Raw genomic sequence first — 70,517 nt, forward strand, 5'->3', positions numbered from 1 at the left:
AAAATGTATGAGAAACGAGGCAGGGAACAATGCTCAGAAGAGGCAGAGCTTGCAGGTTTGCCGGCAGGATTGCCAGGAGGTGCAGGTGCTCTGCAGAGTGGGGTCGCAGTGGCAGCTGCCTCTCTGCAGATGAGTTACAATGGGTTCCACAGCAACTGCTCCAGCCCCAGGGGAGAGAGCCCTCCAAAGGCTCTCCAGTAACCATCCTGGCACCACAGCCTTGGGCTGACTGGGAGAAAAGGTGCTGGAGCCTGAGCTCTGATCTCTTCTGCCTCCTTGGAAGGGACAGGGAAAGCCCCTCATGTTGCATTGGCAGAGGAAGTGCTCGTCAAATATGGGAAATAGGAGTGCAGAAGGTGCTTTGTGCACCCAGCTGGAGAGGTTCTCACAGACTCCAGAAATGAAAGAAATTGCTCTGAGGCAGATTCTGTCATCCTAAACCAAGCAAGATGCCCAGGAAAATCCCAGGAAATTTACTCAAATGAGGATTACTGTGCTTGGGCCCAGCCATTTGTCACTACTCTTCTTCACCTTATTGAAATCCCAGGTATTCCAACTTGAACATAATCCATTCTTTTGCTGAACTCCCATGCACACCTATAACAAAGTGAATTTATACTGAATATTTAGCATAATCTTTCAGTTCAATTATACATATACAGTTAAATTATGTATATACAAAATACACATATATTCACGCATATAAAGAAAATACATATACATATACATATATATACATATATATATATATATATATATATATAAACACACATATATACAATAATCTCAGCTTTAAAAGACAAAGAAAATGTAGAGTTAGAATACAGCCAGTAACTCATGGTGTTCTAAAAGCCTTTTATGAGGGTTACCCTGAATAAGTGAAACAGTCCGGTTCAGGAACTCCCAGATTAGAAATTTTCAGGGGCATATGGAGAAAATTCCTTGCAATGATTACAGAGCTGTAAACTGCTGCTGAGTGGTAACCAATGCTACATGCAAATGTGGAATTGCTTGTTAAGTGTAATGTTCAGTGATAAGTGTTTTGATTACAGTCATTTTAGGGAAATCTGATATATGGCAGCAGTGAGATTGAAGGAATATTAATTCCACCTTGGATCAGCTCAAGCCTTGGGACTGGCAGAAGACAGAGAAAACTTTTCTCTGCTGGATAGTGTTAAGTTATAGATGGTTGTGAATTATTTGAGTTTTTACAGGTGAAAGAAAGAGCAGGACATTATAGCCTGTCAGAGTGCAGAACCACCCCACTGGCATTCTCAGGTACAGAACACACCCTGCCAGATCTCCAAAGCTCAGCAGGCAGCTTCACTGGCCAAAACATAATCTTGCACTGGAAAAAGAAAAGGAAATCCTGGTCATAAAACCACAACTTTTCCCCAAGGATGCAGGAGCAATACTTGTCATGAAACTAATTTTTTTTCTGAAGACATTGGAAATAAGATGTGGAGAAATGCCTTCTGGTGAGGGCTCCATAGGTCAGAGACTGAGCTCACTGGGATGCAGTGTTGGGTCTTCCTCCCCAGCACCAACTCTGTGCAAAGTGGCCTCTTAAAACTGGCTCTGCTTACAGGTTATGCCCTGGAGGACAGCACATGTATCTTCCCAACCTGTTCCCTCTCTCACCTTGGATTTGGGAGCCCCTCATTAGGCATATCTAGGTTATCAGATGCATTTGCATCTGAGCTCTGATTTTTTTTATTTGCCTCTGATCTCTGATTCAATCTTCTTATTTTTTACCCTGATGGATTCATATGAGGGCAAACCACTTCATTTTTGAAAAGCACAAATGAAAAGTAACAGAATGTGGGGAATTTACACTGCTAATTCCTGACATTTTAATGAACTCTGTGGTCTCATTCTGGCACCGAGCACGTCTGGTCAAATCAGCCCCCTTAGGGCAATGACAGGCTCATAAATGAATCTCAGACAGCATTTTTGTGGATTTTCCCCATTGCATATTCAACACAGACTTGTGCTTGGTGAATAAAACAAAGGGTTTAAGGACTATCTTTAACTGGACACCAAAATTTTGTTTGTCCCAAAAGAGAGCCAACAACAGTAATATGGGGAAGGAGAGGGAGGGTGACTATCCTTTGGTTCCTGATTAAAACCAGCCTCAGATGGGGCTCAGGACATTTTCTAGACATACATGTGCAGGCACATGATTTTGCACAGAATTGCTTTTTGTCCTTCCAGCATTCAGGCCATCCTCTATTTTATCTGCTTTTTATCAGTTTGTAAATTCCGATTCACAAACGGAAACATCCCTGGGGAGCTTCCATCCTTGCAGCTGGATGCCATGGTGATATGAGTCTGAGAGGTGCTGGGCTGCACGTTCCTGGGCTGAGAGGGACCTGCCAGCCCTGCTTGGGCTGTGGCAGCTGCCAAAGCCACCCAGCTGAAGGGATGGAGATGCCACTTGAGCATCTCAAGGGCCATTCCCCAGCAGGATGTGTCAGCTTGTGTAGAGGGCTACACCCCCAGTCATTATTGGCACAGCTACCTCAATACCTGGCAGATCCATGATCCACAGGATTAATGCTGGCAAGCCAGCTGTCAGCACTTTGATAGTGAAGTGGATTAAAACCTTGATAATCTGTGAGTGATGGGTATTGTGAAGGTGCCTAAAAGGACTGGCTCATAGAGAAAAGGCTTCCCACACTCAGCCAGGACCATTAGTGGCATATGGTTCGCTGGCTGCAGTAAGCACATGAATATGTCAACCAAACAAAATGCTGCATGATCATTATGCTGCCCTTAATCAAGTGGAAGGCACCTTCCTGAATGCCACAGAGAAATGCACCAGCTGCTGTTGAATAGGCTTCCTTGCCTCCAAATATGACCATAACCAACAGGACATCTGAGTCCAGATTGTTTTCCAACACCTCATCCATCTCCTGCTCTGACTCATGAGATTACATCCAGCATCAGTGCACTGAACAGGACAAATCTTATTCCATATCCAGTAGTTCCAACACAGTTGATCCTTCTGCCCAGCACATCCTGCCCAGGCAATGAGAGAAAGAAATAGTAATTTTTGTCTCCAGAATAAAGAAGCTATTTCAACCACCCTTCTCTCCTGTGCCTTTTATACTCTGAGTGATGGCAATGTCACAGGTCAATATCCTTATCTACTTGGTATGCCTTCATTCCATTTCTCCAAGCCAGCCCCTCAGAAACAGCCAGCAGGAGCCATACCAGCCCCCAGCATGTGGGGATAAGGGATTCAGTGCTCATCCCCTGAAAAAGAATGTTTAACAAAAGTGTAGTTTTGACTGTCAGAGACTGTGCAGCAGCCAGACTCAAGGTCCTTGACCATTATGTCTCTAACATTTCCAGACAGGGAGCCTGTCTGAAATCATTGACTGGAACAGGCTGTGACTTTTCACTTTGTGATGGAATATCATCCATGTGAGAGTGAATTTCTTAGCTTGCTTGAAAAATTCATTGGGAATGGGTTTGTACCAGACCAGCCATTGCTATTTGCCTCACACAAGGACCACATTTCCTGAGTTTCTCTTTTATGGAGAAATTATCAAGCAGCTTCAGGAATGAGGGGAGATTCAGACAAAGGGTAAATTCCCTGCTGAACCAGGCTGCAAACCCACAATTTTCAATGTACCTAGAGTCTGAAACCATGTTGGCCATAGACAGAAGGACCAGAACTCCACACTACTCTTCTTAGGAGCTCACATCATATCCTGAAGTCACTGGAACTGGTAGCTTGTGCTGCCTGAATCAACACTTTGATACCAGTCATGGCATAACTCTACAGCAATCTCTTGACATAAAAGCTTTGGTTGTGGATTAAGCCCAGCTGGACATTAAGCCACTCTCACACAGCTGCTCTCTCAACCCCCTTCTCTCCCCCCTCCCCACCCCACTGGAATGGGAAGGAGAATCAAAATAAACCTCATAGGTTAGAGAGATTGAGAACAGTTTAATAGAGAGATAGGAACAGTTTAATAATGGAAAATACAGTAAAATTCAGAAATTATGGTGAATAAGAATAATAATTAAAAGGGAAAAAACAAGTGATGTGCTCAACACAATTGCTCCCCACCTGCTGACAGATGCCAGACCCTCCCCTTCCTGAACCCAGATCGGCCCCTCTTCCAGGTAACTCGCCCCAGTTTATATGCTGGGAATAATGTTCCCTGGTGTGGAATATCCCTTTGGTCAGTTCAGGTCACCTGTCCCAGCTATGCTCCCTCTCAGGTTTTTTGGGTACCTCCTCACTGACACAATGTGAGACAAGGAAAAAATCCTTGCCTTAGGATGAAGACGACTTAGCAAAACCCAAAACATCAGTGTGCTATCAACACCATTCTTATTCCAAATCCAAAACACAGCACTGCAACAGCTACTGAGAAGAAATTAACTCTGTCCTGACTGAAACCACTGCACAAAGTACCCAGGAGGACACAAGGAGCTGGTAGGCTGATTTGCCTTGCTTTGTCCTGTGCCAGGTGCTCCACGGTTTGTAAGTGCCATATGCAAAGGGGACATTCAGAGAGCATGTCCCAGACCTGTCCTCCCAGCCCTGGAAAGCTTGTGCATTCCTCTTGCTGAACATGAGGATGGCATCACCTGTAACATGAGCCCGAAAACATCCAACAGCACAGTGCTGTCCTAATTCAGCCAAAACACATCCCAATGGCAGGATGAAAGCAAATCTCTGGGGATTATTTCAGAGATGTGAACCCCAGCCCACCACTGCACAATGATGAGATGCTGCTCCCCTCCCAGGCCCCCCTGTATGAACTCATCTGTATTAGAGGAGATTATAATAACCAGCTGCCTCTGTTGGTGTTTTGAAGTTAAGCACTTGTAAATGCTTGAAGATATTTGTATTAAAGATAGGCTAAGCGAAAGCTGGTATGAGAAGTAAAGCTTATAATGTGCAGAAAGATTGGGGGTAGCTTTCAGGTTTTTCATTGGGCTTTAAATCATACCTTTTCTTTTGAATAATAATGTAAAATCATAAAACTTTGTTAGTGAGAGGCACCACAATGAATATTTTGCATTGAAATCAAAATAGTTTCTTTTAAAAGTACTCAGGCTCTCTTCAAGCTACCAAGTCCTCAGTCAGATATTTAACCTCAAATCAGAATTTGAACTACTGCCATTTGTCTTAAAATTTAAAGCATCAGCTCAATAATGAACCACAAGTAAATTCATTTCAAGTGCTGCCGAAGACAAGTTGAAAGCCAATTGTTAAACAAGCAACTACTCTCCTAATCACAACAAAAAGAGAGTGCCATAACACAAGGTGAAAATAAGCAGAAAGCAAACAGAACACACCATTGATTGAGTCCTTCATTATCTAGGATAGCTTTTAATGGAGGAACCTGCCTGTGTGCCACTGCTCTTATCTCTCCAAAGGCAGTATGCACACACTGTAAAAATCAGTCTCTTCATTTTCTGCTTGAAAAGATCATTGTGAAAAAAAGGTGTCAGGGACTGTAGGTCATGCTGATTTATTGGCAATTAAACCTGCAGGATTTCTGCACTCTTTTCAAAACAAAGTATCTCTGGGTAATTCAGCCTGGCACATTACACAGTGGGCTGGATACTAAAAGGCATGAATCTTTTTGTTTGTGCACAACAAAAACAATTGACTTGGTCTTATTTAGGAAATTGCTACTATTTTCTGTCAGGTATTTGTATTACCCATAAGGAGAGGGAGGTAAGTTACCTCTCAGCACTGCATGATTCTTTCCAATAATGAAGATGCTGATTTTACTCCTCATCTTTTGTTGAGGATAGCAAGTCTACAGACAAACTTCCCCTTCTTAAGAGTAAATAGATGACAGTGCTAAATATATGATGTCTTGCTAAGGTAGACCACATTTGTTTTGCTCCATGATTGATTTGTCCATTCTTCAATAAGTTCTTCTGCACAAGCTTTCAAATGAGAATGCATCTTGTCCGGTCTCCTTGTGTGTATTTTCCAGCTGTATTATTTAGAAGATTAAAACAAAAAACAAACAAACAAAACAAACAAACAAACAAAAAAGTCACCATCAAATTACACAGCTAAACTGGAAAAGAATTTCACTATTCTGTTTTTGCAAAACCATCTCATGCAGGTTTAGGTTTACATCATTTGCTGAGCTGGCATAAGCTATACCACACAAACAGGTGCAATTAGGATTGATATTCCCAAAGGTTTCCCAGAGTAGAAATATTCTCAGATTCTTTCTGATAAAGGTAACTTCTTAACTCTACAAACATTTTTGGAGATTTGATATTGAAAAGTCCTAATATTTTGATGGTAATTCAATACATTTAATTCAGTTCTTGGATGTATGACATACTGCAACCAACACTGCACATTTTTCCAATCAGTGAATGGTTAAGAAATCATCTAAATATTATTCTTTACAGGGAGCATTCCCCCTACAGCTTCCTTTATAGTTTACCTGCTTGTCTGAGGTCTGGATTTACACTGGTGAGATGTTCATAGAAAGGTGGATCTTGGCATATGCTATCAGACCCTCAGTCCTAGGAGGAGCTGCTAAGGGGAAGAAGAAAAAGCTGAGGACATATTCAGTCCCTAAAATAAGTGGCTGTGGACCTGTCTGTACAACAAGAACAAGAACTTCAGCACTGACTCCCATTCAGGACATAGAGTTGAGAGAGAGCAAATGTGGCAGGCAGCAGGGTGGTGGAAGAAGAAATGCTGTGAGTCACAAACTGCCCAATGTCCCTTGTGGCTTTGCCTAGGGCCAGGGATGAGATCAAATGCTAAACTAGGCTGGTGGTAGGAGACAGCAAAGCAGGAGCCAGATAGAAACCGCAAGCAGAGAGTCACGGTGTGGGAGCTGAACAGGCAGACACACCAACCTGGAGTCACAGGAAGTGCCTTTGAAGTTATTTCTTCAAACAGGGCTGTCAATGCAAATCAGAGATGCCACTTGCAACGAGAATTCCTAGAAGAAGCAGGTGTCCAACCAGTGCTGGGCCAGCATTTCTCTCACAGCATCCCTGAGCAGAAAGAAAAGAAAAGCTCGCCAGAGCTGTGAACAGCAGCCTGATGAGGTCCCATGGAAGAGACAATGCTGCTCCCAGATGGATTAACCTGTTAACTCTTCTGCCAGCTCTTTATAGGATGATACACCAGGTGCAGGTCACCAGGATCAAAGGGCTTGTGGTTTCATGAGGAGAAGTGCTGAGACACCATGAAGCCTGGCTGACTGCTCACACGTGTGGCAGAAATCCCAGCACAATATCTGGGGCTCACTGGCTCTTGGAGCACACACCCATGGCATTGCACCTCCAGCACTGCTCCTCTGCTTTGCAGCAGTTCCATTCTTGCCCTTCCCTGCTCTCCACACTCTTGGGAGCAGCCTGGGAGCACTGAACATGCACTGAGCTTTAGATGACAGCTCGGGAGAGGAGGTGCTTTTGTGGTGCTGGGTGGCACAGGTCAGCAATGCATCCCTTGGAGGGTCCCTGCTGTGTCCTCTCCTCTCAGGAGAAGGAAATTGCAGCTGCCTGGAGACAGGGGTTATCCTCCCAGTGGGCTTGTCCTCCACATGACAAGTTTGAATGACTGTGCTCTGTGAAGGCTCAGAGAGCCTTCTCCCAGGATGCCCCTTCTCCATCCATATCTTGCATTGAAATGAGAGGAAATCCGAGAATATTGACCCTGACATGGGAGAGGTGTAAAGCCTGACTTTCTGCCCATAGCAGACAACAACCTAAACAACAAAAACACTTCATGTTTTTCTAAGCTTTTTCCAGCATTCAACCACCTGTGGTGATGGCAAATCACCCAGAACCATGGCAGTGCCCTGAAGGGGAGAGGACAGCCAGAGGCTGGTAGAAACCAGGCAGGAGGCAGGAAGGAGGGCTGCAGGGATGACAGCTGCCTTGGCAAAGCAGGCACGGCTGTCCTTCAGTGGGCAGGACATTCAAGGACAGCCTGGAGCTGGGCCAGGAGGCACCAGCAGCCTCTGTGAGTCTGTCTTGGCTCAAAGCAGGAGGTGACAAGGGCAGGGTGAAGGGAACCTCCTGCCACCTCCTCAGCACCTGCCTCAGCTCCTGCAGCCCATCTTCCCCACACCTCCTCCTTAGGGGGGCTGCAGGACGTGCTGGGGAACCGTGCAGGGACCCACACAGAGCACCATGACTCATGTCTGTCCCACCTGTTTTAAAGGTCTGTGCTGGAAAATAGCACCATGTCCTTGTCATATTTATTGGATGAGTTTTGCTTTGTGTGGTTGCTGTTCCCCTGTAGGTTTCCCTCCGTAGCTCTGAGTGGAAAACTAAGATGGCACAAGAGGGAGACCAAGGTGACCCGTGGGCTCAGACTGCCAGAAGCCATCCTGGGACAGGGGACACTGCAGGAAAAACTGAGTTAATGCCTTCAGGCTACACTGCAGGAAAAACTGAGTTAATGCCTTCAGGCTGAATTGTGGGAGCAAGCAGCTTTCAGCTTCTTGGAGGTGATCTAATGCATGGCAGGATGACACTGTGGCCTTGGCTCTGTCCATGCTCTCCATCCCCTGCTCCCTCCTGCTCTCACTAATCACATGCAGAATTCAGCAGGAAAATGGATTGTGGTGAGGAAGCAGGGATCAAATGTGGTGTGGACACTGAGCAGAGACAAACACAGTTCCCCTAGATCATCTGCCCGCTGCCTGGGCACTAACTGAGGCATCCTGATGCTGACTGAGGTTGCTAGCCAGGAAATCAGTATGGGCAGGGACAAACATCAGGAGAGGTGTGAGTGTGGCCCTGATGACCCAAAAATTCTCTGCACCCCACTAGGCCAGGCCAGCTACAGTTCCTCTAACCCTGCACAGACAGGCTGTTGCAGCACTGCAACTGTCCATGCATGGCTGGGAGGCTTAGTTCTGCCTGCTGAGCCTTACAGGGATGAGCAGGACATGAGGCAGAGAGTTTAAGCTTCTCTAAGAGGCTGGACTTTCTTTTGTCCCCTCTCTCAGATGCGCTGCTGCAGCCTGTGAGTTCACAGGCTGACAAAGAGTGAAGGTGACTGTGGTTGGAGCTGGAGATGAAGGGGAGATGCAGTAGGTGCTCCAGAAAACCTCAAATCTTAGTTACTGTCTTCATTGAGGAAAAATTGGTAGATTTGGAAAAATCTACCAATGTAGAAATCTAGTACGGCATAAAGCCAAAAAGACCTAGCATGGGGATGCTGAGGAATAGAGAGGACTGAGGAAGATAAAGGTGACAATGTTTTTCAGGAGGTGTAGAAACTCTTTATTTTATTTGAAGTTTTGTGCTCCAAGCTGGTTCAAATAAAATGCCAGTTTAAAGGCCAAGTTTCATTTTTGTTTCTTTGAGGGGGTGTCGACTTCAGGGCACTTACAGCTTTTATCTTTTCTTGTTTGGTTTTGTGGTGTTTTTTCCCACTAAAGGGGGAGAGAGTGTGCATTCCTACTGAATTCAGATTGCATTTTTAAGGGGTTAGTGGAAAGAACCTGTGAGCAGACCCACTTTACAGGCCAGGGTGTAAAGGCAGCCAAAGGTTGAGAACAGACACCACCTTTGCTGGCCCAAACTCGACCCTCCACCTAATAAATTGAAGCTGGAGGGATTCTGGAGTCAAACGTCTCTCTTTCAGGTCGCCGCCCAGCAGGGCAAAAGTCAGAGCAACACACCCTGATCCCAACGGGCAAACGGTGCTGGGCCCTGCTCCTGCCTCTGCCAAGGCAGCTGAGGGGTGCAGGGCACACAAGGCACGCCGGTGTGCACCTTCAGAGGGACAGGAATGCAGGCAAAAGAGCCTCTTACGGGCAGAGCGTTGCTGGTACCAGCAGTGCTAGGTCTATTTTTAATGATTTGGGAATGGAGGATGCTTTCAGCAATACATAATTAATACAAGTGCACTTCTGTTGTCTGCCGAGAGGGTGGGAAGGCCCTGGTGAACTTCTGAGGCTGTGAAAGGAAAAAGAAAAGGATGAAAGAATCATAATGCAATCAATCAGTGGAAATTAGGTAGGAGCTAAATGAAAGTTGCTGAGAATAATTTATTCTGATCAGAACTCTGTAGTTGGACTCTGTTTCTGAAGCTGGCCATGCTTCACAGTGCAGTGGAAGGAGCCTCCCTGTCACTGGATTCGATCTGCCTGCTATAACCCTGAGCCTGATATATCCTTACTCTTAAAAAACCCAAGAGGTTGCTGTCCGAAACTGTTTCAAATAAAAAAAAGAAACAACTCAACCAGTAGTTCCTCCCAAGGTGGAGTGGAGGAATTTCCTTGAAACGCATTCCCATCCTTCCTTAGAAATAAAATTACCACAAAGCATCACAAGGCACGCTTCAGCTGTATCTTTCAGAAGGTGAGGAAACCTCGGGAAAGTGATTAAACGTTAAATTTTTTTTTTTTTTTTTTTTTTTTAGTGGAAGATCAGCTCCGAAACAAGACAAGGAACTTCCCGGGGTCCTTCCTCTATATGATGTAAAACTGCAAGCGCGTGCAGGGCTGTCCAAGCCCGGGGAGCGAACAGCAGAGCCCTTGCCCTGGAAAGCGGAGAGCACAAGCGGACAGCAATGCGCTGCAAGGCAGGGCAAACACGGCGCCTTCATTTTAGTCAAGAGGATATAAAAAAAAAAAAGTATACATATATGTATAAATAAAGAAGAGAAGTGAAACTAAAAGGAGGGTTTCTGCACTTCTATTTTAAAATTTATAAAATTTAGAAAGCGTGGTATTTCTGGGGGTGAAAGGGGAACTTTTCCGAGGCGGGGCGCGGAGCCCCTCAGCCGCTCCCAGCCCTCACGGCCCCGGCGGCGGTGCCAGAGGCGGTGCCGGCGGCGGGGGAGGGCGGGAGCGAGGGAAGGCGGCCGGGAAGGAGGAGGCGGTGGCGGCGGCGGGGGGGCCGTGCTTGCTCGCGGTTGCCATGGGGAGCGGGAGGGCGGCGCCGCCGCCGCTGCGCAGGGAGCAGCTGCTCCCTGACACATCCCCCCGCTGCCATATTGTGTCCGCCGCCGGCCGCGCGGCTTCATGACCGCGGTGAGTGCCGCCCGCGCCCGCCGCCCCCGCGGCCCCACGCCTGCCCGGGCTGCCCCCGCGCCTCCCTCGGGTTTAGCTCTCGCCTTTCCCCTGGGTTTGGGGGGTGAGTTTTTTTTGTTCCCGACGCTCCGCGAGGGTTTCGTGGGGGAAGGGGGAAAGCGCGGGGAGTGTGGCGGCGGGTCCCGCTGGTGCCGGGGAAGCGGGGCGGGGGAGGGCGGTGTGGCCGGTGTGTCCCCTCATTCCCCGCGTGGGGACAACGCGCGGAGGCGGCGCTTCCCCTCTCCAGCCGCTCCCGGTGCCGGTGCGTGGGAACGGGGGGGTCCCCGTGCACCCGCGGCTCCTCCTCCTCCCGGCGCGGTCCCGCGGAGCTTCCGCCCTCCCTCCCGCCTTCCTTCCCGCGGGGTGTACGCGGGTTATCCCCTCCTCCTTCACCGCTGCCCGGCGGGGCCAGCCCGCGCTCCTTGCGCGCTTCCATCTGCGGGCATGGAAAACGCGGCCGGCACCTGGGAGCGCGGCCCCGCCGAGCCCCTCGCCGCCGGGTCACCCCCGTCGGACCCAGGCGCTTCCCTCGGTGAAATAAAGACGCGTTCGGCCTCGTTCCGCCAAGCGGCGGGAAGCCCCCGGGGATGTGCGGAGCGTCCGTGGCTTGCGGAGCTGGGGGCAGTGCTGGAGAGGCGCTCCGGGGTTCCCGCGTTTTGGGGTAAAATCCAGGAAACTGCTGGCAGAGTGCTCGGGGTCAGGCTGGGATCTGCACGTGGCCCTTCGGAGTTTTCCCGTCTTTTTCGGGGTTTTTTGGTGAAGTTGGGCGATGAGTTGGTGGCGGCAGCAGCGGAGCAGCATCCCACTGCCTTCCTGCCTTGCTCTGCTTGAACACACCGGCGTGCTTGTGCTCAGGTTCTGTGCGAGCGGAAACTGGCTTTTGTTGGTGAGGGTTTGGATTGTGACAGGGCCCAAACAAAGAGTAAAAGGAACAAAGAAATAAAATAAACCTTGAAGAGAACCCGGTAAAGTCATGTTCCCGCCGTGGTGCCTGCCTCTGGATGGATGCTGTGTTCTAAATGTGGAGTTAAACGTGCTGAATTGTGGTAGACTTAAATGCTGAGAAAGCATTTTGATTAGCTTTGTGCCTAATCTATGAAATCAAGATAACTTTATATATAATTTACCACGTATATACGCACACAGACACTCTCCAAATCTTGTTATTGGTGGGCTTACATTCAGACAAATTTAGTAATAGGTGGGTTGTAATATATTGACATATGAATCATTTAACTTCAGTTGTGTTTCTTGGACTGGGGTCTTTTTTCCCCTCCTTAAAGTCTGGTGTGATGCTACATCTATGCAAGAAAAATTCAGCTGGCATTATCTTACGTCAGGAAACTTGAAGTAGTTTGAAGGTTGCTTGGTTTTTGTTTTTTTTTTTTTTTTTTTTTTCCCCTGGCAGGTGCCTACTCACATTTCCCAAGCTCTGCAGAAGGTAGCTGGAGCTCTGTGGTAGCAATTAGTGCAGCCCAGGGCTTGAGCTGGTGAATTTAGCCGGGTGCCAGGGTGTGTTATCTCTGAGCTCAGCCACGCTGCTGCAGCAGATCAGCTTCTGCTGGGGGCTCACTTGTGTCCAGCTGTGCCACTTAACTTTTGTAGAACTAGAGAGGAGGTGGTGATTCTCACTTCGTGTGTTTGAGTTGCCTGAAATACATATAGGACTTTTCTGTGCTTTTGTTTGTTATCAGATGTGCCCATGAACTGATCAGTGCTGCTGTGCAATGTCTACACTTGCAGACTGTGGTGGAGATGCTGCCCTGCAGGTCCTGTAGGGAGCTGGAGGCACTTGCTCTGTATCAATCCAGGCTTGTGGCCCTGGGCACTCTCAGGGACTGAGAATAAAACTCAGTCTGGAATAAAACTTGGTTGATGTCTTTGTTGGGAGTGTCTGGACCAGAGGATGAAGTTGTGACCTGCTTTGGGTGCTGCTGCTGGGGCTGCTGTGGTGAAGGACCTCCTCAGGGATATTTCAGCCCAGAAGTAAGGTCTTTTTTGTCTAAAAGGGGCACCAGTTAAGGAGTGTGCTGCCTCAACAGCTCCAGCCCCCACAGAATTTCTGCTTGAGGAGCCTTTCAGTGTCCCCTGGAGAGCTCAGGATTGAGGGCACCAGCTTTGCCAGCAACTCTGTGTCAGGATGTGCCAGTCCAGTAAGTAATGGAGCAGCTAGAGGTGTGTGTAGTGGTCCTGCTGAAGCAGAAGTACTGCCTGGCAAGTGAGTGGAGTGCCTTGGAAACAAGACAGAGGCTTAGGGACATGTCAGGCTGATTTTTGCCATCTTTATTAGTCACAGGCTCTGTTCCACTCAATGCAATAGGCTTGGGAACCTGACACGTTGAGCAAAAGCAAACTCTCCTGGTGAATGAGGTAGTTTGGCATCTGAAGATGCTCTGCATGGGTATGGTGCAAACTGGTGAGAAAGCCACGTGGTTCTCATGCAGAGCTGTTGGTTCCCATAACAGCAGCAGAGGTTTTCATGTTGGTTTCACTGGGTTGTAATTCCACCTTCCTGCTCTGTCAATTCCACCTTGCCTACTCATTATTGGGGTTAAAAGGAGCTGGTATTTACAAGAGGAAGTACCCCAGGCTCTCAGAAGACTTTTTCCGTGTGCAGGTTTGTGATACCTTATCAGAAAGAGCTGCACGGAGGGATTATAGCCAGCGAGGTGGCAGAAAGGATGGGCTTTGGGAGGAGTGATAGTGTGCCCACAGCCACTGCTGCCATGCACCTCTTGATGCTGTTCCCTGCTCTGGGATAGTCTTACTGCACTGATGTGGTGCTAAACAACCTTGGATGGAAATGGATGGAAAGCAGCCTCTATTCCCCATTAGTAAATGGCTGTCAGCAGTCCCGATGAATGCTCACAACCTTTTAGCAACTTCTGGGTTATTCCCTTTGGCTCCTTGAGCATTTGCTGTTCCTCCCCTCATGGTAAATGAGTGCATTTTGTGTAAGGATGTCACTGCACTGATGGTAACTTTTCCTGAGGGAAGTGGATGGAGGCAGTGAGTGCCCATCCCGGTGTGTGTGTGCTGCTGCTCCACCACTGAAACGGTGTTGGGCAACTTCCTGCAGCTCGGGGTGACTCATGGTGGAGCCCAGCTCTGCTCTCAACAAGTGCTTGCTTGCAAACCATGTCCGCATGGGGAGGCTCCCTTTGCCTGCATCTGGACTCTTTCCAGATCCAGTGGCTGCCAGAGGACACAAGAGACCTCTGGGATGCTGCTTCACATTTTTCCTGGCTCAGTCTTTATGTGTGATAGGTGTGTGTTTGTTCCCTGGCACGTTGCACCTGCTGATTTGGGGATGGTGCTGGGTGATGGTGAGCTCTCACATCCTCACCATGCTGGCTGAAGACACCAGTTCCATGAGCTCTCCATCTCATCCTCACCATGCTGGCTGAAGACACCAGTTCCATGAGCTCTCCATCTCATCCTCACCGTGCTGGGTAAAGGCACCAGTTCCATGAGCTCTCCATCTCATCCTTACCACATGGGTAAAGGCACCAGTTCCATGAGCTCTCCATCTCATCCTCACCATGCTTGTTATAGGCACCAGTTCCATGAGCTCTCCATCTCATCCTCACCATGCTGGGTAAAGGCACCAGTTCCATGAGCTCTCCATCTCCTCACCATGCTGGGTAAAGGCACCAGTTCCATGAGCTCTCCATCTCCTCCTCACCACGCACCAGTTCCATGAGCTCTCCGTGTCACTATACTGGGTAAAGGCACACAGTGATGTTCTGTGGTGCTTCCAAAATACAATTTAGGTCAGCAAGAAGAGACAGCTCGCAGTGCTTGGGTAATAAATTACATGGAATGGAAGAACTACTGCCTGATGCCAGCCAGCATCTTTATGACCCCTGGTACTCTACCTGCTCCCTGTAAAACATTATGGCTGTGGGAGCACGAGGCTTGGATCACTCCAGCTGGGAGGGTGCTCAGTGCTGGCCTGTGTGGTCAGCAGCTGGGAAACATGGCAGCTGTGTTTGGGGCAGGAATACCCATTTTATTGAGTGGTTGCTCAGGGGCACCAGGACCTGTAATTTGTGCAGATAGGAATACTTACACTGAAAGTCAATGATGTGAATTTTGACTTTTTTTTTTCTTTGCTGAGTGCATTCAAAATGTTTTCTTGAAACAGTAGTGCTCCCTACTTTTTCCTCAAGGGTTGGAGAATGTTAGGGACTCCATTAAATTGACTTCTGCAGGCATCATCACCCACCCCTGCTCTTCTGCACACTCAGTCTTGGTGTCTTCTCTCAGGTCATTTTCAGTGCATTCCTACCTTGCAGTTTGTCACTACTTTTAGTTTCCCAGTTTAGGTGTGATCCCGTGCTTTCTTTTCAGCAGTGTCATTGGGTTTTGTTGTGCTAAGATTTGGGGCAAGTACGTGGTTGCCTAAAAGCTGAGTACTGGTATGAAGAGACCTCAGCACCTGGAGAAGTTTCATGAAATAGAGCTGGAGGACTGGGAACTGGGAAGCTTCCTGCTAAGCAGCATCCTCTCATCATCCCTTGTCCCCTGGTGAGTGAGGATCATCCCCAGACCAGTTATTAGCCAGTCTGGTTTGGTTTAGGGATGTAGACTAGTCAAAAGTAGGAGGGTTTTTTGTTTGCTTTCTTCTTTGTGTAAACAGGAAGCCAAATTCCACACTGGTGGAATAAAATTAAAAGCAGGTAGGCCAGGGAGGTCAGCCCAGTGAAGAGTATTGCTTTCCCTTCCCTGGGCTCTGGAGGAAATCTTGGACTTTGTGAGCAGGAGCTGGGAAGCAGCAAGTGGGGACAGCTTTGCAGTCACCAAGTTGTCCTGGTAATGTGGTTTTGTGATACAGCTCCAGCGGGGCTTTCCAGTTAAATCTTGCAGAAGGGTCACTTGGGGTGAAGCTTCAGGTTGTTGCTTTTACACTGGAAATCAGGAGTTTTGGTACTTTAAAGGCAGAAAAGCTGGGTGGAAAAGATAGTTTTATGCTTTCTAGCATTGGTAAATTGGTACTGACACCAGCTGAAATGTAGCTGTGTTCATTTCTGTTTCAAGAGGATGGTAGGGAAACACACAGAAAGGTTACCCTGGAAAGGGAATAAGCATCAGAATTATTCTGCAAGTCATTTGCTCAAATGGCTCACTTGTGAACATGTCAGTGGTTTACATTTTTTTTTTTTTTGCATTTTAGTCCACTAAGCAAGCACAGTATTGAATTTGAGGAGAATGACCCATAAGCATCTCTTGAAAAGCTATTGGCTGTAAAGCATTTTCCTTGAAAGCACTTATTTCCCTCCTCGCCCCTATTTGTGTCTTACCAAAGATTTTTCTTAATGGTTAAATTTCACTGCTTGTTTGGGTTTCTTATTTTTTAATATAATTTTCATGTCCCAATTTCTCTGCTATACTGTTATTATGTGCATGTTTTAAATCTGAGGCGCGGGGAGCCAGGTCCAACAGTGACTGCAGCCTTTGGAAAAGCTTCACATTTGCAAAGTGGAATAAATGTCCCAGAGACTCTGGGTCATGTACAGGGTCTGAATTGGGATCTGGGCATGTCTGAGCACACATACCATCTTCCTTTCAGATATTTGTTTCAAACACAAACCACTTATGTGTGTGCATATGTGTGTATTTAATTTTAAAAATGCAAGCTTTCATGAAAAAAGTTGGATGAAATCTTCCTCTTGCTCCCTGCCCTTTCGAGTTCTATGGCAAGGGTTTGTTTAATCCCTTCCCTGTTGCAGGATTTCTTAACTTTCCTTAATATTGAACTTTTGAATTGGTTTTTGTTACTTTTTTTTCCCCACCCTGCCTTTAATTATATCACAGAGTGTGGGAGAACACTGACATGAGAGTCTTGGAAGTATTTCTGCAAATTCCTGGAAAACCTCTCTTCCTTTTTGAGCCCATCAATGCCAAGGTTCAAATGAAGCCCCTGAGCTTCTGGCTTGTCCAGTTCTTTGGTTGATGGGTTTTATTTTCAGTCTGGATTTGAGAAGGTGATAAGTGCCCTTTTTAATGTTTTTTTAAACCCATTATTTTTAATTTTCCTCAGCTTTGCAAGCCGGGAGGAGCAGGAAGGGCCCTGCCTGCTGCAGGTGCTGCCCCTGGGAGCATCTCTGCGTGTCCTTTGTCACCCAGGGGTTCATCTCTTCCACAGACACTGGGTCCCAGCTTGCTGAAATCTGTGCCTGAGAGGTGGTTTTATCCTCAGAAGACTGTAATGCCTTTAGTTGTCTTGGATACAGACATCATACAGTGTTATAATCAAATATAGGCCTTCCTCAGGGCTGGGGGAGGGTCTCAGCTGACCTCCAGCAGGGCTGGGGGGTGTGCAGGGCATGGGCAGCCCCAGACAAGGGAGGTGATGGGGGGAAAGGTTGAATTAGTAGGGGGAAAAATGGTTTGGTGTCATCCTTTTAATGCTCCTGGTCAGGCAGATGGGTGCTTTTTATTGATGAGTTTGCATTAGTCATGCCAGGGTTTTTTTTGTTTGTTTCTTTGGGGTTATTTTGTTTGTTTTTGTTGGGTTTTTTGTTGCTCTTCCCTCCAATGTGCAAAGACTTATAGCTGGTCCTGTGCTATATGCCCAATGACTTGGAAATTTATCCTCAGCTTGGGTAGGTGAGCAGTGCCAGTCATTTATGTGTCTAATTCTTGGGCTGTTTTGACAACACATATTGATGTATTTGAGTCAGGACAAGCCCTGATGTGTGTTGTAGATGCAAGGGAATATGAAAAATCAATAGAGGAGTTTGCTGTTGGTGTAGTTGTTTGCATGCAAAAGCAGGTACCAATTGTCTTAAATCCTCTCACAGAGCCTGTTTGTTTGTGTCAGGACAGAAGCTGTGTGTGAAGCACAACTGCCTGGCTCTCTGACTGAGGGTGCACACCCTGAGCTTGGTGTGCAAAGAATGGGTGCAGAGCTGCTGTCATTGAGTGTGATATGGCTGAAAATATTTTTTCCTGGATAAAATTATGTTCCGCTCCTCAGACTTGGGCAATGCAGGGTAAGATTTTATTTTTATTTTTATTTTTAAACCTGGAGGGAAATCACGGCGCTCCAGGCAGGCTCCAGGTCTTCCCACTATTAGCAGAGGTGACCTAGTTGCTTGGCTGGTCCTGCAGAAACAAAAAGGTGCATTTAGTTGTGGAGAAGGTTGTCCTAACCTGGGGCACTGATGCTGTGCAGGTGCCAAAAGGGCGCCTTTCATCTGATGCCACTGTAAAGAAGGATCAAGCAGCAAGAGCAGCTCTGTTTTCATGCCTACTTGGTGTGGACAAGGCTGGGGCACCTTCTGACAAAAAGGCTGAGTTCTTTCTTGCCAGTTCAGTGAGTCCAAGCATGGTGACCATTGAAATTATACTGCACACTTATACCTGCAATGCCGCTGAGTTTGGAGGAGGTCACCTTTGGTGGGATGGTGGCATCTGCCACGGCTTTGTCCTGGATTCTACTGGAGCTGAGACTTCTCCCAAGAAGGGCTGCTGCAAAGTGAGTGTGCTTTCCTGAGGATCTGCTCAAGTGGACTTCCAGTTTCCTTAAATGGTTGGCCTTTATTAAAGCAGCTTTGTCTTCATTAAATGCTCACACATCAAAGCATTTGCTCCAGTGGCAGAACATAGCAGTGCTGAAGGTCTTCCATCAAAATTCAGTCATAGCTGGGGGTCTTTGTGGGAGCACACAAACCTGGTTTTACCCAGGTGTGCTCTGCTAGGCTGAGGACCTTTCAATGCTCATCACCTTCCCCAAACTTAGCTCTCCAGTGAGTTTGAGAGAGGGCTGCAAAAAATATTGCCTTTTCTTGAGGTATGGAGTCTCCTCTGATCTGTTTGTGCTTCTCTGGCCTGCTGCCTTGGTACACTGCAGCCTTAATCAGCCCCTTCAGAGCTGGGCTCTGCTGCTTGGGTTGTGAGTGCTCTGGAAGAGCAGGTCTTCACTGGGCTCTGGGTGCTGCACTGGCATGGATTAGCAGGGAGGTCTGCTCCTGGCTTTTATGTGATGCCAAAAATCACACTGCTGGAAAAAGGTTGTGTCTCTCACCTCTTTTCTGATGCACCCTAACTTTTATTTGAGCAGCTTCAGTTGACTTGGCAGCTTTTTAATCTTCTTACCCTGGAATCATAGTCCTCTGTCTGTAATTACCAATGCAAGATGATGTGCGCCTCCATTGTGAGGAGCATTTGAGGAGTAAATGCTTTGTTTGGCCTTTCATTTGAAGGTGCCAACATGGATGGAGCTCCTAAGGAACTCAAGGAGATGCATCCTTGAGTTCCTTAGGATTGGGATGCATGAGGTTCTGCTTCCAGCTGGAAGTGTTAATACCAGTGGAGAGCAATGTGCTGTGTCACTCTGTACTCATTAGTAGGGTAAAGCACATGGGCAGAGCACAAACTCTTCCATGTTTTTCAGAGGTGTGCTTGAATCAAATTGATTCTGCATTTGCCTGGCTGGCGGTTGCCTTCTTGGCTCTGTTTACAGGGCTGGGGCTGTCCCCATGGGAATTATCCAAACATCTGCACTGGAGAGCTGCTGCTGTGCTCTTTCCTTCTCACACTTGGCTCTCCTTGCTCTCACTGTGGTTTTTCTGCTGGGTCATCCCTGAGCACAAAACCCTGCCAGCTTACAGCAGAGACGGCTTTGGTGGATTCCATGACCCTCATGTAAAACATTAAACCCCAAATATTGGAAGTGGTAATTTTGAATTTAAATGGCATCTTGGAAGCTGTGTTATCATAGTTGTGCCTGTTTATAGGCAGTCAGAACACACATGGAGGGAAAAATTGTGAATTTTGGATGTCATTAAGGGTCTCTGTGAATGAAGAGGGGATTTGGACTTGTGTGCCTTCAGATATGCTCCAATGGCACTGGTGTTGCTCCCGTGATTTTATTTTTTCTTATTTATTAGTTGATAATAGTCTAATATGGCCTTTACACCTTTCTAGAAAAAACAAATTAATTTATTATGTGTTCATGTAGAAGGTGTGTGAGGTGGTGAACTAGGAAAGGAAGGTAATGAGATTGGATTTTTGTAATGCATCTAAGAAACATGACACCAATCTATATTATTTACTTTTAATAATATTTATAACTTTATAATATTTACTAATATTATTTTTATTATTTAAGTATGTTACCTGCAAATAATTTTTATATTCATGTAGGGCATTAGATATGCTAATGATTTTCTTCTGTAATATAGTAGCAAGCAAACAAATAGTGCATTGAACCACAAAGTCTACCTGATTATAAGTGCCAGCTTCATCAGTTGTTCTATTTTTTCCCTTATATTTTTGACCAGACTTAGTGTGCCCGGGCCATTTTTGTGTTGAAAACAAACTTCATTGCCCCCTTTCCCCTAAGAAAAGAATACAGTGACCTCAGTAATGTGGTCATGCTGTATGTGTCAGCATGTGTATGCTCCTGATCTGCCACGCTGACGGGAGATTTGTAAAGGGAGATTTCGTGCAACATGAACCGGGAGCTAAAATTACCAAAACACGGCTGGGAGGTGTGAGCTCCTGTGTAGCTGCCTAAAGAGGTGCTCAACCAGGGGGCAAAGTTAATCATTAGAAAGAGAACAGAGCAGCTCACGTTACAGCAGAGTTGGGGTTTGTCTCACTGTATGAATTTTATCACTATCTCTTTGTTTGTTTGTTTTTTTTCTTAATTTAAGAAAGGATTGAAGCAGTGACATGAGCATATGTATATATGGCTGTGTTTAAAGGCAGCCATCTCTGACTGCCAATATGAATCTGCTCTGGTGCCTTGGGGGAGAAGTAAATCGTAGGGAGAGCAAAGCTATTTTTGACCAGCTATTTGAGCAGCTCACTTTGCTTTAATTTTTTTTGTTTTTATAATACTGACTGAGCTGGTAGCTAATCATACCCATCCCTGCACTTAATAGAAATAGGAAACAGAAGGTAAAAATTTTATTAACATTTTCCAGCACTGCTGCTGGTAAGCATAAGTTCAGGTGCTGTTGTCAACGCAGCTTTGCAATAGCTGGTGCAAGAGTGTATGAGCAGATGAAGAGAGGAACCAAACTTGCTGGTGGGAAACACGGTGTGTTTCCTGGGGGAGGCACAAATTCTGCACCTCATGACTGCCTGGCACCAGGCAGGGGCTGGCAGGGCTGGGGAGCATAACATGGATTGTCCTGTTGCCTTTCTGTCACTCCTCCATTGCTCCCTTTCTCCAAAACGAGGGGCTGGGCACTGTTCTGCCGGGGACACAGTGAGGCTGCCAGGCTGGAGCTGTCTGGGGCTGGGGCTGGCACAGCCAGGCAGTGGGCCCTTGGTAGGAGGAGATGCAAGAGCAAAGAGACAAGTGTTTACTGCAAACTGGTGTGAGAAAACATGCAGTAACTGTGTAGAGCTGTCTGGTGAGATGTGATATGGAAACTGTCCTCATCTTGAGCTCTGGCACTGGGAGCTGGAGCATGAAACCAGAATGATAGTGCTTACAGGGACAGGGAACTGGAATGGGGTTTGGGTTTTTCTCTGGTTGTTTTATTGGATCTGTTTACAGTTGATACAAACCTCAGCTTTGCTCTGTGCTATTTACAGCTATGAGCTGCATCCATGGTTGGGGTGTCTTATGTCTGTATGGTACACGTGTGTGTACAAGTACACTCCCTACATCTGTACAGTGCTCACATCAGCAGGAAGAAAGCAGCTGTTCCCATAACACAGTTTGCTAGAAGGCCCCTTTTGAAACCCTACAAGCAAAGTGGTGTCTGTTGGTGTAATGCCTCTGAAGCATGGGTGGCCTGTTAGACCTTGCATTGAATGGCAGTGTTTTATAGATAATAATGTCAGGATTAGGGTTTTAGTGCTTTGTTCTTTTGGGATTTTTTTATTTAAGTGGTGAGCCATTGCTCCTACAGGTCTGAGCTGCCCCCCCAGTGTTTTGTCCCTTTCTGTTGAGAACTGGTCCCAGCACTCTCTGCTCTGCAGGGAAGCCCAGGTTAGGGTAGGAGGGGAAAAAGAACTTGTGGGCCCAGGCAGGTCTTTGGGGCACAGGTGATGAACAGATAGGCTGGGACAGATCTTCCCCTGGTAGAAACAGGCAGCAGCACCTGGGAATGACTGTGACTTGTAGGGGTTATAAAGATTTCATTGGCACTGAGACCACAAATAGACTTTATGCTGATTTAAGTTTTGCAATTCCTTTTTCACTCTTTGGACACCAAAGACAAACACTCCTAAACAGGGTCAGTTTACAATATAATGAGTAACTTTAAGAGTTAGTGTGAGATCTGAATGGATTAGATCCTATGTGTTAAGGGTTTTTTTGAGGTTTCAGGTGTTGCCATGAAAATGGCTATTCTGTGTCTGAATTGGTGTTTCTAGATAGATACAGCAGTTTCCAAGTGCTACCCGTAAGTTCTGTTATAAACCAAGGGGAATTTGTGCTCATGAGTTTACTGGGAGGCTCCTGCTGGACCCTGGCCCTCACCAGTGGCTTCAGCGTTCGTGCATGGGTGTCGCAGACATCTTTTCATGAAAAATCCTTTCCTTAGGATTTTTCCTCCTGAGAAGCTGGGAGGCCTCAGGAACAAAATGTAAACATTGATTATCTGCTGCTGTGGGATGCAACAGGTGCATCTGTGATTGGTCTCATGTTGGTTTGTTTGTAATTAATGGCCAATCACAGTCAACTGGCTCAGACTCTCTGTCTGAGACAGAAGCTTTGTTATCATGCTTTCAGATTCTATTCTTAGCTTAGCCAGCCTTCTGATGAAACCTTTTCTTCTATTCTATTAGTATGGTTTTAATGTAATATATATAATAAAATAATAAATCAAGACTTCTGAAACATGGAGTCAGATACTCATCTCTTCCCTCATCCAAGAGCCCCTGTGAACACTGTCACACATGGGGATGATGCAGCCCTGTGCTTGGGTTTGGTGAGCTCCTGCTGAGCATGGCTGTGGTAGTTTGCAGTGATTTCTGACCATCTCCTTTGTTGCAGACCAGTCAAGCTAAATGGGTCCAGTCACTGGGATGACTCCGGATAAGAAAGCTGAAACGCCGGGAGCAGAGAAAGCCGCGGGACTACGGCAGTGCCATGGGCTGGGCAGCCTGCCTGACGCGGGCCACGCCGGCAAGCCAAAGGCCACCGTGGTGGACAGAGATTCAGCAGATGATGAGCTCACAAATTTGAACTGGCTGCACGAAAGTACTAACCTGCTAACAAACTTCAGCCTCGGCAGCGAGGGCCTGCCCATTGTTAGCCCCTTGTACGACATCGAGGGGGACAGCGTGCCATCCTTCTCACCGTCCTGCTACCAGAACCCTGAGAAAAAATCCTCCACTTCCAAACCCCCTTACTCTTTCAGCCTTCTCATTTACATGGCGATTGAGCAGTCCCCCAACAAGAGCTTGCCAGTCAAAGAAATCTACAGCTGGATCCTGGAGCGCTTCCCCTATTTCGCCACGGCTCCCACCGGCTGGAAGAACTCGGTCCGACACAACCTCTCCTTGAACAAGTGTTTCCGAAAGGTGGAGAAAAGCCATGGCAAGGTGAGACCTGGCAGGAGGGAGGTGGAGCAGGTTGGAAATTCAGGGAGAAATGGAGAAGGTTCTGTTGTTCTTAAGCACAGTTTTGTTTGGGTTGTTTTCACCCCACCGTGTCCTCTTAATGCTTTATTTGCAGATGGAGGTGGTTTGGAAATGCTGCTTCTGTGAAATAACACGATGACAAAGTCACTGGGTTTTGTTATTTATTGTTCACTTAGGTACACTCAGCCGTAGTGCATCCTTTTAAAATGTGGCACACGTGCAATTGAAAAGGACTCTTGCTTCCATTTACTTAAAATTTTGTCAGTCTGCAATAACCAGCCTGAAATTTCAGCTTGAAACTCTCCTGGGATTTCTTCTTGATGAGGCCCCCTGAAGTGCTTTCTCTATTTTCCAGTGTTGAAATTCTGGGGTATGTTCCTCCTTCCCTGCTTTTCCAGCATGGCCATGGCTACAGTTGCTCTGGCAAGCAGAGGAGATTATGGGATGCCAACCAGTTTCCCTGCTTGGCTAGCAGGGATGTTGCCCCTCTGGGTGCAGATGTGGTCCCCTGCAAGGTGCCCTTGCTTGTGGGCACACTTGGATGAGCGTGGTTGGGTGTGCCTCAGTCCTACAGCTTTCTCAGATACTAAATTGACTCTTCCACTTGTGATCTCCTGTTACACTTAGCACAGCTCTAGCTTTCCAATAACCATATTAATTCTGCATTTAATGGACTGTAATGCTTTAGCATCTGTCATAAGATTAGATGTGTGTCTCTGTGTGGTGCACAGAGTCTTCTTAAAGTCAAGGATACTCTTTTCTGTACAAGATCTTTCTTCTGATTTATATGATTTTACTAGTGGCTTTCTTCCTCCCTCTCTCATTCCCCATCTTGTTCCTCAAAGAGCTGGCTGTGACTTAAATAAACTAACAAACCACATACTGAAAGTCAACAAACAAGTCCTGTGCTTGGAGGTCAGACTCGGTGGTAGCAGGCTTGTTATCAGAAATGCCTGCAATGCTTGGAGTGCTTGACAGCTTCTCACTGTAGAGAGGGGTCCTGGAGCTGAGTGGGCATTGGCAAGGACTGCCTTGTGCACCAATGCTTCTCATTATTCCTGCTTCTACATTAAATTGTTAGGGTTGTCACAAGCAGCAGCTTTGCCCTGAAAAAAATTGCTTTTTATTGCAATGTGGCAAGTCCATTAACTACCCAGTGCTGAATCCTGCTGAGTGTTAGGGTGAGCTCTTAACATGGCCCAAGGTGCTGTGATGGGGTAACTGAGATGCTCAAGCTGTCCCTGTGTGGAGGACTGGACCTGAGCAGGGACCACACAGTGCTTTAGGTGCCAGAAGTGCTGTTAAAGGCCTGGGTGGCTCTGTCCAAGGAGGGGGGCATGAGTTTCAGAAAAATTATAGCAGGAAAGGGAAATCTAAACTGGTTTGAGTTCCTTCTGTCTGTGGATCTGCCCTTAAATGCTCTGATGTTTTCCAGCCTCATGGGTGAGGAGTTACCAGTCAGACTTGTTGTCTTGGCATTTGGGTGGCAGGAGCTTGACACTGCCTGGTCCCCTGCTTACCCTGGCATCTCCATGGTACTGCTGGGCTCAGAGGATGGCTTGTTGCTCAATGTGACATCTCTAGTAGGAAGAGCAAAATGCAGAATGTCTCCCACTGCTACCAGGAAGGTGATGCTGATGTGCTCTGTCAGTGGTTTCCCAGGGCTCCAGAAACTGCGCTGCTCTGTAATTCTAAAGAACAGAAACTGTGCTTACCAAAAAATACCACCCCAGAAAAGCCCCTCGTGAAACTTTGCTGGAGCTTCCTCATTTCCAACAAACAGCAGTTCAGTCTTTACCCTTTGCCTCCTTAGAAAAGGACCAGATGAGGGTACTGCTCCAAATTCTTCCTGCAAAATAACTCTGTGGCACACAGCAGCATGCCTGGACCCCGTGGGAGTTGATCTGGCAGGTGATGGAAATGCTGCAGACCCCTTTGGATGAGCTCCTCAGGTGTCACTTCTTGGAGCAAGCAGCAGCTGCTCACAAGCTCATTTTGCTGATCCTGTTGCATGTACCCATGTTCTATCCATGCCTCTGGGTGCTTCCCTGAAAGGGCAAGATAATTTTGTATTTTTTTTCCTTTTTTTTTCTTTGTTGATGGCATTTTGTACTTCAAAGGGAGCGGACAATCAGCTTCCTTGTATGCCAAGTGCCTGTGGAAGCAGAAAGGTCCATGGCATGTGGTATCAGAGGAGCCTGGTTTATTTGCTTACATCAGGGTATGAAGGGTTTTACAGCCTTTCAGATGAACCTGAGCTCTTGTGTTGGAAGAGTCTAGATGTCTGACAGTAGGGGATGGATGCTCTGTGCCCCTGCATCCCAGGGCAAGCTGTATTCTCTGACACCTTCCTGGCTATTGCTGCTGGCTGTCAGCTGTGAAATCATCTCTTTGAGGTCAGGTACCAAAAGAAGGAAGAGTCCATCCTCATTTTGCCATAATGCTGGTATTTTGTTTTGTATTGGAAGTGCACCTTAAAGAAAAGCTGATTTTCCCCACTTCCCCCCTGAGTTGGCACTGCAGGGCAATTTCAGGACTCTTGCCCTGGACTCATTTTGGCTGGTGCTGAGCTGGGAGAGTTGGTGCAGGAGCATGCTTGCTGTGCCCTGATGGCTCTGGGATTGTCCACAAGGCCCTGCTAGAGCATATCTGAGCAGACCACCCAAGGCACAAAGAGGTGACCCCTCAGCACCAGCTCCCTTATTCTTCAGAGCTCTTCCCACCAGACTGTGCCCCATCACGTTGCAGATGCAGCTCTGGGTGGCCATAGCTGTGGCTGATTGTTCTGTGTGTATATTTGCATCAGCCAGCTGGATACCTGCAGGCTGCAGGGCTTCAGGGGTCTGGGACAGCAGCCAGCAAAGACTGGGGGAACACTGTCCTTGCTTGGACCACTGGAAAAAATGACATGTTGTGGTTTTCTTTTAATGAGTGGTGCTGAAGGGAAAATGCCTTGAGATGCCTCATGAGCCAGCATTGCAGTCAACAGGAGGAACTTGTGCCATGGGATCAGGATGGATGGACATCATCACCCTGCCTAAATACCACTGCTTGCTCTGTGTGCACATAGCACACTGCTGCTGTACCCAAGTGGTGTGTCAAGGTTTATCCCATGAGCTGAAACACTTTTTCTTTTAGAGCTGCAGCAGAGAAGATGTGTGCAATCAGCCAGGCAGGTGTGATTCCCAGTGGCTCTCTGGTTATGGTGGTGATGAACATCAAGGGTTGATGCTGGAGCAGTCCCAGGGACACCTGCTTGCCTTGCAGTGTTGCTGCTGTGGCCCTGGTGCCCCTGAAGGTGTGGAGGTGTGACTGTGAGTCAGTGATGGTCAGCAGACACAGCTGAAGCTCCTTGCTTCTTTAGCACTGTGGTGCTGCCTTGGGCTTGGGGAGAGGCGCCTACGCTGTGACGTTGCTTTTTCTGAGGGAGCAGCATCTGATCTACAGCACAGGAGGACCTCAAGTGAAAAGGGGTTTGGGGCTGAAAGCCATGGAGAGACTCCCTGCTCTTTGTTTAGACTTTTCTTTTATGATTATGGCACTGGGAGTTATTAATTAATTGATGCTGAGGAGAAAAGGTGTGAGGAGGCAGGATCAGCATCCACATCAAACATTAATTTGGCAGGCCCCTGCTTGCATGGATGTGGCTGTCACTGTTTTCTCTAGAGGCTGGGGGTTACAGGGCTTGAATATCTTCAACAAACATCCTTTTCTTGGTAAATATCTGGTTTAGATGTTTGTGGTTGGTTAATTTTTTTTGTCAAGAGATGGTGATAGCTTTTCAAGTATTTGTGCAAAGAGCAGGGCAGGTACCATCCATAAGCCTGGGAGATAGGAGAGAGATGCCTTTTCTGTGGATGTATTTTACACCTCCTTGCACACACGAGGTATAACTTTTTGGTGGATGTGTTTTATGCCTGCTTGCACACAGTATTTTTCTGTCATTCACCTTGCTCCGGTGGATGCAGCTGCTGACCACTGTCCATCCTTGATGGAGCCAGGACTGCTCCCAGGTGTGAAGCTGATGGAGAGCTCTCTGCAGCACAGGGACATGTGCCTGCAGGGAGCCTGAGCCACCAGCGCCAGCTGAGCTGCTCTGCTTTGGTTGCTCCTCACACTGGTGGGGTGTTGGTAAAGCATAAGGCTGGATCATGGAAGGCATTTTGTCTCCAGCCCACATTTCTATAATCCAGCCCTGAAATGCTGGGGGCTGGAAACTTACTGTCTTTACAAAATAGCTCCAATACTTTAAAATGCAGGAATTCCTTTCTTTCCTTTATTTTTGCGTTGATAAAATCCTGCAAGTCAAATTAGAAACATTAGAAAGATGCAGAAGAGGTGATAGACCAGAAACTAATCTCAGAATTCTGTGATTGCCCCTGTTTTGAGGTGCAGAGTAAGAAGAGCCTGGTGGCCTCTTTTCACTGACTCTAGGGGGATTTTTCTCTAGATCTTAAGTACAAGTTACACCTACATTTCATTCCAACACTTGCCTCAGTGTTGAAGTGAAATACTAACCTCCAAAGGCAGTTTAGCATTTTAGAGTGTCCTGAATTGCTAGGAGAAATGGCACAGTCTGTTCTGGCTTGTTTTGAAGCTGGATATTGATTCTGTGGCATTTCCAGCTCCAGCTGTGGCAAGCTGTCCCCTGGCACGTGACACTTGATTTCAGACCTGGGCTGGACTTTTCTGCCCCTGTCTTTGCTAAGCAGAGGGTGCAGGCAAAGCACAGGAGCAGCTCCATCATCTCTTCAGCTCAGTGTCTACTTTTAGCATCTCCAAAGGTGGGTGGAAGTGTGGTTTCACATTACACATGACCCAAAGAAGGAGTCACCCTGTTTACTGCCTGTTGCATTGGATCTGTCAGTGTCTGGATGGCTTCAGGGTGTGCCCAGGTTCAGCTTGCTGTTGCAATACCCACCCAAAATCCTCTTGTTAGGTTGTCAGGGCAGCAAACTGGAGGAGTACCTTGCTGGGAAGATCAAAGAGGGAAACTAACCCCCAGCAGCTGAGCTGAATGAGGCGTGAAGCAAAAGTGCTCACCTAAAGTAGCAGATAAGGTAGCAGATAAACAGTGTAGAGAAGTGGTTTGCTGCTCAGGGGGACTTTCTGCTGCTCCCTGGGGGCAACAACCTCCAAACTGGGAAAGGGAGGGGGGAAGGAAAGCCAGCTGGGCATGGCTGGAGTATTGGGGAAAGGGGTCTGGGAGAAGTAAAGGATCAGGGTGTAAGTCTGTCAGTGAGATGATGCATAGAGGCAGCTGGGAGGATGCCTACTGTTAGTATCTGGGTGGTTAAGTCATCCTGCCAGCCACCATGGCTGTTTATTAATTAAATGTAAGCTCATTGATAAGTATCTTACAGGCTGTGCTCAGCTTTAGCATGAAAAGGTAAGTATAAGGAAGATTCAGCTTAAAAAAAATAACTTGAAGAGATGCAGCAGCTCAGAGATCTTTGTTAAAGGCAGTGGCTTTAGCTGCAATTGCAGCTGCATCTCTTTCTCAGCTGGGGCTCTCCCTGGCTTGATTTTTCTCTCTTGATAGCAAGGTATTTCCTCCTCTCAGAAAACCCCTATAACTTAAATAGAACCACAGATTTAAATGTTTTGTAAGTCTTTTTTAGTCTGGAGTAAATCATGGAGATCTATCCATAAATTGGAATTATTGCCCCCTGTGATTCTGGCAGGAGGAGGCCAGCTGGCCACGGTGGGCTCACAGGAGCTTCTCCATGAAGTTTGGGTTTCTGCTCTGATGTTCAGCCCCCAGAAATCCTTTAGAAGGATCTTATTGTTCAGGTGTACAGTTGCCTCATCCTTCAGCCATGTACATTTCCATTTCTGTAGCATCTGTTTTCCCCAAAAATCCTGGTGCTGCTACGTGCAGAGCTTTTAGCTGATCTGTCAGGTCAGTGATTATAAAATTTCTATTATAGAACAGAACTATTTAATTAAGTTGCAAGAAGTAGCAGGCTCAAAAAAAATAGGTCCTTTAGTATATTTGTGAAGAAAGTTTTGGTTGAGACAAGCAAGAGGTACTTTATCTTCCTTAAGTTTCAATATACCAAATTTAATATCAAGAATGACTAGCACAGGGATGCTTACATTGTGCATCAAAAATACATTCATTAGGTGTTCAGATTCTGAGAAAGTGGGAATAATCCATTTTATAGCTGGACATTGAGCAAAATCCTTTCCAGGGTGGTGTAAAGTTTAATGAGTATGTATCTATATCTAAACCAAGGGGAAGTGCTTTGGTTTCTTACCTAGAAACCTGTTAAGGAAAAAATTTCTGATCAGTTTACTGATGCCTGGACAGGTCCCTAAACTCATGGCTGTGTTTATTAAGTGTTAAAATAAAGTTTACAGCATTTAGGGGACAAATGGGAATGGGACTTTAGAGAAGGGGTGTTGGAGATGCTACCATGACCTACATGAAGGTGGGTATTTCCATAGTGTGTAATGAGGGTCTCTGGGCCATTTTCTCAATTTTGGGACCATCCAGGATGGAACTGCCTGTGGATGCTGTGTGTCAGCTGTGCAGTGGTGTGTGCCCATATCCAGTCATTGCACTGTGCTGCAGCTTCCAAATATTAAATCAGAAAGGACTGTACCAGCCTGGTCCTGGATTTTCTAATCTGCTGTGTTTCTTCATTGCAGGTGAATGGAAAAGGGTCCTTGTGGTGCGTTGACCCGAAATACAAACCTAACCTTGTCCAAGCACTGAAAAAACAGCCTTTTTCCTCAGCACTTGCATTTTATACTCCACCAGCATCACCACCCAGGTAGGTGGAGTTCCCATCCCAGCAGGACACGCTGCTCCATCCAGGTGGCACAGGGTGTTGAAGTGCTGTTACCTGCTGCCACCTGAGAGCAGAGTTTGAGTGGGCTTAGGTGGGACCAGCTGGGTGAGGTGGGGAGATGCAGCGAGCTCAGGATTCCCAGACAGCACATCTGGGGTGTGTTCAAGGCTCTTATTAACTCTGGGTGAGTTTAAAAGAAGAAGGTCAGGGGTGTGCTCGCTGCTTACTGGAGAATTTCTGCATTTGAAATTTCTGCAAATGAAATTTCAATTTCTGCAAAGAGAGCGGGCAGTCCTGGGAACTGGAGCAAAATCCTCTTTCAAGCACAGTCCATCAGGACTCCTGTTGTGGAGGAGGTGGGTGTCTTTTCCTGTAAGTCACTTGTCTGGATATAAAATGTATCTATTCTGTGCTTTTGTGGAAAACAATCAACTTTTCCACAGTCTGAAGGGCTGAGATGCTGCCCTGAGAGGGTTGTTTTTTCTCTGAGGCTGTTTAAAAGCATTTTGCAGCAGGGATGGAAAAGAGCCTTTGCCATAAGTGTAGTTTGGGGTGGGCCATGCAAGACTTCTGAAACCAGGACTTGCTTACAACAGAGTTTAAGATTGGGCACTAGATTTGGGGAGTTTGGAGTCAAACTCATGTAGAGTTTGACTCAAGAGTTCCTGAGCATAGGAAGAGGAGCAGCAGCTGTGGGGGCAGGAGGACGGAAAGCAGTGCAGCACGTTGGGTGAGATTGGTTCTGAGGAAGGCATGTGGCTGGTTTGTCAAGTCCAGGAAAGAATTTGGGTGAGATAAGAGGTCATTAAGGTGTTTGTACATTGCCCTATGCCTTATCCTTACTGCGAGGAGTTTCCTGAACAAGCAAGGGGAGCTAGGATTCCTGGAGCAGGGTGTGAGACTGATAGCACTGAGCAGACATTTCTCAGGGTCCAAAAGGACACTGACCCTGGGAGATGGCACCCCTGTGCAAGCCTTAGGGGCTCAGGAGTTTTGTGTGGCATGGGCTTGTCCAGTGGGGTTTGTAACCCACAAGATAGAACCAGTTGTCTCTGGGCCATCCAGGGCTGGAACAAGCCTGGCAGAAATATCCTGTTTTCCACCTTTTTTTTTTTTTTCTCTTGGAATTGGGAGCACTACTAAAATAACCCTGAAACATTGAAGTATAAGAAATAGATTAGAAGCAATGAGATGACTGGTGGTACTGCTTGGGGTTTATGGGAATAAAGGTTATTGAAATGTCTGTAATTGGGCTCTTGAGGATATTGAGGATAATGATTTCACAGGCTGTAATGTCTCTGTGTAAGGGTATGGACCTCTGGTTTTGGGTACAATTCAAGTGGAGGTTTGGTCCCTGAAAGCTTTAATGCTCTGTCTGTGTTAGCACCGCCAGACTTTAAAATGTAGACAATAATACAGATGGGAAGTTGTCTGTCCTGCCAGAGGTGCAGAGGACTGACACACTCAGCCTAGGGCAGGGTGTTCAGAGCCTTGACCAGCTAAGCTTTTAAAATCTCCAGGGTCTCCAAGATCAGTGCAGCTCAAGTTGTGTTAAGTGTGGTTTACTTAGCTTGGATAAATGCAACATACCAAAATTAGGTGTGAGGAAGGAGACATTTCATCTGCATGCTTAAGTACTTGGAAGAGCAGGACTTCAATTTGAAGCTGTTGTTTTTGGTAACTTTTTTTTTCCCTTTACTGAAGGACTAGTTACACTTGCCAACAATTACAAGGAAATCCTGGATCTAATGAAGCCTCATGGCAAAATTCCCACTGACTTCAACACAAGAAGAGTTTTGCAGTGCTTGTATTTATGAGTACAAGAAAATAAGAAACAACATATTAAGATAGCAAACTGTTCCCTAATGAAAGCTGGTTTATTTTCCTTCAATAATAAAAAACATTTATGTGACTTTCCGTCACACCCAGAAACACAGATTTATTTTTTCCCGTTCTGTGCTTAGATTTGATTTAAATTTTGGCCTAATTTTGGGGAAGGGCCCCCAAGGATGAGAGGAAGCCCAGAGGTTCAGCTGGAGAGAGGCTGAAATACTGTCCAAATTTATCTTCACAGTGATCCTAAAATTCAGCTGTGGCAGTCTCTGAATTTTCCAGTGGGAAGACTGGAAATTATTTTACAGTGTGTTTGTGGGGAGTCTGCCTATCATTCAGCACAATTTTAAAATAAAATTTAGGCTGTTGCTTTGAGCAGAAGCTTTCCAAAACTGTAATCTGTGTCTAGTGACACTGAAATTTGTATTATCATAGATGATTGGCATGCCTGATGCATTTTATTTCTGCACAGCTTGTTCAACAAGTGCTTGTGAAGCCCCTGGCTGCATTCTGGTTGTAGTGCCACACGAGTGACAGCCCTGGGGACAGCCACAGTCCTCCTCTTGCTCATACCTTATGCATGGCTTGTCTTAATCAATACCAGGCATTAATTTACTTTGGGGGGAGCTCTGTGTGGACATGATTTTTGAAGGGTCTGAGCTTCGACAAAAGGATGATGATGTTTAGCATCTCTCTGTACAATGAGTCTGAGGGCTGCAAAGCCAGCCATTTGGGGTCAGACCATTGCTTTCCTTTATTTTTAATATTTTTCCCCCCCCCCACCCATTTTTGGATCTGTTCCCTTTGCACTCTGTGTCTGTTACAAGAAGAGATACCAGACAGTGAACCCTATTTTTGCACATTTTTCTCATTCAGCTGAAGTTTCTCTTGCACATTGGGCTTGAAAATTCTGTCATCACCCTTCAGATTGTTCTAGCAGCACTATAAAAGATGCACATTGCTACACTTCATGCAATTTTAATAGTGTGTACTATTTTTGTTGTAGTTACTTGTAACTGCTCACTTATATATTTATAATAAACTGAATAATTAGGGCTGGGTGTGTAGTAGAAAAAAACATGTGAAAGCTTTAACTTGCCCTTTATTTTGTGAGGGATTTAAGGGTACTTTGGGGCAAAGCTAGTCTGATTATGAAAAACTACCCTGAATAGCATCAACTTTAAAATCAGCAGTTGTCTTGATTTGGTTTTTAATTTAGTATTACTTTTTGTTTTTGTTAATTGCCCAACACTGCTTGGAAAAGCAGATGATCACAACTGGTCCTTACCTGTCCTTTTTAGTATATAAAACCTACATATGTACAAAACATTAGCTCATCCCTGTATGAGCTAATGTTTTGTACATATGTAGGTTTTATGTACTAAAAAATACATATATTTGTTTAAATCCAGCCTTTAGGCAGGTATAAAAAATCTGTAGCAGTCAGTGACTGTTGCCCAACACTGTGTTTGCTTAGTGTGTGTATTTGGAGGTGTTTTCCACGTGCTGGGGATGGCTTAAATAGTGCTACACAAACCATGAACCAGTGCTGAGCCATCTACTGAGGGCAGCAGAAATCACTTGCCTTCCTGTGGTGAATAGGGTTGGTTTTGTTTTTAGCCTTCTGTGATCATAATATTGTGTCTGCTGTACTTTGCACAAATCATTTGCCTGATCAGGGCTTGCCTTTGAGCTGTTGAATTTCTTTTTCAGTCGGTCGTCGTCCCCTCACTACCTGACTTCAGTCCTTCAGCAGAACCACGGCCGAGCTCTCAAAGGTAAACTTGGATTTCCTTTCACTCTCCTCCCCTGGTTTTGGTCACAAGCATGGACTGCAGCCCAGCTGATGTTGTCTCTGTCCCTGCTCTGAAGGGTGTGCTGGATGACAAAAGAACCCAGATGTAGTGCAATGTGTGTGTGTTATATTAGCTACTCCTGTGTTAATTTTAAATCCATGAGGTGAAGTTCAAGGTGTAATTGGGGCCGTCTTGTTCTGACAGCAAAATATTCAGCACATGCATCACTCCCAAGTATGACCTACTTAATAGTTCAGCAGAAAACTAATCTGAAAGCTGCACATTTCTTTATCAGTTTTATTGGTTAAGAACTGAGAACCAAAGGTAGCAAATGTTAGTGTATAAAACTTGTTGGTACCAAGAGAGAGCTAGAAAGTGTGCTGGGGCTTGCAGCATTTCTTTTGAAGAAACCAGTTGAGCACAGCTCTTGCACCTGGCTAATAAAGCGACAAAAATAATAATAATAATTTCAGGTTTTAAGTGCTGAAAATTGAACAGTACTCATTTTTTAAAGGGTTGAGTCAAACTGTGTTGCAGAGGGGTGTTGTTACAGCTCTTGCAGCAGGATAGTGAAAGGCACTGCCCAGGTGGAATCTGAGCAGACATCCAGCTCCCTGATGTGCTGGCTCAGTAGGCTTAGAGGTGAGAAGGCTGCTTTTAGGTTTTGGCCACAAATCAGGAGCTTGGTTAGGCAGCAAAGCCAAAGCTTTTTGGAGACCAAGCACCTGGCCCACAGGGGATGATGGCCATGCACCCCAGAGGTGGCACCTGGGCGCCAAGGAAACATCCCTTGGCTGGCTGGCTGCTGCAGGGCTGCTGCATCTGGGGTTCTCAGGGCTTGTTGGAGAACACAGGAAGCCCCTCTTCTCCTAAGGATTTTGCTGATGTGTCCTGTGACAGGTTTGGAGGTTGCCAGTCTGATGTTGCCTCATCCATTTAGCTACACCAGAGGTGCCAAAATAATGACAGGTATCTGGTATCATTTGGTTTCTGCTTGTGGGGGAGGCTGTTCAGCATTTTTCTGGCATTAGAGCCAAGCCATTCATGTTCCTGGGGTCCCACGGGGCAGCTCTTGTGCAGATGAACAGAATTCCTTGTAATAAGGTGCTTCCTCAAATTTCTGCTGGAGAAGTGTAAATTTGGGAAATACTGCACTGTTGAGAAGAGCAATCACAAATGAAGCCAAAGCACATTGTCAGTGACACAGAGCACTGCTAAGAAGCCACTGCAGAAGTGCCTCTCCTCATTCTTTGGGAGTGTTAAGGTGCAGAAATACTCTTTGTAGGTAGTAATCCTGCATTGCATTAATGCCTCTGATGGCTTGTCATTTTAATAAGGTGGTGCTTATATACCAGCATAGATGTTAGAATAAAATATCTGGCATAGCAAGTGAGGAATGGGAATATTTCACTTCCTGATTACACTAGTGGAGCGAAGTAATTCTTCATGTTTTATTTTTCTACTTCTTTTTGTTAATTGAGTGCATATAACCAATGAATTCAGGGTCTCTGTTTCTGCCAAAGAAAGCCAAAGCAGAAGAAAAAAAAATCATATTAATATAATGGGGTGGAGCCTAAAGTATGCTGGATTTAAAATGAAAGGCATGGAAAACAAGGGGGGGAATTTGTATGTTTTATAAGCTGTATTGGGAACAGCAGCTCAGTCCCCTTACCATCTTGGTACAACATTCCCAAGGTGTCATGTTCTTCAAATTTCTCCTTGACCAGGGGTGAAGTTAGGGAGGATTATCAAGATAAGGAAGCCACACTGCCAAACCCTGCAATCCCCCTCCCATACTATGCCCCCCTTAAATTCAGTAATGCAGTTAATGCAGTAATGTGGGGAAGAAAGCAAATGCTGTCAGAAATGACACTGCTGATGTTGTGCTTTAACAGTTCCCCCCACAGTTGCAGTTCAGCAGAACTGAGAGCCTGTTCTGCTGCTGCTGGTCCCCTCCAGCCCTGTTCTCCACTCACTGCTCATGCATATGTACATAGCTACCTACACCTCAGATGAGATCTTCTGCTCTCAGACACCCAGCTCTTGTGGGAGCTCACTGTCTCTGTGCTCCTGTTTGCCTGCTTAGTCCCCCATAGCTGTTTCTGTTCTGTGTAAGGAGTATTCATCCTCCATTGCAGAAGTGAGCCAGAGAATGGATTGGATTTCCTCTTCTTTAAAGGGCACGAGCATGTCCTGAAATGAGTGGGAAAGGCGTGCTTGTTTCTTTTCCCTTTCACCTTGTTCTGGTTAGAAATGTCACTCTCTGCCCTGTTACCCTCAAGGTGCCTTTCAGAAATGTAAGCAATCCACTCTGCAAAGGATGGCATTTGCAGCAGTGCTTCTCACTGCAGCTGACAGTGCCGCAATTCACCTCAACCTTTCCTGTGTGCCTATTTATTATTTAGATCTCCCTGCTCTCTAGATTGAGCAGTTCAGTGCCCTTTTCCCCCTTGTAGTCTCAATTTCTTCCGTTTGACTTATTAGTGTGGAAAATTCTGCTGGAGGAGGGAGGTGTGCTGAATTAGTGCTGCATTAATGGGCCCTGCACATGCACACAGCCAGGCTGTGGAGCTGCTGAGGTGCTTTGCTGTGCCATGGGTCTAATCTTTCTCTCCCAACTGGTACAAACAAAAGGCACTTGTTAAGTATAGCAACAGCATTGTCACATGAAAGTCTAATTGTGTCACTGATTCTTGGCTTCGGTGAGTGCAATGTGAGAGCTCGGCCTTTGAATGTCATAGTTAAGGTATGAGGCTGATCTGGAACAGGATTGAGCTGTACAAGGATCATGCTTTGTCTGAGTTTGTACATTCCCCCCACCCTTGCTCCTCGGTGTAGGCCAGTACAGGCAAATATATATATTTGTATTCTTTGTATATTTTAGAGGCCTCATCTTGTCAGGCTTACCTGAGTTCTAACATTTTGCTGCTTCTGCTTCACAGAATCTGATATTGATGCTGCTACTGCAATGATGCTGTTAAATACTTCCATTCAGCAAGGGATGCTGGACTGTAAGCATAAGTCATTTTACTCTTGTTTTTCTTCTCTACTCACTAACTAAATACTTTCTCTATAAAATTTCAGGAAACAAGTATGGTCTAGTTTCCAAACAGTAAGAGTAGTCAAGAAGCAATTCTGGTTTAATTATTCTTTCAGCTAGCACTGCAAAAGTTTTATTAGAAGCAGCCTTTTTTTTCTTTTCCCCATTAATTTAGATTTTTTCTGCAAAGTTCTATCCCTGCCCTCCCTGTGCTAGATAGTAAGAAGAGTTTCTTGGCTGTTTTGATGCCTTGTGAAGGCTGACCTAGAACAGAGGCTAGATGGAGTTAAAGAATAAAGTAGGTATTTATTAGAAGGCCTCAGTAGATACACCTCAAGATAGAGGTGTATAGATAGATATAGATAGAACAGAGACTAGATGGAGTTAAAGAATAAAGTAGGTATTTATTAGAAGGCCTCAGTGGATACACCTTAAGAGTCCAGCCAGGGCTACACCCAAGATGAACCCAAAATGGCCACAAAATGCCTGACCGGTCATGGGGTCTCACACTTTTATAAGGTCTGGTCCATTAGCATATTGGAGCTCATTGTCCAATTACTGCTTTAGCGTATGAAGTCCCATCCTTCTTGTTTTTCTCTCTTCAGTCCACCATTGTTTATGCTCTTGGGCCTGAGATTTGGATCATTTGTCCTTGGTCCCCAGCTAGAGAAGGAATTATTTTGTCTAAATACTTTGTGAATAGAGCTTACTATCCCCTAATATGAGGCTCAGAACTACACACCAAAGCAGCACAGAATCTGAAAAATATAAAAGCTAAGACCAGAGGCATCATTTCCCCCCTCTGCGCCTCTAGCTCTTAGCTGAGATTAGGTGGTGACAGTTGTCCTCTGTGGGTGACAGTAAATGGGCACGTTGTGATGAATTCAGTTTCCCTTGCAGCCAGCCAGGCACAGGTGATCTCTCTGGGCCATTTGCCCACTGACACATCTCGTTCCTCACAGGTGAGAAACCTCAGCCTCTGAAGACACCCAAGAAGAGGAGCTACGGCAGCGCCTTCGACGCCCCCAGCTCCATCGGCCTGCCCGAGGGCGACTCCACGGCCGCCAACATCGACCCGAGCGAGGACCACAACTACAGCGCCAGCTCTGTGGGCTCGCAGCGCTGCGCCTCCCGCTCCAGCGTGTCCTCCCTGTCCTCCCTGGACGAGGTGTACGAGTTCATCTCCAAGGCCAGCCACGAGGGCAGCGACGGCAGCGAGGGCTTCCACAGCGAGGTGGACACGGACGGCGACTACGAGGACGATCCCCTGGGGGACAGTGGCTATGCGGCCCAGCCGTGTGGAGACGGCTCCAAGGAGAGCCAGCCCAGCCAGAAAGTACTTGAGGAGCTGTGCCAGGAGATCGATGAGGAGCTGAAGGAAGCGGCGGGGTCTCTGCTCCACCTTGCTGGCATCCAAACGTGCTTGAGTTCCTTAATAAGTACTGCAAAGACCCACTGTCACAAGCAGAGGAAAAAATAGTGTGTTTGTCAGTGTTGAATATATACATATATTTTTTTTAATTGTGGCAATACTCTTCTACTTTTGCCCTTCACAAGGGAGATCAAAGCCATAAGAGGACTCACTGCTTTTTTTTTTTTTTTTTTTTAATTTTTGGCGCAAACTATAATTTAGCCATTTATTTTTAAATCACCACCTAAAAAGAAAATATTTAATCTTCTCAAATTAGAAGATATGCATGACTTGTGAAAACCCAAAAGCATACTTCTTAATGATCACTTCTTAATTGTTTTTTTCTTTTCAGTAGATGAATTTATTTTTTTTTCAGAGATGTGTTTGTTCAGATGCACACTGTGGATCATATTTACACCTCTGCTGGTCCCCTCTGCAGAGGTGAATTTTGTTCTGTCTAAGGGCTCTGACTTCCATGTAAAGGATTCAAATTCATTTTGCAATAAGAGAATCTCTTTATAGTTCCTAGACATCCTTCAGCCAAAAAATGGGGTTTTTTGTGGTATGTTGAACTTTATCCCTATTTTTCTTTTAAAATCAGTGGTGATTACTTACATCTTCCTGTAGATTATGCCTTTTTTTTATTTTTAATTATCTGTTCAAAAATGGGTAAGCAGTTCTGTTGGAGTGGGTTTTAACAGTACTGTACATACAAGGATGCCTTAAGTATGTTGCAGAATTGTATACAGCTATCCAAGGTCATCTTTCCTGTTGCTGAAAGGTAGCATGATGTGCCATAAATGTTCTCACCAACGTGAAGCTACTGCTTCCACCGGGTGTTGGGCAAGCTGGGTGAAAATTAGGAGCAGAGCCACTTAGGAAGCCAATGTCCACTGTTGAAAACAGTGCTGGATTCAGCCAAAAGTTAACCTTTCCCTAAGGGAGTATTTTCCTGGCTATTTGAATGCCTTTCTTAGACTAGTGTGGGTTTTTTGCCCCTTTTTTTTTTCTTTTTTTTCCTTATTCGTCAGTCTCTTCACAAATCCTGAGCTGTCTACTTCCAGTGCAAACACAGCCATGCTGCTGAAGGTCTGTTGCTCTGAGGGCCCATTCCAGTGCCTCTTGAAGACAACGGTGGTGCTCCTGCTGACTCAATGGCTGTTGGATCAAGCCTGAAATATTTGAGGTTCTTGGTGTTTTGGAATTTAAAGCACAAACACTAGGAGAGAAAAAAAAGGTTTTTGCGGGTTTTTTTTTGTTTTGTTTTGTTTTTTTTTCTTTTTCCAATTCAGTTTTAAGAATGATTTGTTTTATTTCTTGAAAGGGAAGGAAAATACTCTGCTTCATTCTTGTTAGCCTACACCTGTAACAGGGCAATGTGTGTGCAGATGTGTGTGTGTTCTGGCTATCACAAGTGCTGCATTAGCCAATTAGATCTGGTATGGGATGTAATACTGATGGGTAGGGGTAAAACTCGCCATTTAAAGGAAAATTAAGTACCAACAGCAGTGGTTCTTAGGATTTCAGGAGCTGAAGATGTGAATGCTTGGTGGAACTGCTTCTTCTTGCTCATGGGTTGCTTTTGAACTCTCATGGAAAACTGTGAAGGGCAGAGCTTGTGTCAGTGTGAAAAGGAGGGTTCAGATACACAGAAATACTGTGGGCAGCCTGAGGTTTGCTCAGTGCCGTGATTTCAGTGTCACACTCTTGCAGAGGGGTGCAGCTGCCTGGCTCCTGCTGGAGTGGTTGCAGCTTTCTGTGGCTTCCAGTGAAAGCTGGACCAAGGTCCAGGTATTCTGGATGAGCTGTGTTCATAGTCAGCTCCATGGTTTGATTTGGTTCTGAATTATTTTTTGCCTCAGATAAACTTGGAGGGTGTTAGTACTTACTGGGAGTGTGGCTGTGCTGCTGTTAACCCTGAAGTTGGTGACAATGACTTCAGCATATCTGAAGGATTGGATGCTAGATTTAATCACCACATGCAGTGACCAGTGAGAACCAGTTCCTGATCAGCAGTTAGCAGCAGAAGCTGCATCCCATCCATCCTTACAGCTGGGAGAACTGGAATGGTGGAAGGGGAGAGCAGCCTTTCCCTGGGACACAGAGCCGTACAGCGGGGCCGTGCTCTTCCTGCCCTTCCTGGTTTGCTGTCTTCCCTCTCTGCTTCCAAAGGGGAAGGCAGATGAGCTGTGCCCCTGCCCTGTCCCACTCCTTGTCCCAGGCTCTGCCCACGTGTTTGGCAGCTCGGCTGCGGAACACCTCTCTTGGCAGTGGGAGGAGAGCTGCCCTTCCTTTCTCTTACATATCTGTTGGGTTCGGGTTTGTTTGCCACCTCAGTTAAAGACCCTGGTGTATATAGTATAAATGGAGTATAATTAAAAGTTATTTTGATTGTTGGGCTTTGGGTTTTTTTAGTGACATATGTAAAATGTTGATGCCAATGGTTGACTTGGATAGATTTTGGCAAGAAAAGTATTAATGAACCACATTCAGTTCTTTAAATGCAGTGAAGAAGTGTATGAGACCTGTGTTCAAGGGAGGTTGCTCTGTTCAGGGTAAATCTGATGTGATTACTTTACAGACCTGTACTGGCTTTTGAGATTCCAGTCCTAAATTACTGATCTGCAGAAGTCACATCAAACGTTTTTAAATCCAACTGCAAAATGGAAGTTGTGGGGTTTGCAACTTTTCAACAACCTGTAAAGTACAAGCTTTAATTAAAGCAAAGTATACTCATACACGTTAATAATGGTGTGGTCAAAATATTTATTGAAAAGAAAAGGTAAAATATTTTAAATGTTGCACCTGCTATTTTATCTTAAAGCACATTCTTCACATCTAACTGCCAGTGCCATTATCAAGTCAGTTTTATAAATGTACATTTCTTCAAACTAAAAAGTGCATAATTAAAAGTATTATGTTACTGCCATATAGTGATATAAAACATTTTATAATTGCCAATTCATTGTAACTATTATTTATTTAAAAGTGAATTGTAAGAATGCTTTCTGATCAAATGAACCAGAGTTGTTTTAAAACCATTCCCGTTAGCTTGTTTCTAATGTAGCATAAGCAGTGTCCTTGGGTTTGTTTAGAATAATTTTGCCAGTAGGTGACCAATTCTAACCCGTTTTCCTCTGGTTTAGTCCTTTACCCGTTTTAAAGACGATTTACAAAAGTTTAGTTTTTGTATGCTAATCTCTGTTAATTAAAATGTTTATAAATTTTATTTTTACCAAAGAGATGCAATTCATTATGACAAAATATTGCAGAATAAACTTTGTTTTATAACATTTGTGACTTTTCTGCCCACATTTTTCATTCAGATGATCAAAGGGGCTTTTCTAAAATAAACAGCATTGCAAACAGAAAGGCTGTGTTCTCTCTTTGTCTGCAGACCCTGCCTGTGGTCTCAGATGGTGCTGAACATTCCACCTTCCCATTTAAACCTTTTCCACGAGACTGGACTAGTGTGAAAAGCCCAGTGTGTGATTCATTGTGGGCTGGGTAAGATGTTTGCATGTGTCTGGAAGTCATCTGTGAAATACCTGTCAGTCCATAGCAGGATTTGCTTACAGCCACATTCATCCATAGCTGGCCCCTCATGTTTGAAGAGCATTTCATTAAGGTTTCACCCTTTAACCTGGAACCTAAGGAATGTTTTGACATCTTGGAAATTGCTGAAAACACTACTGCCTGACTTTTGCTCTCCAGTGCAAAGCACTTGTTTAAGCAGAACTAGCTTGAATCTTTTGCTGATGAAAGATCACATCTGTGATTATTTGCTATTCTGTGCCTGCATTACTGTGGCCAGGTTGCTTGGATGAGACTCAAAGATCAACAGCCTAGTACAAGACAGGTAGTTAAAAAAATGAGTCCCTGGATAAAGCAGCATAGGTCTTGCTTGGGTTTTTTTTCCAGTATTTACTTTCTCTAGATAACGATTTATGATATCTGTTGGTTGTTTATACAGCAGGCCTTATGGAAAGCACACAGGAGGGAAGAACAGCTCTTACTAGCAGCAATAATATTCCCTATCCCATTTATACCTCAGCTTGCTGCTCCTGGGCCAGCTTTTCTCCCAAATGCACACACATGGTGTGTGCCCTTGCAGTGCCCAAGAGGGAGGTTTCCACCAGAGCAGGAAAACGAGATGTGACATGATGTTTATCTCTGTTAAAAGCAGACATTGTCCGTCTCTTGTATTTTTATTTGTTTAACCCACTGGTATCTCTGAGTTAAGCTTGCTCTCTAGGATCTGATGACAATGCAACCTTTTCAGTACTTCAGGTGATAACAGAGACTTGTTTTATTGCTGTATCTAACAAAATTTAAATCACACATTACACAGTATGTGTGCACTATTAATAAATTTGATTTAGTGTTCATTTTAATAGACTAATGAGAGAACAACTGCACTAATTAGTTTGGACAAAATCACAGCCATGTATCATATGTTAATGATACCTTTCTAATTGTTATTTCACTATATTATTCTGAGAACCTTGAGCTTGTTGTTAAATTTCCCAGGAGTGCTTTCCTCTGTTATGACTTTGCTGGAAATTATCCTCTGTATGGAGCCACAACTCTCAAAATAAAGCATTAACTGCAGCAATTATGCACTTACACCAGCTGTATTTTAAGGACAGTTGTTGAAGAAATACCTAATAGAGTAGATATATTTGGAAAAAATGGTTGTCTAAATTTGACACAGATGACTATGGTTATTCTTTCACATGTGTTGAGGTTACAGGTAGCTGTAAATACTCTTATTTTGAGTAGTCTGAGTGAATACATGTAGCTTAGAGGTAATTACGTAGTAGTCCAGCAGTGCTGTTACTGTGAACTTTCCCCGCATATTTTGCCATAAAAAAATCTTCCCTGTTTTTACCCATGAGGGTGGTTATCACATCTGGGAAGGTGGACAATATCACCTCTGCTTGAATTTTCAGTCTTCAGAACTGAAGTCTTTGGTGTTTTTTCTCCCCTTTCCTCCAGCAGCTGCCTGCTTTTACTGCTGTAAACTCCTCAGAGCTGACATAGAATCACCACCTACCCTTTGCCAGGGTTCATTTGAACAGCTCTTCGTTAAACAGCAGCCTGTTTATTTTCCTATTGCATCACTACAAAAGCAATCATTTCCCTCCTTAGACTCTTGACTTGTTAAACAAACCAGAATTATTTGTTTTCCCTTTCGAAGACATGATCTTCATTCCTCTTAACCACTTTTCTGTACCTCAGTTCCAGGCTGAAGCCAGCCTGCTGGCACGTGCATGAGGAGAAGAGTGAAAACCACTCTTTTTTCTGAGTGCTTTTTTCTGAAACCTGGCCTCAATATTTCCCTGCTTTTGCAGCACTCTTGCCTGCATGGCCTTCACCTGCTCACATGCAGTTGAGTAATCCTGTTGTCAGCTAGTATGTCCCTATCTTTGTTCTCCTCCAGCACTGCCAAATGGTGAGGCCCCAGCCAGCAGGAAATTTGGTAGTTCATGACCTGCAAGTTGATTTAATGAGATCTGTCATGATCTTTGCGATCCCTCCTGGTGACATTCCTGCTCACCAGGAGCAGCTTTTTGGCACAGCCTGCCCAAAATAAAGAAAGAAGGACCTGTCTGTGCTCTTTCAATGTTCAGAGAAGGACATCCAGTGTCCTAAATCTAGATATGTCTACCTGAGTGTTGTTTTTATGCTGGTTTCCATAATCTCCATTTCCCTGAAATCTTGACTCTCCAGGCTCTAACAGGCAGTGTACTGTGTTGGACTGAATACCCAATTTCTGTATCCATTCCAGAGGTGCTGATAGCAGTTCAGAATTTGGGTATTTTCATACTCAGAAATGCAAGATGGGTCCTCTCAGACTAATCTCAGATGCTCTGATGTGCTTATGTGCTTCAGAGTTGCCAGGCAGATGTTCAGAAATGTCTCTGTAGGTGCCTGTACCAATCTTAACACAAAACTGCTTTGAAAAACAGATTTTGTGACTCAATGGCTTTTTTAAAAATTTAATTAACTTGGTATCTTGATTCCTAACTAAAATCCAGTAGGTTGGCAGTTGTTACAAGTGCTAAAATTAGCTCAGCAAACTGAATTTTTGGTTATTTTCAGTAAGGGTACATTTTATTCTCTCTCACTGGCTTTGGAGGTTTCCATGCTCTGAACAAGTCAGGTCTCCACAAATAGCAGGCATTTTGCTTTTTTTTTTTTTGGCTCTGAGTAATTTAAAAGATGAAAACTCCACCTGTTGAGTTTGGCTGTGATGTGCTGGCCGACACGTCCCGCTGTTCTGCGCACGCTCTTCCCTGGGGTCAGGTGAGGTGTGGGCAGAGCTGGGCCATTCCAAAAGAGAAGATGTTTCCTTAAATCTCTGGGTATTAACTGGAGTGCAATCGTGTTGGCTGCTGCCTTAAAATATGATGTCACCTTGCCCCAATCAGAGCCCATTTTCTGGCAGCGTGATGTGAACTCCCCAGAGAAGCATCCTCTGAGTGACAGCAGCATCCCGTGCGGCCGTTGCTAAGCAACCAGATTCGGCTTTCAGCAGGATCTAATTTTAAAGTATTTAACCCTAGATCTGTCAAGGTTCATTATTTCCAGTGTGCTGGTTAATCCCTACTTGTTGGTGCCCAACTTCACAAATGCCCTGCTCCTCGCAGTGGTGCTGTTTTATTTGTCACGGATAATGTCTCAGAACAAGGAGAAGCAAAACCGCCCCAGGTAGAGCTCGATACCAAATTTCATTTTAGCTCTGATCTATACGCAGAAATATGGGACACAATTAGAGGTGAAAATCCTGCATTGTTGTTCTGGGAATCTTCCTTTCTTTGCTGGCTTGTGCAAGTGGCTCACCCCTGCTTTCCTTCTAAGGAATGCTGGATTTCAAGTGAATGAGTGCTGGTGGCAATAACAATTAGGCTTCGATTTTTAGTAATATTATGTGTTCTCTTGTTTCTAGCTGTCTTTCATCTAGCTTAAGAAGCTTGTCATCTTACCTAAAGGCATTTGAAAAAAATTATGTCATTTTAAAATTTGAGGGGTTTTAATACAGGAAAATTTTAGTTCTTTTAAATCATTACAGATAATGATTAAGATAATTACAGATAATTCTACAGAGAAATTTTGTTGGTGTTTTTTAGTGGGGGTTGTTTGGTGTGGCTTTTTTTTAATAGTTGACTGCATTTTATTTCTTTCTAAAATGTAGAGGCCTGGAATGCTACTCTGGTATAAAAAAAAAAAAAAAAAGAAAAAAAAATCTGACCAACTGTGTCACTCTTTGATTAATTACTACACATCCCTGTAAGTGCACTCAAGTCCACTGCTACCTTCTTATTGTGATATCTCATTCAGCTGAGATAATGCTGCTATAACTGGTCAGTATCATAACAACAACAACAAAAGAAAAAACACTGAGAACTGCACAAGCCCTTCCTCCCCACAACTGCATTAAATTTTAAAAATAATTTAGATTATTCATATTTTAAATGCTAGTAGTTCATCTCAGCCTCATAATCCCACCTAGGATTCTTCCTCCTCCTGTTGTTAAGGTTTGAAACTGACACCACCTTGCTCCTTGTGCTGTATCTCCTTCCCAGTTCACTAATGCACAAAGACAAACCTGTCCCTGCCAAGGCACTTTTCCCAGCAGTTGATTTGATCAGGATATTCTCCTGCTGCCTTTTAATCCTCCCTTGCACTGCTCCAAGCTCCCATTCCCATCTCTGGGCTCATGCTGCCCAAAAACCTGTTTGTGGCTTTCTCATCCTGTGTGGTGTTTTGTGCCTTCTCCCTGCGTTGTCAGTGAGGAGCCCTGCCCCACATCTCCTCCATCCCCTTCTTCTTTTGCATCCTGGTCTTTACACATCAGAGACCTGGCTTCAGCTCATTCCAAAAGTCCAAATTATTCCCAGAGGCACCACAGTCCTTTAAAAAATAATCATAAAAAGTAGATCATGAACAGGAATAATTCTGATCAAAATGTCCCCTAAACTCCTGGTAGACCTCCCAGCTCTCTCCTTTCTCTGCTCATGTGTGTGTCACCAGAGAGAAGACAAAGCCATGACATCTTTGCTGTGGTAACAGCTCCAGGTTTGTGGATGTTCCTTGCATGGCTAAGTCAGGACTTCTTCCCAAGGCTTGCAGATCTGTATCACAACTGGGGCACACAAGAGAGCATCCACTTCTCACACCATAATCTTCACAATGCTCCTCCTCCATTATTTATTCTCTATGAAATCAGGCAATTTCTTTCCTGGGATTTAATGTATATTGCTTTTATTTTTCTTTTGCCAGCAAATGTGCAAGACTCAGGGATTTCAGTGTGGGCAGTTCTAGCCAGGCTGAGGTTTGTCAGCTATGGCCCCTTCAAGTGTGAAGAAAAGCAAGAAACGAGGCTGCAGAAGATGCACAGACCTTCAACAAAAGATGGCACAGTTAGAGAAGAGGTTTCACTTCTCCGGAGAGGGGGAATTCCACATTAAAAACCCAGACTTTTTGAGCTGTTATTAAGTTCTGCTGGTTTCTGGAGTGACTATCAGTAAGGATTTGCTGTGGAGGGACAGCAGTTCCTGCTGCTGCACGCAGGGCTGGTATGTGCTGTACCCACGTGGAATGTGAGCTGCAAAGTTCAGCTCTGACTTATCACAGGCAGCTGCCTGCTCACTTTTTCCATCTTCTCGTCCTCAGCAATTTCTTTCTGTACAAAGGCACCGCTCCCCTGGCCATGCACACACCCTATAGATGACTCAAGCTATTCAACCTATGGGCTGGGAAGGGACATGAGAGAGAAAGAGATACTTGTTCCCATTTCTATTTTTAAATGCTGTGGGAACACTGAAATCACAATAATGAATAATAACTAAACTGGTCTGTGAGGTGCACTATCTGTACATACATATACCATTTTTTTTCTTTCTTTCTTTCTTTTTTTACTGCTTGCCCTTTTTTTTATCAAAGCAATCAGGTTTTGCCGAGGTGAAAGGTTATTCTTAACGAGCAGCGTGTTACAGTCACCATGAGAAATAACGAGCGTGCATTGTGAGCACACATCCTGCTGTTCAGACTTGCCGTTGCTACGAGAACAGAAACAAAACACCAGTTTCGGGTGCTCGCAGCTTCCGAGGATGTGGTTTATTTGCTGCTTGTGATAGTCTGATGACTGAAGATGGCTCCCTTCCAATCATTTTTGAATTTTTCCTGTCTCTTAGAAACCCTTTTGTTGTGAGTACTTTTGAGGACATAAGTGATGACAATGAAGTTTATTTTCCCAAAGCATAGAAAACATGCTGGATAAGATGAAATATGCTCTTTGTTTATTTCTTTATCTGCACCTATTCCCAGGGTCTGTGAGTAAAAGTTTTGACAAATAAGACAGAGGAAAAGACACGGTTTGAGAAGGGAGGAGAAATGAGCCTGAAAGTAGGATGATTTTGAAACAATCACTGTAATTCTTAAACAAATTCGTTGTCTTGAGACAGCACCTAGAATTCAACACCCATTGTAGCAGCTGCTGAGCAGAGACAGGAGGGAAGGACAGCCTCTGTCTGTCCTTTGCTGTCTGTTCTCCCCATGGAAACAAAACTGCCATGAGTGTTGGGAGGGATTCCTTTTCTCCACACGTCACCTCTGAGCTTGCATTAAGCCCTGCTGCCATAACCTGTATTTATTCCCGTGGGTGGGGCACAGAAAGCTGTATTTTGGGGGTCCTGTGCCAAACACCCCACACTGCTTGGCATTCCACTCCCATGAGCTCTCCCACTCCACACTCCTGCCAAGAGGAGCAGTCCCCTGCAATTACTGAGTCAGGGCTGTGGGAGCCTCAGGACACCACGCTGTGGTGACACGTCCCTGAGTGCTGGGACAGCCTGGCTCTCCAGGGAGAGGTGAGAATTGAGGATGTGCTTGAGAGGAAACAGAACAAGGAAGATATTTTTTGCACAGCTGATGTTTGGGGAAGTAGCACTCGCAGCTGCCACAGCAAATCAGGTGGATGAATCTGAGAATTTCCTGCAAGAGAGGGAAAAAAACCTCAATAAACAAACAAACTAATTAACTTCGGTCACTTGTGTTTCAAGGGAAATTTGCTGAAGCTGTTTGCCAAGAGCCACCATGGGATAATTGATAAATTACAAGGTTGTATGTTCTTGATATTACAGGGACTCTGGGATCAGTGAGAAACTGGGCAAGAGACAGAACTACTGTAAAACACAAGAGGCTGGCCTGATTCTTAAATACACTGCAGTAGGGCTGCTCTGGTGAGCCTAAAAATCCTTCAGCCAGCTCTCAGCCTTAAAGCAGTAAGGGCACCCAGCTTTCATTCGCTCCTTTCACTTGTTCCAACAACTGGCATTGCCTCCTGTGATAAATGCCCTATATGAGGTACACTTGGGTCTTGTCACTCTGCGTGGATGCAGGAGAATAAATTCTGTGCTCTTTCACTCCGAGTGCTCTCTGCCCAGCCAGGAGCACTGCTGCTGTCAGTGGGGAAGCAATTCATTCTGCCACAACCAGGCACTGTAATTCCCTGAGCTCCTCTCCCAGCTTTCAGCTGTGAAACCTCTCTGCCAGCATTCAGTGCACCAGAGACAGGGGAGAACTGCATCACAAAAGCATCTCTGGAGGCAGCACAACCTCGGGAGTGCTTGCAAAGTGTGTTCAAAGTATTTCAGTGTAACATTTCAATGAAAGACACATCCTAGAAAATGCAAACTTAAAAGTACAGGCTGGAGTCAAATGTAAAGGCTTTAAATAATTTTGCTATACAAAATTTACTGCACTGACATTTAAGGATGTACCATGGAAGGCATGCTGCTCTTAACCCTGATCTGTTTGCAGCAGTTGCAAACCCCATTGGCTTTGCTAGAAAACTTCTGTAGGGGATGCAAAATGGAGTGGAAAGAGAAGTGTATCTGCTCTAATAGTTCAAAACTAGAGCTTCCTTATTTCTTATTCCAGGATTGCTGTTTAAGCTCTTCTAGTCAAGCAGAACAGCAGCAAGATCATTTGGATGAATGATGACAGTGTGTGTTTTGCCTATCTCCCCTTTTACACTTCCTAAAAATGCTCAGTGCTGTTGTTGGCAATAGGGATCAGCAACATGTCCTCCAACACTAAGGCTTCCTGTGGAGACACAAACATGTTTACTAATCTGGCCCCTGTGTCATATTTAGGGCTTGCCAACTTCACTACTGTGATCAGCAAAAGAACAGCACACACCATCAAAGCCTCAAGACTAAGGAAAAAATGAGCTTTCATTATGGGCACCTTCTATCCACTCCTACTTAAGGGGAACAAAGACAAAAGGAGGTAACAAAAAGATGATTTATCACCTCTAGCACTACCCACTACTGAGGAACAGCTATGAAGACACCGTGCTGAAATCAAGTGGAAAAAAATGATACCATGGAAACAGAACAAAAATAATAATTTGCTGCTACATCTCTGTCCTAGACCAGGAAGCCCTTAACCTGCAAATCACCAGATGCTCAGCATATACTGGTGAAGTCTCATCACATTTTTGCCTTATTACTCTTTTCCTTATACATCTGTTTCCAGTCATCTGTTCAGAAAATTCTGCACTGACTGGCAGTACTAAATACACCTTTTATGATGTTTTCATTTTCTGCTTGAAGTGTGCTGATGGTGTATACACGTTTAAATGTTTGGCCAGTCTGAGGATAAAGAAGCAAATGTGAGGTAAGCAGCAGAGCCTCAGCAGTCTCAGAAGAATGGCTGAATGCTGGAGAAGCTCAAAGATGGCTCTGAAACAGAGACCTACCCGCTGGAGAGAAGGGAGCAGAGAAAGGCCCCTCCAGGACAACACTGGGTGCAGAAAGCCAGGATCACAGAATCACAGAATTGTTAGGGTCGGAAGGGATCTCAGGAAATCCTCCATTCCAACCCCCTGCCAGGGCAGGGTCACCTGGAGCAGGTGGCACAGGACGTGTCCAGATGGGCTCTGAATGTCTGCAGGGAGGGAGACTGCACAGCCCCCCTGGACAGCTGTGCCAGGGCTCTGCCACCCTCAGTGTAAAGAAATTGAGTGTACAATTGCTCCTACACCCTCAGAGTAAAGGAGCAATGTCTGTAAACTGAAACACAAGATGTTCCACCTCGAGCTGAGGTGGAACTTCTTGTGTTTCAGTTTACAGACATTGCTCCTCATGCCCTGGGCACCACTGAACAGAGCCTGGCACCCTCCCCTTGGCACCCTGAGATATTTACATGCATTGATGAGATCCCTTCTCAGAGATGCCCCAGACTGTGGAATTCAGGTTTCTGCATGGAAAGGGCAATGCACAGCCCAGGATCTACCCGTGCTCTCCTTCACTGGGACATAATGGATACACTCAGCATCTCCTAGTGAAAAATATGTATTTTATGATTGGCTTTTCACAAACATTAAAACGAATATTATATGTGTTGTGTTAGAAAGTAATGCTGTGTTAATATTTTTAGTAGTGTGTTAAATATAGTTTTAGGTTATAACATAATATTAAAAAAGAAACTTTACTATGTAAGGTACTTTTAAAAGAATAAGAAATACCACCCACAGGACACCTAAATCTTTCAGAGAAAAAGAATTTATTGCTCCATTATCAGAAGAAATGAACTTCTTCCTAAATCTCTCTCAGTCATGAAGACGCCGTTAGGATTCAGAGGAAGAAATTGACGATGAACACACAGAATCCTGTGTTTGAATGGAATTTATGCATCATGTATGAGGTGTATGAATATGCAACAGGTTATTGTTCTTAAGGGTTAATCCTCTGTTAAGGTGTGTCCTTTTTCGGGCTTATTTTGCCCAGAAAGAGGTACCCGGACTGTCCCTAACTCTTTGTTTCTATTGTCTCATATTGTCCTAATCCAAATTGCCTAAAATTTTTATTACTCTAATTATATTAGTATTTTAAATAACCATTTTATTATCATTAAAATTTAAATTTAAAACAAGTGGTTGGCGTTTTTCACATGCTTCATTAAGGGCTGGAGGCTGTGGGAAGAGCCGGGCGCAGGCACTGACCCGCACTGGGCGCTGAGGGAAGTGTCGGACCCGCCTTTTGTCTCACTGATCCGCCATGGGCCCGCGAATACCCGCGGCTCCCTCAGCGTCTGTGCGAGTCCCGGGGCTCCCCCTGCCGACAGCGCTGCTCGGCCGGGGAGCCGCGGGACGGGCACGGTGCCAGGCAGGGATGGCGCCGGGACACCGGAGCATCGCGATCATCGCGACATGAACCAGCAGCCCCGTTCGCGGGCGAAGCTTTTTGGGCGGGACAGCGCTCCGTAGCCTGTTGCCGAGGCAACGTTGCGAGAGCTTCGCCGGCCGGCATCACGTGACCAGACCAGCTCCACCCCCGCAGCCACGCCCCCCTCCTCCCGCCGCCATCTTGGAAGTTGCGTCAAGATGGCGGCGCCGGCCGCTTAAAAGCTCCGCCCCCGCCGCCTCGCGCACGGCGCGGTTACGTCACCGCGTTCCCGCCGCCCTGAACCCGGAAGTACGTCTTGCCATTCGCGGGCGTGCGGGGCCGGCGGGAGCGCCCGAGTCCGGCCGAGTGCAGCCGAGCCCGGCCGAACCGGCGGGGCGGAGATGGCGGCGGCGGCGGAGCTGCAGGGGAAGTACCAGAAGCTGGCCCAGGAGTACTCCAAGGTACCGGGCGCCAGCGGGGCCCGCAGCTCCGGGGCTGCCGCGCTGCTTTCCGCGGGGTGCCGGGGGTGCCTCCCCGGGCGTGAGGCGGCAGCTGCGGGTTTGCGGTGCCGGGGGAGCGCGGCTGAGCGGCCCCGTGTGCAGGACGTGCTGGCACAGCCACGCCGGGCTCGGCTGTGCCGGCGCACTGACACCGGCCGTGCTTCCCTTGCTCTCCGCTTCCAGGCGGGCTCGGGCCCTGGATTTACCCGCTTGGCCGTGAACATTTGTCCCGGTGCCGGCCGTGTGAGCGCCCGGGTGAGGGAGCTCGGCGGTGTCGGTGTCTTGGAAGCGAGCAGGACATTTACTTCCACGTTTGCCTCCTGTCTGTCCCCCTTCTTGTGCCGCAGGTGATTTTTACATCCCCTTTCTGGTGCTGCTTTACAAAGATGTGTACCCATAGTGGAGAATGCGTTTCCTTTCCATGGTGCCTGGGGTGAAATAGTGGAGCCTTGCTCAGCACAGAGCCCTTCATTCTGTCCTCTTCACTGAAAGGAAGAGGAGACTCTTGGTCTGGAGTGGCAGAGTCCTCCAGCAGCCCTGGGGAAGAAAAGTAGCACTTTTTGTGCAGTCCCACATCAGCAAGTGGCACAAGGCACTTGTCTGTGTTTGACACTTTCCCAGCTCACAGAACCATGTCTCTAAACACTCTTCTTGGAACTGTTACAAAAACACCATGTGTAGCATCTAAATAGTTTGCAGATAGAAAGCCTTTTAGTGCTGCCACAAAATAGTTTCAAAAACATTTAATTTGCTTTGCAGCTCTGTAGGTCACAGAATTCACATGCCTTGTTTTATACAGAGGCTCTGTTATTCCTTGGAGATCAGTAGTGGCTGAGGATGAGATAATGGACGGATGTTGGTGCTTGATTCCTGAATGAGCATTGGAAATGTGGACTTGTGACTATGGCTTCCAAAAGTTCCCGCTGCTGGATCCTTCCCTTTAGCATCATGGTGCCCAGAAGCTTTCTTTGAGCTTCACCATGCACTTCTCCTGTGCAGAAGTGGAGAATGGAGCCTGTGCCATTTCTCCTTTTCTGGAGCTTTTTTTTTTTCATCTCATCCCATTTCTCGTGCAGTGCAGCTCATTGTGGGACTCTCCTTTGCAGAGCCCTCATCTCTTTGTTGCTGGCTGCTTGTTGTGTCCAGTGGAAGGGGAGAGTAGCCCTGGAGTAGCCTGCTCACCTGAAGGTGCTCTGAAAGCCATGGAGAGAGGTGGACAAGAGTCTGACAGACTCAAACAGTGCTGGGGGAAATCCCTGCCAAAGGATTGCTTTTCCTCTTGGTTCACAGACCAGTCCAGAAGGAGGCTGAGGAGAAGAAGAGACTCTGAAAACACACAAGTTGCAGCTGCTGGCTGTCTCCTGAAGGAATAACCAAAGTAGCTTTGGGGCAGCCTGTGTGGGTCCCACTGCAGCTGGGTCTGTGGGTGCAGCAGGACTGAGCTGCTTCATTCTCTGCTCCTACAGTAGCAGCTGTGGCCCAGAGACAGCTGTGGAAAACTCCTGCACTGCTCCTTCTTGCTAGGGAAACCTATGCTTGGAAGTTTTTCTGTGTTCTCTGGGAGGTTTCTTGCCTTGCCTTTGTGATGCCTGAGCAGCACAGTGGGAATACTGCGGGGGAAACAGCTTAGCAGTGACTTCTGACCTTTCAAATACACTCAGGCATCACACTGAAACAATGAGCCACTGCTGTTTTACCCTGAGTCTTGCCTTTTATGCACCTGCCAGATACCTGCACAAACCCTTTTAGTTTGTATCTGCAACAGCTGGACTCACACATGTCAAATGAATGCAAACTGCCTTTGGAGAAACCAGAATCCAAGCAATTTTTGAGGAATGGGAAGATGGAAGTGCCAGTATCCTCATTGCTGCAGGGTAGAGGTACTCTGTGGAGTGGCTCTGTGGGAAATAGATTTCTTGAGGATCACTTTGCACTGCAGTGATTTTAGCTCAGATTTTGGGTACTGTATAAGTAAGGCTTAGAGGGCTTTTCCTTGTATGCTTTTTGTGTCAGTCTGTTCTCCCTGGATCATCTGCTGCCACTGGTAATAAGTAATTGTGCATTGAACTCCTCTTGAATTGATACAGATTTTGACTTTAAGTCCTGCTTGTGTTCCAGAACTGGTTATAAACAGTTTTGGGAAGAAGAGGGGAGAGACAGAAATAGCCCTGAATGTGACCAAGAACTTGATTAGTCAGGGAAGAGGTTGCAGCTTTTCCCTATTTGTTCCTAGTTCTTAAAATCTTAATTATATTTAAGTAACTGGTCTCCAAGGGTATTTATTAAGAATTCTGTTGTATTTGACCAAAATGTTCAGGTGGTAAAGTTACTTCTTGTTCTTTGGCAAGTCAGGATATGAATGGGATGCCTTTTCAACCTGATACCACTGTTATCTGCCTGAAGAGAGCACTTGAAAAAGCATTCACACCTGGCACTCTCCTGAGAGAACGTGATGCTTTCTGCACTTTCTCATGGATGGTTTTTGTTCATTCTGCTGCCTTGCATGGTCACTGGCATCTCTTGTTTTTCAGCTTCGTGCTCAGAACCAAGTCCTGAAAAAAGGAGTTGTAGATGAGCAAGCAAACTCTGCCTCACTGAAGGTAATCTCTAAAAACTGCTCGTGTCAGGTGGACTAAGCTGTGACAAAATTAATGTATAGGAGTACTTTTTACTAAAAAGTAATGTCAATAAAAGAGTGAAGAGGGAAGCTTGATTTTAGTAAAAGAATTTCTGTTTTGCAGCTGGCCTGTTCTCTGTAAGTGCTGAGTTTGTAAAAGGGGAAGTTAGATTCTTGATAATTATAGAATTAAATAGCTCGTTGAGTATGATCTGTGACCAGCTCAAGGAAGTGAAATACATTTTTTTTAGTTCAGAAATGATACTTTCTATCTCTTCAGTGTTTCAAAAGTGTAGCAACTTTCTAACTTGTTTTTAACTTGTAAAAATAAATGTGAAGATTTTAAAATTAATTTTTTTTTAATCATTCAGGAGCAGCTGAAGATGAAGGATCAGTCCCTGAGGAAACTGCAACAAGAAATGGACAGCTTGACCTTTAGGAATCAGCAGCTTGCCAAGCGGGTGGAGCTGCTTCAGGATGAACTTGCATTAAGTGAAGCTCGGGGCAAAAAGAACAAGGTATGTGCTGAAGGCAAAGAAAACTTGCTTAGCAGATGTCTGCTCCTCACCTGTCAGAGCCTTGTCCTGAGTTTTAGCAGTAGGTATTTTGTGGCAAGGGTTGAGCTGAGTGTTCTTGTCAGAACTTGTGTTATTTTACCTGATGTGAGTGAAAACACCCATAAAACACATTGATATATATATATATATATATATATATAATGCATGCTGTGTAGTTCTCTACTCTTCTAGTCTGTCACCTGGCTGATGCTGAATTGCTGTCTTCTTTTATGGATATTTATTAAGTGTTCAAAAAAGTGGGAAATACTTTAGAGCTCTGTGATTAGTCAGCTGCTCTGCAGAAAGCTGATCACTCCTCATTTCCCATCCCCACCTCTTTGCTTTGTAATTTTGATGTTGGTAGTTAACTCTTCAGCTTGTGATCATAGCTTTTCTATGTGAATCTTGTCAAATGCTTTGAAATCTAAATTTTTAGCTTGTATTCTTTGTTATTTCAAAATGACAGAATGATTTCAACACTGTGATCTTTTCTGCCAAAATGCTTGCTGATTAAACCTTGTGATGTCATATTCTAAAGCCAGCTGTGCCTTCTGTAGGTAACATTACAATTCCAGGGGTGGTGTGCTTGGACTTCAGTAATTCTTAATTCTCAAGCATTTCTTGGTGCTTTCCTCATGAAGAATCCCCTGTTTATTACTGCTGTCTTTTCTTTTTGGTGCTGTCTTTTCTCAACGTACTGTAGTTATCAAGACTGGCTTTAAATAAATCATTTAATTGATTAGTAATATGATCATCTTCCTACTTTTCCCATAAACTCTTGCCCATTTTTCTGCTGTCCAATTCCTTCACAAGCACAGTGCTTCTGACAACATTATTCATGCACCACAATAGATTGTTCTTTCAAATGCAGCTTGACCCTTCTGTTCTTTTGTTTCAAACTGTGTAAGTTACTGTTTTGCTAGCTGTGTTTCCAAATTTTCAAGGACATCAGCTTGTCTTTAGTAGCTTTGCAAACAATTGCCACTGAGTTTCTTTCCTGTTAAAATGCACAGCTTTAGTTCCCTGGTCAGTGTTAGAGTGCAGTCCCTTTAGAAGGAGCAGAACATGTGCCCATATCTCAGGTGGAGTTCACAGGCTGGCATCAAACACAGAGGTGACTTATCTGCCCTCACATCCCTAATTCTTGAGGTTTGGTGTTGAGTTTAAATGCATAGAGTCTGCCCTGTGTTTGGAGATAATACATTTCTTCAGCAGTGTGGTGTGTGGGATTCAGTGATCTGAGTCTTTTGGATTAAACGAGTGGAGAATGAGGAAATGGGAAGAGGGATGGGCAGGGGAGAGCCTGTACTTCCATGGCACCTTGTGCTGCAGCCTGCTGAGAGCAGCCTGCCTTACACCTGGGCACAGATGTGCCTTTCACACAGCTAGCAAAGCAGCTGAGCCTGGGTATGGAGGGTTTGGGATTGCTGACTGCATGGGATCATCAGGATCCCAGTGAATTCAGGTGGGCTGCTGCCCATCCCAGTGATTGATTGATTCCTGTCAGTGTGAATGGGACTCCTGGGTGAAGGCTTTCCCCAGGCAGGGTCACAGGGGTGTATTTTAAACAAGGAAAGGAAAGTGTGCTGCCTTGAGGCTGCTGCTGAGTGCAATATTCACACTTTTGATGTGTCACTCAGTGTCAGCAAGACATCTCCTGGTGTGCCCCTCTGGGAATTACCTGTGGGTAAATGAGTTCATTTTGACTCTTTTAGAAAAGTGTAGAATCTTCATCTCAGCTGAGTCAAGAACAGAAAAGTGTCTTCAATGAAGATCTTCAGAAGAAAATAGAAGAAAATGAACGACTGCATATACTTGTGAGTGAAATTGTGTTTTGCCTTTATTGTTGGTTCAGAGAACTGGTGTTACAACCAAAGATATTGTGCTGTGTGAAAACTGCTGGGTTTAGAAGATTAGTTGTATGCAAAGCAGTAGATTAGATCAGATTGTTTATAAAGAAGTTCACTAGGAAAATCAAGTGTTTTGACTTTGTATTCATAAGAAAGTGTGTGGAATCACATAGTACATGTTTTCTCATTCAGATTTTTAATTTTTAGTGACACCTGCCCTACTAAAAATAGCCTGGTACTGATAGGAAATTTCTTATTAGTTCATTTACTGTTTCAGAATTTATTTAAAGTTAAAAATATTTTCTGCAAGTTGCCTTAATTAGGAGCTACTTCACCAAAGTGGAATGCATTTCACTTTAGAAAACTTGAGAAAAACCTTTTGGCTCAAGTTCAGTTTTTCATGTGCCTGCTATTAGTCAGCAATATATTTAAAGAATGATTACTACTACAAAACTTTCCTGAATCTTTTCTCTGTAAGTAAAATAAAACTTCTCTTTTTCTGTGAACTGGTAATTGCTGTTAACCTGATCTGCCTAATGAAATTGGAGTAACTTAAAGGACTGGATTCAATAGTAAAATAAGGCTATTTAAAGAGCTTTTTTTTCCTTCCTGTAGTTCTTTGAAGCAGATGAGCAGCACAAACGTTTGGAAGCAGAGCTGAGGAGCAGACTGGAGGTTTTGGAAACAGATGCTGCCCAGCACCAAGCTGTGGTGGACAGCTTAACAAAGAAATACACAGAGACCATAGAGAAGCTGCAGAATGATAAAGCCAAACTAGAAGTAAGGAGTTTTTCCTCTTGCTTGCAAGTTTGCAAAGTTTTGAAATGCAATGTCTTGCTGTGTCAGCACTTACATTGTGAGATTATCTTCTTGCATAAAGATCAAGTCTCAGACACTAGAAAGAGAAGCTAAGGACTGTAGGCTTCGAACTGAAGAATGGTAAGTGGCTTTATTTCTTTGATGTAAAGAAATCATTGCTGTGAAACATTAACTGAATTGTTTTTAAGAATAATAACATTTTATAAAGGGGTTTAATTGAAAGACTTTGATAAAACTCAATTTGTATTATCATGAGGACAAATGTGAGCAGTGCAGGTCAAGCCTCCTTTTCCTTTGCTATGTATGGAACCTGACAATTGCACTGGGCAATTTCTGCTTTGAGTAAGAGCAGTTTTGTCTCCAAGCTTTTTCAGTACCAGTAATGTTGATGAAAGTTTGAAGAATTTATTTGTAATTGAAAACCATAGAAAGTAAAAACTGTATGAAACAAAGATATGTGAGTTTATAAAAACTGCTTTTAAGAACAGAGTTTGAGTAACATATGCTGAGAGAACTGATGGAAAAGAGTTTCAGAAATCCCCCTTCACTGCAAAAGCTTCTTGAACAATTGTTTTTCTTCAGGTATAGTGTTCTCAGCTAGAATATTTGAAAGTTTTTATCAGGGAATGATATTGTTAGTTTTGGAATATTTTCATTGTCTTGAAGACAAATTGTAGAAATTGAGGACTGTGGCCCAAATGAAATTAGGGTGCATTTCTCTGAAGTGCATTAAGCTGCATTTTTTAGAACATACATGTGCAGTACAGATCTTTAATGTAATGAATAAGATGTGTAGTGAGTGATCAGATGCAGAGTTCCTTCTTTTACATGGTAACCCTCAAGTGTGTATTTTAATTATGTTGATAGATGTGAAGATACTTGTATCCAATAACTCCACTAATACAAGTCAGGGTTTCACTAAAAATGACTTACAAAAGAGGGAGAAGGCTGTGTTTGGCTGCTAGTAGCTTTTTTGTGGTGTTTGAAAAGCTGTAGTTTTAACGTGCTACTAGTCAGTTCAGGCTTTGTCTATCATGTTCCATGGTGACTGGGTAATTGATGTCATTGTAAGAAGTTATCCCTACTATTTTAATTATACCATATTAAGTTTTAAAAGTAATAAAGCTTGACACTTCATGTTAAACACTGCAATCACTGTCTGCTGAACACATGGCAGGATGTGTCCCTGAGAATACTGCCCTTCTGTTTCCCTGCTTTGTCAGGGGAAGGGATCCATTTGCCTCTGACACCCACACTTTACTCAGAAAAGCCAGAGGATATGGGACTTGACAGCCTGCATGCCTTGAAAATTAAAGGGCAGAATGTAAGGCAAAACATGTCAAACTACTTGTTTGTCATTCCTGTAAGTCTGAAAAGGAACTATCAGTACATTTGCAGTTTGTCTTGGAGTTCATTTTCTATCATGCTCAGTGCTACAGCAGTACCTGCTGTACAGTTTCTGTGCAATTATGGAGCTGCTCTCCAAGAAAAGTATTTAATGTGCATGAGCTACCTATTGGCCAGTTTCTTCATATCTTCCTTGTCTATTTTGGATTATTTTGCTTTGGTAGAGTTGCTAAGTTTCTGGCATCAAATATTGTAAGAAAAGGAAAAAAACCTGTCACTTTGACACCTTTCCCCCACCCTGCACTATATGTGCAGGAGTTCAAAATGTCAAACAGGAAGCAAAACAGTGAGGAATATGAGGGCCTAAATTGGGTAAGGTGTGCAATTTGGTCTGAATCAATAATGGAGTGTTCTTTGTATATATATAATGCTGCAGTATGTTACTGTTCATCTCAGCAATCTATTCTCATTACATTAGTAATCCTAATTACTAGGTTCACACAGTCAAATGCAAATGAAGAAAATGTAGAGAAAAATCACTTGGGAATGCATCAAAAACATAATTGTCAAGTCATGTCAGAACAGGCAGTATCATAGCAGTGTTTAAATATGGGTTTTGAAAAGCCTTTGAGGTATCTCAAATAGTGATGTGACATAGTTAATTGAATTATTGACAACTCATTGCCTCCTTATTGGAATACTGCACTGGATGCATAGTAACTAATTTGGAGGCCCTGTTACCTTCCCATCCAAATTCTGGTAGAAAAGAATGCCTTCATATAGCTTATATAATAGTTGCACTATAGGAAAATAAAGTGAATTTTAACTCTGAGGTAAATGGAGCTTCTCAAGAATGGAATTTAGGATTTTCAAGTTTATGGTAATTTTCACTGCTTTTGTTAGGGATTAGGATTCAATGTTGGGTTAAATATGAGATGAAGGAGGACAAATGACTCCCACTGTATTTATTTTATCTAACTTCTAGAAGGACACAGATAACTGTACACTCAAGGGATGCCTCTAGTGAGATATGGTGTTGGTGATACAGCTGAAGTTGTAAAGGTTTACAATGTGTGTGTGTGTGTGGTTTTTCGTTTGTCTCTTTGTTATTTAGCCAGCAACAGCTAAAGAATCTTCAAGCAGCTTTGGGCAGTAGACTGGAAGAATCTCTATGCATAATTAATGAAAAAGTTCCTTTTAATGACACAAGTACGTATTGCCTTGGTCTGGGTATCTTGTTTGATTCTTTTTTTTGGGTATCCATCTGGAGGGAGTACTCCTTCTGAATTAAAATGTATTAGCTGTAAGAAATGTTGGACATCTGAACAGACACTTGGAGGTAACTGTAGTAAGTATTCCTGATACTTGTCATGGTCTTCTTCAGTAATTCTAAAATACCAAGTTTTTATATGTATAATGAAAATTGCAACTTTTGGAGTGATTTGCCGCTTGTCTTATTTAGTGTTGACAGGATGAAGGAACACTGTCAATTTAATGACTGCTCCATAAAGATTGGATACTCATCTCAAAGAGTATTATTTTTGGCAGGGTATATTCAAGAGGTGCAGTAAGTTAAGGTGGGGGAAAACTGGTGGCTGCAGAGATATTGCATCATTATTGATGCACTTATTACTGGTGGGGAATTTCTGTCTCATTGATCAGAAAACACACAGAGTAGTTCTTACCTGAAGGCTGCTTAGACTTGTTTGTCCCTTCCTGGGAAAAAAAGCCCTTTGGACCTGGGGACTTTTACCTGAAGCAATGTTTTTCTGCTTCCTTTGTAACTGCTGCTAGATCAGCTGAAGTGCAGAGGAGCCCCTGGAGTTAGGAGTGCTCAGCCTTTGCATGGCTTTGGTACAAGCATGGGTTAGTATGTGCTGCTGTGCACTGTGTGCTTTCCTAAACAGCTGAACACAAGGCTGGGCAGGCACTGCCTCCTCTTCAAGACCAGGAGAACCTGGAATAGTGAAAAAGCTCAAAGTAGTGAAAAAGGAGCAGAGAAGTGAAAACAGGCTTTTGAATTTCTTGTATATTTCATTGGTGGCTTTTTGCATTTTTCATTCAGTTTAAAACCTGCTGACAGTGTTTTAAGTAGCCTTAGGCTCTCTAAAAGCTGATCTGGCAGGTGTTGCAGGGGTGAGTGTGCCAAGCTCTCCAGTGGTTTGGCAATCCAGTGAGTCTTGGCTTAGGAACAGCAGATCATCATCTCTGCAGGAAATGTTGACTCCCATGCAGCACATCACACTGAGGTGTTGGTGCCTGGAGCTGGGATCCTTTTCACTTCTCTCTCTTTGCCTGGCATCTGCTGCCTATTTCTACTTCTCTGGCTTCTTTAGTTTGCATTTTTTTCAGGTGCTTATCATTGTAGCAAGAACTTTGCTAAAATAATTTATCTGCTTGCTCAGCTGCCATAGCATAATGCCTTTGCTTGTGTAGTAGAAAACACTGCAAATAGAGAACATTTCTGTAGTGATAGATCAGTGGAAGTCAGGAAATGTTTGCTGTGGATTCTAGCTGTCTTCCTATAGACCCTGTAGTTGGCGTCAAGTGTTACTAGCAGCTAATTTCAGTAACAATCAAATGACTGCTAAGCATGATTTACAGAGCAAGAAAAGTTTCTTGAAGCGTTTAGTTAGAAGTAGGATTCAATAATTTTGAGCAGAGTTATTTTCCTCTAAATGTAACTGCCTCTTGCCATGTCTTAATAGCCAGATGTGAATGACACAAAAGGAATAAAAAACTCTAAATTTCCTTTGTGAGCAAATTTTAAACTAAGCTGGTTGTTGTTCAACTGAGTTGTGATCAATGGATGTGACCCCTTTTGAATCTAAGACTTTGTAAGCTGTTGTCTAGGTACAAATAGCCCTCTGCCCCTCTAATTGTGGCTGCTTGTAACTGAATAATCATTCTGGTTACTTCATGACTAGAGAAGAATGCTGAAATACTTGGAGAGTACATCTTAGTCTGAACTATCAACATATTAAATGTATACAAGAGCTTTAAAAAACATGGAAACCATTCAAAAATTTATTAGCCTTACTTGGCCCTTCCTTGGCATGTAATTGAAATTTGAAGATAATCTTGAATTCTTTAAGTGTGTTTTCTTTTAAAAGATTTTTTCACTCTTGTTTGTGATGAATATTGCTCTTTGGGCAAAAGGAGTCTGCTCTTATTTTTCAAATTCAGGGTCTTCAGATGATTAAATTTGACTTAAAATCTGAGACAAGTACTGAACTGCTTTCCCTTCCACTTAATCACAGGAACCCTTAAGTGAGGATATTTAGGCCTGGTTTATTTGAGTCAATTATTTGTATCTCTTTAGTTAATATTGCTTACATAACCTGTAATATCCCAGCAATAATTTTCTTTTTTAAATCAGTATTTACAAAAAAATCTCTCCCCCACAATTTAACAAGTGCATAAAACTCAATTTTTGTCCTGTAGGATCTGCTCGATACAATGCTCTAAATGTCCCATTGCACAACAGAAGGAATCAGGTAAGTGCTTCTTGTGCTTCATGTGGCTCTGCACAACTTTCTACACAGATGCTGGAATAAAACCAATCATTTTAGTACCTCAAATGGCACAAGATAGCCTGTCTTACTACTGTCATGGTATTCTGAGAGCATTTCTGCCCGCAGAGCCTCTGCACTTTTCAAGACCTTGTGTACATTGTTGTTACATCAAGGAGTAATAAAGTTATATGAAATATTCTTTTGTTGTGTCAACCTTCAGTAAGCTAGAAGGTGGAACATTTCATTTTTAAAGTTGATTAAAACTACAGTAGTTCAGAGGTTTTTTGCTGGAAAAAGCTAGGTTTGGTATCCTAAATTCCTTTTCCCTCAAACTGAGCTTCTTCAGTCACATCACTTGAGCTTTAGGGAATGTGTGCATTTGTAAACTGCACAGTGGTGTGTGCACTAAAATGCTGTTAGGTAACTTTACTTGTCACCAGTCACAGCCCTTTCAAGGAATAAACCATGTCACTTTGAGATCTCTGCGTGGTTCATTTACATTTTGTGGGATACTTCTTGCCAAAGCACCTCTTACTTGCAGCAGAGTAACTCTTATGTATTGAAACGTTTTTAGAAAACAGTTTCTGTTCACTGCTGTAATTTAATGAGATTCCTTGGAAATGTTGTTTATTCAGTATTCAAAAATGAGCATTCTGTGAATGGCTGAATATTTTAAGGGTTTTTACAATAGCAAATCAGAAACCTGCATGCAGTCAAAATTTTCCTGTGTTGCTACCACTCTTCAGCACTGTGGGGTTTTTCTGTTTCCTTGTGTGTCTCAAGTCTTCAAGTTAGTGCATTCAGATGCTACTGCAGGAAGATTTAAAATAGCTGCTTTCTCCATTCTTCAGAAGTGCCTGTAAAGAGACCTTTTTCCCAATAATGTCTGCTGTGAGAGCAGGTGACTTGCTGTTCAGTTTTGTGATGGAAATAACCTTAAATTTCAGGTTGCTGCTGCTGAGTTCCAAGAAAAATCTCAATAGCTGTATGGAAACTCCCTCCTTTTACTATTTTCTGCCAGCACTATGCCAGGCAGCCTCATGCTTCAAGATCTGCAATTTTGAAAATACTTCAAGACAGATTTTTATGACTGGCTTTGCCAGTGGAGGCAAAATGTTGGTGTATTAGCACAGGCTGTGTGTGTTTCCCTTCCTTACGTGACTAATTAACATATACAGGCTGACTATAATGACTGCTTTAATTACTTGCCACCATCCCAGATCCATAATCAAGACTGACCTGATTTAACAGTCCATTGAGGCATTAAGAGTACATCTCTGAAGGATAAGTTGTTCTTGGCTGAAATGTCACTATAACATTGTTCTCTTCCCATAAATCCCAACAGGGAATGGTTTTCTTCTCTCTTGAATTTATGTTCCATTCTAGATTAATTTTTTTTGGTACCTTCCTGCTTTACTAAAGCCACAGAACAGCCTTACTCATGAGCAGCAGCTCACCTCTGTCAAGAAGAATTGAGTGTTCTTGGGTAGAGGAGCAGACACCTTTAATTCTGGAAGCAAACATCATTGTTTTTTACTAATTAAACTGAGGTTTCCTTGCAACCTGGTGTTGAGCTGTTGTCAGCAATTAGTCTGTTATTCTTTGGAAATTTCAGACATGGTTTCTGTAATTGTGCTGACCTCTCAGTGTTTTTGTGGTTTGCAAGTTTGAAAAATGCTGCAGAGGCAAACCGTCACCAGTTGTGTGAAATAAAAAGATACTTTGTTGTCAGAGAACAATGTGCCCTTCTGTAGTTTATGAATAAAAATTAAGTTAAAAATAATTGCTGTTGTGTATTTTAGGCTGAAATAACAAGAAGAAAGAAATTGCTGATAATGATTTTTTGTATTCAAACAGGTTTTTTTCTCATATTTAAATAGATCCATTCAAACACAATCATTTTATAAATGTCTTTCCAGCTGAAGCTGCGAGACCTTGCTGGCCAGGCCCTGGCTTTTGTCCAAGAACTTGTAACAGCTCTCCTGAACTTCCACACATACACTGAGCAGAAGGTACAGATCTTCCCCATTGATTCTGCAACAGACACAATATCACCCTTGAATCAGAAGGTAATGTTTACACACTTCAGCTACAAATATATTCAATTAGTTAGACTTTAGTGAGTGATTGATCTTAGGGAAAATTGCACCGCCTTTACTGGAGTTACTGTGTGTCCCTGAGAGCCAGCCCCTCCTGCATGGGACATCTTTTCTGCTCCATGAATTCTCTGAATGTGGATTAGGTGTAGCTGCAGAGAATCCTTTTCCCCTGTGCCTCTGCTGGAAGAGAAATATGATAATCAAATCAAAGCTTTGCTTTTTTAATTGCTGAATTTAAGTGCATCTGTTGAAAGTTCAGCTGACTTGTTTTAAAATAATAATGCACAAATATTGCACTGCTGAATAGAGCTTGTTGTAGTTAATGCACTTGGGCATAGGAGATGTTGAGACAGAATCTGGTCTTGTGTTTAAAGTGTTTAGCTGTAATATTAAATAAAGGATAAAAGGTAGACTTATATGAGGGAGAGAACCTGGACTCTGTTCCCTTGTCAAAAAACAACTTTATAATCTGATTTTGGGCTGCTTGTGTGAGGAGGTTTCCTGTAACTGTTCTGAAGCTTCAAGTTTGTAAAGCATGTTGAAATTAGTATGAGAAATCTGACTCATCTCTTTTGACACAATTCCATGGAAAGATTTTCTGAGAGTGTCATCCAGATCCGTTGAGCTGCATGTTTTGACTTTGTTTTCCTCTGCTGTGAACTAGAGAAAATAACTGTGCACTAGGATTTGTGTGGGGATGCATACATGTATGCTTTGGAACAAATTGCATTAAGATCAGAGTTGACTTTATAGTTTAAGGGGATCTGTGAGTATTTAAGTTACAGGGAGTATTTTGTGATTCAGTTTCTTAATTTCAGTTTAGGAGTTGCCAGGGCTCAGACTTAAGGTGCTGAGGTGAATTGTGGTTTGCATTGATCAAGTGGCTGCAATGCATGTGGTGTCAATGTTAACTATGACAAAACTTTCCTGTTCTTTGGAAAACCTCCTATAATCTCCTTTCAGGTAACAAATATGTTTATGAAGGTGGTTATCCACTAGAAAAATCCCTTTCTGTTTGCCTTCTCAGTTGTTTCAACTGATTTAGCCAAGAGCACCCTTCTGCAGAGATTCAGCATAGTTTGAGAACATTTTCTTGCTCTTGCCACCAAATGCACTCAGAATGGCATGTCCTTCTGGTGAAAATCATGTGGCTTAGTCATCTTTCAGATTTTTTTGGGGCAGGAGTGGTCTCTTTTTTAATGTGGCTCAGTGTGGTGCCTGCATTCTCAGATACTACTGCAGTTTACACTAAAGCAATAAAATCAGATTTCCTAGACATCTCTCCTCACAGATTTTTTCCCTGACCTCCTAGTTAACACTTCTTTATTGTTTTTCAGCACAGCTGAAACAGGCAACTTAATCAGAAGCATAATTTCATTTTCCTTTTCTTATAATTGAGTCTGATTCAGTAGTTCAGGCTTTGTTTTCATAATTATGTCTCTTGTAGTCTGCCCCACTGTGTATTCATTGCCTAATTCCCTCAATGCATGCTACTTCTCAGGGCTTTTGCTGTGACTTTCCAGCGCTGAAGCATCTTTTATTGCTCACTGAAGCTGTAGTTGCTCCTGTATTTTTTATTAATTGATCTATTTGCTTGGCAAGTGTTCTCAGTGTGATTTTTTTTTAAATTTTATTTTTAGCTACTCCACCAAGTTGGCCAAAAATGTCCCCTTAATATGGTAGAGAAGATGAAACAAGTGTCAGGTAGTGGCTTAGCAGACTTGCACTGATTTATTTTTCCCCAACTCCAGGTCTTGTCTGGTGCTTTCAAGCTATTTTCCCCACCAAACACTCAAAGTAGATGTGGACAATTCCCTGCCAGGTTCAAGTATTCCTTTTCTCTTTAAGGGTTGGATTGCTGGGTTCTGCTGGGTCTTCAGCATCATGCTGGATAATTCAAGTCCTCTCTCTTGCAACACAAGCCAGGAGCATTCTGCATGTGTTATTTCTTCCTCTTTAGATTTAGGAAATTTCCCTATTTCCACCCAGGTTTGTGCATGCGTGGATCAGAGCTTAGCATCTCACTCTTCTTGTTAACACTGTGTTACCACACTGTAATAACACAAGGAACAATTAAAACCTCTTGTACTCTGTTTGCCTGGGATCTTTAGCTGCTCTTGTGGTGTAAATAATCAAAGGTGAAGGGATCTTTCTGTGGGGTAAAATAAAAGCCAGGATTGCTTTTGACTACCTGTATTAATTTGTGGAAGAAGCTTTTTTGTGATACTGAGGTACCAGAATGGAAAGTTGATGGTGGTGTTACATTTGATGTGTAAGAGTACACTTTATGTTCTCAGGTCTGCTTTTTTAAGGGCAAAATTTACTGTAGGATTTAATGAAGCAATTTTTAGCAAAGTCAGGCAGGTCCATGAGGTCCATAAAATAAGAATTCTCCTGTGATCAGTTGGGGCTCCATGCTTTGCATTAGCATAAGCATGCTTTGACTCCTGTTGAAAACTGGGCTGAACACAGGTGAAAAGACAGAAAAGACACAGGTCTTGCTCTCAGTTTGACTTGGGTTTAGTTCTTCAGTACTTTGCACAGCTTTGCAAATGTTTGTGCTGATGGACAAGGCTGGGAGGCAAACTACTTTGGGGAGGAAGGTGGGATAGTTTATTCAGTGGCTAAATGGTGCATGGATCTAGCCTTAACTGGATGGAGTTGAGGAAGGAATTTCAGGAATGTTTAAAACTAAAAAGCAAGGGTTTGATGTGCTGTGCATGGCAGCTGAAATGAGACTGGATGCTCTGGCAAAGCCCTAGGTGTGGTTTTGCCTGGACTTGCAGTGCTTCTCGCTCTCCCTCAAGGTGTGTTTCTGGCTGTAGAAGAGGTTGCTGTGCATCACTGGACCGTTGTCTCTCATTTGTGACATCTCAGGCATCGTTAAGGGGGACAGGGTTTGGCCAAAATGTCCCGTTCAGGTGTTGCCTTGGCAGAGTTGACAAGAGCTGTCAGCAAGCACCGTTTTAAAACCTCTGTGTCCTCAGTTCTCACAGTATCTCCATGAAAACGCTTCCTATGTTCGCCCTCTGGAGGAAGGAATGCTGCACTTGTTTGAGAGCATCACGGAGGACACTGTGACAGTCCTGGTAAGATTTTCTCCTTTTAGTACCCAAAAGGTTTTTACAGAGCAAAACCACTTACCTGTTGTTTTTTCCTTTCAGGAAACAACTGTGAAATTGAAGACCTTCTCAGAACATTTAGCTTCCTACTTAGGCTTTTTAAGAAAGATTCTTCCTTATCAGTTAAAAAGGTACCTTCCATTTGATAGATCAAATTTAAAGGCACTGTGTCAGGCATGCAGCACCATCAGCACCTACAACTCAAATATTAAGTCAAACCTTAAAATACTCTGACCTCTGCTGTCTTAAAAGGCTGAACTCTTTTTTTGTGTGTTTCTTTCTTTCTTTCTTTTTTCTTTTCTTTTTTTTTGCATGTTGTTTTCTAAACCTTGAGATTAGGCACAGCTTTTTGAGGCATTAGGACTAAAACCATGTATTTTAAAGCCCCTCCACACACATCCTCCCTCACAAATGTGACTTAAAAAATAATGAAGCTTTCATTAATGTTTCTTAGTGTTATTCAATAGCATTGATACTATTCAGATGTCATGCACTGTAACTGTTAATGCCTTGACTTTTTCTGGGGTTTATTCATCAATCAGTAAATGTAACAATGTTGTAAAACTTGGCTAGGTCTACATCCTTTCTGCTGGAAAATGTTTGTTCCTGAATTGATTGAAGGGAGGTGAATTATAGGTGCAAAGAGCTGCTTTAAGAGAGGTTTGGACTAAGGAAGGAAAAAAACCCTCTTGATTTATGCCTCCTTTATACCTGTTCTTGTGCTCCTTAGGAAGCAAAAGAGAATTTATGTAGTAGAGGGAAAAGTCTTCAAACTTAAATTGCTGCAATCAGTTTCTTGCTGGGAGAGTAAATCATTCCTGGCTTGTGACAGAAACACCTGGGAGTGGCCATGCACACAGTGATTTTCATGTATTGCTAAGTTCCTCTGCTGTGTTAGCCTTTCCAAAATCAATTCCTGGCCTGCTGTTGCTTTCCACTGGGGAGTAGAGAACACCTATGTGCTCTAAAACTCATGAACTTGTTATTTTTAAGACAATTGCTTGCTTTTAAAAAAATAATTCATATATTCCTAGTTTGGAAGAAGAGTGTGAGTCTTCTCTTTGCACAGCTGCTTTAAGAGCTAGGAATATGGAGCTGCACAGAGACATGAAAAGGTTGACTGCAGTCTTTGAGAAGCTCCACACATATGTCAGTCTTCTGGCCTTACCAAGTAAGTGTCAGTGCTGGCTTGGCTGGCTACCTGTGACTGCTTTTCTGTGGGTTTTTATGGGATGATTGACAGTCTGCCTTCTGCCACCTCTTAATTATGAAATGGTTAATAAACTACATTTTCTTACTAATCATCGCTTCCAGCCCCTCGTTTTCGTAAGGTTATTACAACTGTTCAACTGTGCTACTAAATAATAAAATAAAATTAATAAAATTAGGTAAAGCCTTTGTGTGTATGTGTGTGGGGAAACTATCTCCAAATGCATCCTGTAAATAGCAGTAGGAAATGGTTATTTTATAGCTTCAGGTTATTTCAGTCTTCTCTCTTTAGAAAGGCCCAGATTGTCTTTCCTACAGCTGTGAGCATGTCTTTCTGTATGTGGGGTTTTTAACACCAACACAATTGATATTTATGAAATCTGAATAAAAACTAGGGGACTTGAAAGTCTTTCACCTGCCTGTTCTGCCAGAATTGGAGATATCAATATTTGATATTGAAGGGGAAATTTAAGTAAATTAATCTATTGTGTCTCATCCTCCATGCAAATAGTTCTAGTAGGAGGAAACTGAGTTATTTTCAAAGCTAACTTTTTTCATTCATGCTCAAATCTTAGTTTTGTGGTTTTCCTTCTTATGTGTTACTCTTAGGTACAAGACCAGAAGGACTCCTTAGGACAAATTACAACTTTGTGTTTACAAACATTGCTGCAGGTCTTCATGGATTCCATGACATTTTAAAAGGTGAGAGTTGGGAATGTTGTCTTGTTTCAGCTTTGCTGCTTTCTCGTTTAGCATAGCACACATGCACTCTCTCTGTAACAGTGCTGAAGGTATCATATGTGATAAATCAGGTTTGTTTTACCTTTACAAGCTAAGAAACTAAACCTACTAACCACTTGTTTTAGACATTCATGCATGGTTTTCATTCCTCCCTTCTCTTAGCTTTGTTCCTCAGAGTTGCTGGATTATTTAATTGTGGCTCTTCAGATTTTCCTGAGCATCATCACTTTACTTTCTGAGCTTCATTGCTCTCCTGAAACTAGCACACAGAATGGAATGCTGTGAAATGTACCTATTTTCCCTGCATTTGTAGCATTGACCTAGTACCTGCCTTCAAAGTGGAATTTTTGCTTCCTGTTTTTAGGGTGATGACTATTTTTAACATGAAAATGTAACCAAAAGTTACAAAGAAGTCTGAATTCTTCTTGAAACTTGGCTTCTTCTGGAAAATCGTTTACCTTGCTTTTATCAGAACAACATGGA

General features: G+C 44.1%; 2 protein-coding genes across 3 annotated transcripts in view; both read left to right on the forward strand.

The window, feature by feature from the left end:
* Window positions 1-10,939: 10,939 nt before the first annotated feature.
* Window positions 10,940-41,846, forward strand: FOXN2 (forkhead box N2). 2 transcript variants are annotated; one of them, XM_064709356.1, is made up of 6 exons: window positions 10,940-11,009; window positions 23,014-23,564; window positions 30,258-30,382; window positions 33,947-34,011; window positions 36,972-37,040; window positions 38,032-41,846. In XM_064709356.1, exons 2-6 carry the CDS (start codon window positions 23,028-23,030, stop codon window positions 38,547-38,549), a joined length of 1,314 nt encoding a protein of 437 aa, XP_064565426.1. In that variant the 5' UTR covers window positions 10,940-11,009; window positions 23,014-23,027; the 3' UTR covers window positions 38,550-41,846. The 2 variants fall into 2 exon arrangements, with proteins under 2 accessions (XP_064565426.1, XP_064565427.1); XM_064709357.1 differs by lacking the exon at window positions 10,940-11,009 and adding an exon at window positions 11,032-11,112.
* Window positions 41,847-51,946: 10,100 nt separating this feature from the next.
* The window catches only part of PPP1R21 (protein phosphatase 1 regulatory subunit 21), a 31,626-nt gene continuing 13,055 nt past the window's right edge, over window positions 51,947-70,517 (forward strand). The window contains exons 1-13 of the mRNA XM_064709358.1: window positions 51,947-52,119; window positions 54,690-54,758; window positions 55,147-55,293; window positions 57,048-57,149; window positions 57,798-57,962; window positions 58,063-58,121; window positions 60,463-60,557; window positions 62,793-62,845; window positions 64,783-64,932; window positions 67,950-68,051; window positions 68,127-68,215; window positions 69,119-69,255; window positions 69,903-69,995. Of these exons, the coding sequence (XP_064565428.1) occupies window positions 52,060-52,119; window positions 54,690-54,758; window positions 55,147-55,293; window positions 57,048-57,149; window positions 57,798-57,962; window positions 58,063-58,121; window positions 60,463-60,557; window positions 62,793-62,845; window positions 64,783-64,932; window positions 67,950-68,051; window positions 68,127-68,215; window positions 69,119-69,255; window positions 69,903-69,995 (1,321 nt within the window). The 5' untranslated portion in view covers window positions 51,947-52,059. The remainder of the gene's footprint in view (window positions 52,120-54,689; window positions 54,759-55,146; window positions 55,294-57,047; window positions 57,150-57,797; window positions 57,963-58,062; window positions 58,122-60,462; window positions 60,558-62,792; window positions 62,846-64,782; window positions 64,933-67,949; window positions 68,052-68,126; window positions 68,216-69,118; window positions 69,256-69,902; window positions 69,996-70,517) is intronic.

Source organism: Zonotrichia leucophrys, chromosome 3 (assembly GCF_028769735.1).
Source record: "Zonotrichia leucophrys gambelii isolate GWCS_2022_RI chromosome 3, RI_Zleu_2.0, whole genome shotgun sequence".
Lineage (NCBI taxonomy): Eukaryota > Metazoa > Chordata > Aves > Passeriformes > Passerellidae > Zonotrichia > Zonotrichia leucophrys.

Coding starts and splice junctions, on each gene's coding strand:
- FOXN2 (XM_064709356.1), top strand. CDS start 23,028: ATGGGTCCAGTCACTGGGATGACTCCGGATAAGAAAGCTGAAACGCCG. Junction 34,012..36,971: donor CCACGGCCGAGCTCTCAAAG/GTAAACTTGGAT, acceptor TCTGCTTCACAG/AATCTGATATTGATGCTGCT. Junction 37,041..38,031: donor TCAGCAAGGGATGCTGGACT/GTAAGCATAAGT, acceptor CGTTCCTCACAG/GTGAGAAACCTCAGCCTCTG.